This window comes from Macrosteles quadrilineatus, unplaced genomic scaffold, assembly GCF_028750875.1.
Source record: "Macrosteles quadrilineatus isolate MER2022 unplaced genomic scaffold, UCM_ALF_1.0 Scaffold_1__1_contigs__length_201487025, whole genome shotgun sequence".
Taxonomy (NCBI): Eukaryota; Metazoa; Arthropoda; class Insecta; order Hemiptera; family Cicadellidae; genus Macrosteles; species Macrosteles quadrilineatus.
Window position 1 is genome coordinate 200,837,960 of NW_026542594.1, and position 64,667 is coordinate 200,902,626.

Here is a 64,667-nt window from a genome sequence, read left to right on the forward strand (position 1 = left end):
TATAAGGACGCCAATATCCTAACCCAAATACGAGTAAAAGATGAAATTAGCTTTGTTGCTGTGTCTATAGGTTTCTTTAGCTAGGATCAGTTATTGAAAGCTGAATTATCAAGTACATCTAAGACCAGTTTCAAACCATCAAGCAAAACATATTAATATAAACTGGCGACCTTTACATTAATAGACAAGCTTACACAAATTAAAATAACAACTATAAATAATCAAAAAATAATAAATCAAAACTCGTATTCTGCATGTGTGTCACAATCTAGGATGGTTAAACTATTTAACATTGAATTTACATTTTCCTTGCACATTTATTAGGAGAAAAAAACGTTATTGTGAAATAGCAACTTAAACTGGTAACACCATTTTTACACTTCCTAGCTTTAATGCAGTCTTAACTGGTAGTTCTGGAATCTTATCTTACTAATATTATAAATCTGAAAGTTTGTGAGTTTGTGTGTTTGTTTGTGTGTGTGTTGCTCAATCACGCATAAGCTACTGGACGGATTGGGCTGAAATTTGGCAAGATGATAGCTCACATTCCCGATTAACATTAAAGCATATTCTTATCTCAAAAATCCTTTCGGGCTCCGCCCCAGTGGCTCTGTAGTTCCCCATGTTAACCTTATGATTTTTCATATTTAAAAGGAATTAATGAATCTTAACAGCTGTTTTAATTAAACAAGTTGGTTCTGTTCTATGATGTTCAATAGCATCTAAGTTACAAGGATTACCAACAGGGTGCAGCACTATTATTTTTTTTTTTATGACAACAGCTAATTTCCAACCAAAAGGTGAGTGAGCGTAGCGAACGAACTTCAACCTGGAGGCGAGTCAGCGTAGCGAACGAGCTAACCTGAAGGCAAGTGAGCGCAGCGAACGAGCTCCAACCTAAAGGTGAGTGAGCGTAGCGAACGAACTTCAACCAGGACGTGAATGAGCCATGCGAATACTTATGAAGTTAAACGGGGCAAAGCCCGCGGGTACAGCTAGTCCAACAATATCTAAAGATGACTTTTTAAATTCAAATAACAGTCTCTAAGAACCCCAAAATCCACAACGCCTTTACACAAACTGCGAAGCTTTAATTTAATCACCAAGCTCAAACAATTACTGATTATCGCCTTTTGTCAAAACTAAGGAAGACAAAGGATCTAAACAGGATTTGGCGCGATCCTGGAGGAGGGATCAGTGACAACTGTTGTGTAGGGGATGCTGAATGTTGTTAAATATTGTATGACGTGGGGCGGCCGAGCGCAGGGGAGTGGCGCGGCCCGATTGTGTTTGCTGCATTGTTCTCAATCACCACTGCTTGGAAAAGGTGCACGAATTCAGACGAAAAGCTACACAATGGTTAATGATTATAAAAATTAAGCACTATAAAAAAAAAATTAAATTTTGGGGTATCTTAAGAGGTTGATAAATTTTAAATAACACTCATTTGAAATACTTAAGCAAACCTAGTCCACAATTGATGACTATTTTTTACCTAAGTATACCGAATCGTTAAGTAATGCATAGTAGTCTCAGTGGTGACCAGTTTTGACTTAGAAAGATATTTTCAAGCTTTGTTACTTCATATTGTTGCTATATTGTTTTAAATTTTAGCGAATTTTCCACATAGAGAATTGCCGTAGGTATGGTTAGACCTTGACCCAGACTGCTGGAATGTCCCCAGATGCTAAAAACACCATCCGTCATGGGAGGTTTTTATGGTGTAAAAATTAGGTTTTCTCATTTTTGACGACAGCATAAGGTTTTGAATGTTCTTTTGTGGAGCATGTTGTAGAGCTTAAAGGGACAAATAGTTTATAACGTTCCTGTGAAGCATTGTTTTACATCTTATGGTAATGGAAAAATAAAAAAAAATCGCAGTTGTTTTGTCATTCTACACAGAATACATAAATCGTAGTTTGCGTTTTTTCTAGACATATTTTAATCAACATTTTCAATAAAACACACTTTTTTGCTTTTCCTATATCAACTTACTCATAAAAATAATGTTATTGCAATAAGGAAAAAAATTAAGGAACTAATTGAGTAAACATCTAGCTAGGCAATTAGAAATTCGCTTACCCCACAGGTTTGCTGCGGTGGGATATTTTTCTTTGTTCAACTGATTCATACTAATTTCCTAGACTTTTAAAATGTTTGCTGATTTGAAAGCAATAACCCCCTTTTACGGTAAAAGTCACTCTGACAAGCCATGCAATACGAGACATACGATACATAACATCTCATTATGACATGTAGCTCCTTCTGGCATCTCAAGATTTGCCTGAAGAAGCTCATTAATGCTGTGGCACTGCTCGCCCTGACTCCTCAAAAGTAGAATTTTTCACACACTTGGTTCAATTGGACTAGAATATTACATCTTATCTTTCAGCAGCAAAATTGCGTTAAAAGATCTGTTGTACAACAACTTTTAGACACTGTAAATGGAATTAATTCATAGTAAAACTAAATTAAATCCAAAACATAAAACTTTTAATTTTGAAAATTATAAATAATATTCGGAGTGATTGTGGTACTACCAATTCAGATACATTACAACTTAACTAAAGTAGGATCATGACTGGTTTTTATTACACAGTAATGAAACTAGGAGTCAGACTGTTCCCGCACATATACAAAACATTCTAAACGGAGATATGATATTCAAAATAAAAAGGTAATACTAATGATACCAATTAAAATACAGGTAGGCTAAAGCAAATATATGTGAAATGTGGTCTAAATAATTATGTTATTATTACATTTCACTTCCAATACAGTTTTGGTGTGATTTTGTTTTGATCAGAATAAACGAGTTACAGCCGAACATAGTAATAATACTGTTATATAAACTTTAAAAATCATAAGTGGTCAGAAATACATATTATAAATCACTTAAAGGAAATGCAGGGATTTTCTTTACTATCTATACATTCAATATTCTGTCTAAAAGACCCAGAGTTTCACTGAACATTATTTTAGTTAATTTTTCTTTTAAATCAGCTCCGTCCCACTGAATATAAGAGAGATTTTAAAATTTGGACACTATTTACTTGACACCACTGGTTATCAAATTGTTATCGTGACTTTGAGATTATTATGTAAAAAATTATACTTTCTACTTAATTTGTATTTAAACTAGATGCAAAAAGTATTTCCTCTTAAACTGAATTAAAGATACATCACAACGTGAACTCGATACATCTCCAATACATCTCTGATACATCATAAAACATACATGCATATCACGGACGTGTGTGGAGGTGCTATAGCACACTCAGAGCATATTTACATCCCTGAATCCCTCATTTTATGAGCTGCGTTGCTCCCTAAATGAGGGAAAGCACTCTGGAAGATGAGCATTATTTGAGCACGCGCAACTCATCTGCAAAACTACCTGTGAACTGTTATTTATCCGTAATACGTTCCAAAGTAACGGTTACTTGACTGGAGCACGATGTGTTTCGTGTTAGTTGTGGACTTTTAGAATTTAGTTTCTTAGTGTCAGTGTTAGTATTTCGGGGTCTTTAGAATATTTATATTTTAGTGTCTTGATTTTGTGATTTAAATTACAATGGTGTTCTAACCAATTTAGAAATTTTAATCATTAATAGTTTTGCAGCTTTGTAAATAGGTACAAGGTAAAAGCCATATTATTTAGAAAAAAATTTGTAGTAAACATTACTTTTATTTATCAACGCTAAAACATATACAACAAATTTGTAGTTCATATTACCAATTTGAAGATATTAAAGTATAAACCAATTAGCCTAGGTCGCTTTACTGAGCGATCTCTTCCGATTGTAAAATCTAGTCTATTACTATTTGTAAAAAAAGAACTTGCTCAATTTAACGTTTCTGTCAAAAACCACTACACTTTGCGAAACTCACACACATTACCAATCCCTAAACATTCTACGACATTTTTCAAAAGACACTTACAGTACAATGGAATAAAACTTTTCAATTCTCTTCCACTTTCTCTTAAGCTAGAACCAAACCTTCCAAAATTAAAAAAAAACGATTAAAATCTCTTTTGATAAATTTTACCTCTTACAGCGTCCAGGAATTCATAAATCATATCAGCTCTAGGAATGCCATTGTAAATGTTGATTTATAAGTCTTTGATGCAATTTGTAGTATAATGTAAGCCATTTTGTAAATACCTGTATATATTGTAGATCTATGTAAGGCATCTTTTAAAAATAATGTGACTTAGCTAATGCAACTTGTTTTGTTAAAATTTTGGCTAAATAAATTATTTGATTTGATTTGATTTGATTAATTTATATTTGAGTGCTCCTATGTCATGTATACCCTAATATTTAAGGGGTTTATGCACTTACCCGAACACCAAAGGACAATTTTATGAAAACCCAATCTTTTGATTGTTTTAATAGGTGTTCCTAACACATTATTAACTGTGCTACCAATTTTATTTCGTCATTAATCCATTTTAATTTGTATGTTGCGATAAAATCAAACTAAATGAAGTTTGATTTTTTTTAGTTCTAATGTAACAGTGACAATTACTTAACCTCATAACATCAGTTTGTTTTAATATATTAAAATGACTCGTTTCCAAACGGAACCCAACCCTTAATTTTCGTACATTTACAAAAGTATCATTACACTATTGAAAATGTATAAAAAATTTATTCCAAATTCACTTCTGTGAATCAAAATAAAGTGACATTTCACGAGATTCTAATTAATGATAACAAAACAGTGGACAGGTCTTTGTACCCTCTGATTCCACCCTCTAATCCCCAGATACTCCATGTCACGTCCAGTAGGGGGGGGGGTACGCAAGGGTAGTAAAGTGGGGGGGGGGGCAGGATGTCTCCTCTCTAACAATCTTTATCTGCTTTTAATCACCACAGTGAAAGATCTGTCAATGCTATAGTCTACAACAGAGATCCTTGGGTTTGGTTTTTAGTTCATTTAAGTGAGGAGGATTTTGAGTTTAGTTTAGACTAGTGTACCTGTTGCTCGAATTCGAGCAATTGCGAAGCATTACAGGCGTTATTTTAAAACGAATAACAGTCATAATTTCCGATGACTTTATAAGAGTCGACTGAAAGATTATGGAAATACTCAAGATATACACAGCAGTTAGATATAATCAACATTTTTTGTAAATATCTTATCTTTTTTCAAAAGCTGACCATGTTTTTAGTGTTTTTTACAAATTTTCCCCACTCATAGCCGCATTAAGTTGTCTATAATAACGATTACAAATTTAAAAAAAAGCATTATTTATATTTCTTCTACTGTACTTGGTTGTGTTCTATGACTTTCCTGTTTCCATTGTTTGCAAATCGGCTCTTTCTTTTTTTATTGCTCAAGAAATGTAGCACAGTGTTAATTCAGTTTTATTTTTAGTATATAAAATTGTCCAGTATTTCTCACTTTTTTCCATTTTAATTTTAAGAATTACTCCAATCAAGTCTCGTCTACTACAGATGCAACACTCCAAAGAATATCGTCTACGTGCAATCTCCAAGAAGTGGTAAAAAAGGCAGAAATCAACCCATACAATAGATATAAGTTAACTCCATAAGAAATAATTTTAAGAGTTACTGTGATATAAGATTTTCCAATGATTTGGTAATAGAACATTATATTGCAAAACATGGCACGATTCAGAAGAAAATTGATTTTAAAATCAGAAAAAAAACCATTGCTAATACTTCATTTTGACAAAAATAGTAAATCACAATTAAAATATTAACAGCTGTTTCTTTCAAAAGTAGTGTAAATGTATGCATATGGTCGTAATATAAACAAATCTGAAGAGGCAACTTTAAAGGCTTCTGGGGCAGAGCCCCAAGGGAATTTACCTCGTTCCTCTTTTGATGGCTCATCTATAGACCAAGACCTTTCTTTAGAGACCCCTACCAAGTTTCTACGCCCAGCCGTTCTCTCAAATTAGCTGGGACAAAACCCCGTTTTTCCTCCATAAGAATAACATGGGATGGGAATTCAAAGGCCACTGGGGCAAAGCCCCAAGGGAATTTACCACGTTTCTCTTTTGATGGCTCGTCTACAGACCAAGACCTTTCTTTAGACACCTCTACCGAGTTTCTACGCCCAGCCGTTCTCTCAATTTAGCTATGACAAAGAAAAACAGTTTCAAATTAATATATAGATTTTTCATCAAACATGTAACAAATATTTTTAATGTTTATATTTAAAATATTTGTTGGTATTATCAGTGCTTGGTTTCCAACACTAGAGTATGTATAAAGAACTATTATCTATGTTGTGAAAAGGTGGGCAATAAGTTTTGAATGGAGAGGAAAGAACAATAAAGTGTCTTGCTGTAGGTAAAAAAAACACACACGCAGTATTAATTTTACATGTATTGTTTAAATATGTTCATATTAAAGTTGTCATTATTGCTTCTGAGAATGCTTAGGTTAGGAAATAATAAAACGTATTTAATTATTTAGTTATAACCGAGTTTTCACCATCTTGTTTTAACTACATATGTAAAGTTAAAGCTCTAGTGAAAGGTTTTGGTAGTTAAGTTACATGATTCCTAAATGAAGTAAATGATGTTTTGAGTTAAAATCTACATTAGTTGAAAAAAATTAACTTTTCCTGTACTGTGTGTTAAATCTCGATATTTTACGGTCCAATGAATATGAAGGCACCTAATAATCATGTAGTTTGATAACTTATTTTGATTGGTTGAAAATTATTTACATACAAATTCAATCCGGAACACCAAAACTATATTTTTATGGATGTTTCACAATTTTTTTACTACAAGTTATGCCAACGAGGGGTATTTTTTACTCATATCGAAATGGGACTAATTGGAGATTGCTGTTAGAGGGGAGCAGTTTAATTTTGGAAATAACGTGGGGAGGAAAATCATAGATTAAGCCCCAAGCCCCTTGCTACTCCCTTTTCGATTTGCTGAGTTAGTTGATTTATTAAGTAAACCATTATACAAGTAGTCTAAAATTATTAATTAATTGTTCTTACAGAAGTAATATAATGTAAAAAATCGCCTCGCCACGCAGTAGAAATACCAGTCAATTTCCAATCCGAAAATAATAAGTTTTTTTTATTAACGCTTTTTGTATATCAATGGATTATCATAGTTTTGTAGTTATGAAAAATATGTCCCAATAATTGTTCAAATTCGTGTACTTGAAGTTTTATTTCAATGTGTGTTAATAAGTATTAATATTTAGGATACATCCGAAGTATATTCGGGCATTTGAAAGTTTTATTTGAATTTGGTGACTAATTACGAAAGTCAGTATAAGATTTCGTTGTAAAATATTTAAATTTTCATCTTCAACTATTCATGAATTTCATTAAAATACACTCCTTGGGATAGAGCATGTTTATCTTTTTTCACTGTATTGAATTACATAGTAGACTTCATTCAATTTTGCAAACACAAGGCAAAGGAAGAAACACAACGTCTTTCCAAGCAATTTGCATGGTTAATAGTCTGAAAGTGAAAATCCTACAAGATCAGGTGACTGTCGAGTTATTGGAGAAATAAATCCGCAAGAATGATGATGATCGGTGAAAGAAAGGGAGAACATCCCCCGATACGTGACTGGGGTGGGAATGGCCGAGAAAAGTTTTAGGTAGTAAGGAGGGGGGAAGGAGGTGGTTGAGAGGACAACCTATAAGCTGATCATTGATTAGTTAACAGATTTTTGTTTCTAAATATACATATTATTTAAACTCATGCGTCCTAGTCCTGTTTTGTAAATTTGTCCCTTTCCAATAGAAGAAACTTATTTTACAGTGTACATATGGGATAAAATCCCATCAGTGGTATCTATCTAGAAGTGTTATCTACATTCACACTAGTACATTCACACCTCTAATGATCGTGAACCCATGTTCACAAATCAAGTTTTTACAATTAGACGACCTGCCATAGCTTAGGATCATCTACTGAATACATTTCATGGTCCAGACACAAAGCCTTTACTACTTCCATAGTGACTCCCTAGATCGTGGACCCATGTTACCTTACAAGTCATCATTTTACAAAAACATCACCTACCATGGCTTAGGATAATGTACTGAATACATTTCATGCTCCAGACACAATGCCTTTACTACTTCCATAGTGACTCCCTTGATCGTGGACCCATGTTACCTTAGAAGTCACTTTTCTACAAAAAGACCCCCTACTATGGCTTAGGATAATGTACTGGATACATTTCATGCTCCAGACACAAAGCCTTTACTACTTCCATAGTGACTCCCTTGATCGTGGACCCATGTTACCTTAGAAGTCACTTTTTTACAAAAAGACCTTCTACTTTATCTTAGACTAATGTAATAGACACATTTCATGCTCCAGACAAAATGCCTTTACTACTTCTATTATGACTCTCTTGATCATGGACCTATGTTACCTTACAAGTCACTTTTTTACAAAAGGATCACCTACCATGACTTAGGATGATGTACTGAATACATTTCATGCTCCAGACACAATGCCTTTACTACTTATATTATGACTCTCTTGATCGTGGACCCATGTTCCCTTACAAGTCACTTTTTTACAAAAAGATCACCTACCATGGCTTAGGATAATGTACTGGATACATTTCATCCTCCAGACACAATGTCTTTACTACTTCCATAGTTACTCCCTTGATCGTGGGCCCATGTTCCCTTACAAGTCACTTTTTTACAAAAATATCACCTACCATGGCTTAGGATAATGTACTGGATACATTTCATGCTCCAGACAAAATGCCTTTACTACTTCCATAGTTACTCCCTTGATCGTGGGCCAATGTTCCCTTACAAGTCACTTTTTTACAAAAAACATCTCCTACCATGGCTTAGGACAATGTACTGGATACATTTCATGCTCTAGACACAATGCCTTTACTACTTCCATAGTGACTCCCTTGATCGTGGATCCATGTTCCCTTACAAGTCATTTTTTTACAAAAACATCACCTACCATTGCTTAGGACAATGTACTGGGTACATTTAATGCTCCAGACACAATGCCTTTACTACTTCCATAGTTACTCCCTTGATCGTGGACCCATGTTCCCTTACAAGTCACTTTTTTACAAAAACATCACCTACTATGGGTTAGGACAATGTACTGGGTACATTTAATGCTCCAGACACAATGCCTTTACTACTTCCATAGTTACTCCATTGATCGTGGACCCATGTTCCCTTACAAGTCACTTTTTCACAAAAACATCAACTACCATGGTTTAGGACAATGTACTGGATACATTTCATGCTCCAGACACAATGCCTTTACTACTTCCATAGTTATTCCATTGATCTTGGACCTATGTTCCCTTACAAGTCACCTTTTTACAACTAGACTACCCACCATGGCTTAGGATGATGTACTGGATACATTTCATGCTCCAGACAAAATGACTTTACTACTTCCATAGTTACTCCCTTGATCGTGGACCCATGTTCCCTTACAAGTCACTTTTTTACAAAAAGACCCCCCTACTATGGCTTAGGATGATGTACTGGATACATTTCATGCTCCAGACAAAACGCCTTTACTATTTCCATAGTGACTCCTACAGTACGGACTCCCACCGTTGTTAAATCATAACCCTCCTATTAAATAACTCACAAATATTCTCAATATATATGCATCAACAAAACATTATAAGTCTGCTGGTTCATAATAAAATCATAACTTGAATATTTGTGATGTATTTGTAAGAATAATATGGCTACTTTGGAAGCTAGTGGGGCGAAGCCTATGAGTTTCAAAATAAAATAGAATATTGCTCCTCTATCTAAAATATTTCCACTCAATTGGTCCAGAAGTTTTAAATTGAATAATCATTGTACCAATTCACAAACATCCATACTTTCACAATTTTTATAATATTATTAAGTAGGCATAAGGATTTATTTAATGTATTAAAAGGTAATTAGAAAGTAGATAAGATTAGCTCACTTCCCGTGTTTTTGGTAAAGCCATTACAATAATAAAGAAGTTAAATATAATTTCGTATGTACATAATTATAGTATGGTTAATTTACAGTTATGCCGTAACTAACAATTTAATAGTACAACAATACTTATAATGCATAAAACTCACATAATTACATGTATAAAAAACGTATTGAATCGTAATTATTAGTAAAACAATAATTAGTACTATTATTTGAACCTAAAGATTATTTATGTAATTGCATAATAACGGAAACAGCTTTTCCCAACTAGTAATTGAGCCATTTACCTATACTCATGATATAAGTATTGATAAAGTATACAATTACAACAATTAATTATGTTGTAGCGTATGCAAATGCTGGTTGGCATACTAACCAAAAACCTAAACAGCTGATCAGCAAGTCATCTACTCGCATGACGCGCTGTCTTCTCATTGGTCCATTGTTGTCCTGTACGTACAGTGAACGTTACAATGTATTTTCACGTTATTACGCGTTAGTTGTGGTCGTGTGTTCGTGTAGTGAGTGTTCGTTATTCGTGATATATTGTATTTGTGTCTAGTAGTGTTTCGAGTGTGTTTTAGTGGACATTTAGTGTTAGTGTCAAGTGACTGGTGGTATTTTCAGCTGATTTTCCTGTGAAAACGAGCATATTTGTTCAGATATGGTAAGTATTTTTCAATAACTACAATTTGCTATTAGTTACCAAGTTTATTATGGTATTATCTTTGCAAAAACTGAATAAAATAGTCGATTACGCAATGTTCTAAAGGCTATTATCTGATAATGTACAGGTTGACCCACAAATATGTTTAGAGGTTTGATATTATTTTTTATATCACTGTCTATTATTTATGTGTAGACATCATTGAAAATGTACACAATTTATAAGGTAGGTTTCGAAAATACTTCGTGAAAATAGTACTTATTAAAACTTGTAGAAACAAAATGGCGGCTTGTAGAAACAAAATTGTGGCATAATGTATCTTACCGATCATATTATTTAAAAAATATTTCTTATGTTTTTACCTAATTTATTTACTGCGTTGCAGTTTAGCTCTTATTGTTGTACAGCTGTTAGATTTCACTTCTTGAACCATAAAAATGTTTAACTAACTTCTCAAGTGCAGTTTTAGTTCAACTGAAGTTCAAGGACGAACAAGGTCAGGAGTTGTTTTGGATAATAGAAGCTGTAAGATAAATTGTTTTACACAGCTATCAGTTTCTGACAAACGATTTGTCCACTAAGTTATTGTTAGTTACACCTAGATAGGTAACTTTGGAAATTGTCTGCTTCTATAACATTACCAATATTTCATGCACAAAACACCAAACCTTTTGTTAAACATTAAAAGCCAAACAGTTTCAGTAAATCGGCAGTAGGGAGTTATGTTATTAGTTATGTTATTATGGCTTGATAAATATTCTCAATTTAAACAGCTGTTTAACACTGACTAATTTATTTTATAGGAAGCAAATAAATACAGTTTTTAATATAACTAATTTTGTTTCTACAAATTTCAGGTCACTGAAAATGATTTTTTTACAGATTACTTTTAAAACCTACTTAATAAACTAGGTAAAAATAACTGGAAGTACGCAAAACCCTCTTATAATTAGAAATTAAAATGAAATGAAAATTAAATTATGGTATTGTTGTTATCTTTGAATTTGTCACATCTAACTTATATCATTGCTGCAGCTATGGCTGTAGGTCTTCAGACGTTTTAATTAATAATTTAATAACCAAAAACATAAGATTTATGATGTGAAAACCAAATTTTGAGAGGTGGTCTTATTTAAATTTTGTTCAGGCGGTTATACAGAAGCATTGTGGATTTATTCATTAACTTAAATACATCAGCCACTCAAATGAAGACACTTTGTAATATATTCTGAAGAAAATTTAGGTACATATTAATATTTTATCTCCTATTTTAAGGTATGTTCAGTATATTTAAAAAAAAAAATATGAATACCTATGTTTTTAAAACATAACTTTACCCATAGTTCTGTGGAATCTTGATATTTTAAATAAATGTTACATTATATCCGTGCTATATCATATTTATTAACATCTTAAATTGCAAGCAGGCAACTACAAATTTTGTGGACGTATATTTTATTGGGAAGTGTAAAAAAATAGTTTTAGTGATTTGAATTATTTTTAATGCCAATTTAAATGTTCAAAAAAATAAATGTCAATTTTGTTTGCAGGTTTGTGGTTGCAGTCGTACCAAAGGTAAGACTTGTGTGTGTGCCTTGTAGATTTGGACCTTCGCATCGTTGGACTTCGAGGAAGAAGATCAGCTTTTTATCAGCTTATAAATTCGACAGTATAAGGACAGGGTATAGTTAGGAAGTGTAGGAAAATTAATTATTTGTTAGGTGTCAGAACTTAGATAGAGTCAGTATAATTTCCATAATTTTATTCCACCAATCCAAAGATAACCTAAAATTCATGCATAGGTACTCGTAGGTTAAAAGACATCTTTTCTCGTAGGGTTTTCAAACAAATTTAGTTAATGGATGGCAATAAAACAATCATAATTAATAGTTATAGATTTGGGGAAATTGTTAAACTTAGATTATTTAAAATATAAACCGGACACAAACCAAGGAACCCTTTTTCAGCAGACCTGCATACTATTTTGCGATATGTGCATGTGATTAGACAATAAAACTGTCATATTTCTGTGCTCAAATTCTTCAAACTTATACAATTACTTTGATATATGTATTATTTGATCAAAATCAAATGCTGTAAATGCCATAATACGTTAGCAGCTACTACTGATTTAACAGAACCACAATAGATTATGACAATTTAAATGTACACAACATTAATATATGTACTTCTAGGAAACTACTATAAAAGAATGAATTGTCGTATTCTTGTTCGTTCACTCATCTCAGCTGACGAAGCAAACAGCTGGGACAGTTGCGGCCGGACTGTCACAGCTGATTGTTACGTCATACCTGAGACTAGGCGGGCTACATAATGTTGTTGTGTTGTCAAATCAGTGAACAATTCCAAAATATAAGCATGCCCGTAATATTTTCCTAATATAAATTCCAATAGAGTGCTAATTTATTAATTTTTTGCTCAAGCATAAAGATACCGGTAATCTATTTTAATTTCCGAAGTAATTTAATTTGAAATTAAAGAGTTTTTGTATGCATTTTTCCTCTGTGTGAAATTAAACTAGTGTGATTGAAAGATTAAAAGTTTTCGTTCCTACATTTAGTTGTAAAGAAAACGCATCTTTGTTTAGATTTTAGTTTCCGTTAGGTAAAAACATTACTTACAAAAACGCTTAGATTAGACTACTGATAAATAATTTAGACAAAATAATCATGACTGGCTGGTTATTATTTTACCAAGTTGGAATAGGTAATTTACTTTTTTATGATGAATCACACATCGGAAGTAAACAAAAACGGGTTTTGTAAAATTAAATTAATTTGTAAAAATTGTTATGTAAGAGATATATTTTTTAATAATACATCTTCCAATGTAGGACTGTTGTAAAAGGGTTTCCAGTTTATTAATTATTCTAACAGAGGGTACAGTAAAAAAAATGAAATTATTTTATTTCACTTGTAATTTTTGGGCCTTCTTACTCGCACACCCAATGGATACTTCACCAAGTTCCCAAATCAAGTACATTGAAATTTAGTTTAGTTCATTATACATTGAAATATGCGAGATTAATTTATTTTTCATACAATTCAACATAAATTAGGGATTATCATTAATAAAACTTAATATCTAGTTAGAAATAGGCTAATGCAAATTACTTAGTTTTGCCTACAAAATCCATAGAACTTTAGATACACTTTTCCAAATTCAATACTTAATTATATTTTTACCAGGAAATCAATAGTAAATTTATAGGTTAGTGTTAGTCAGGCTTACCACAGAATCAAGACTTAACCTACAAGAATCTTTTCGCTCCAAGATGCATTTTTTATTGTTTAGTGCATGTTTTTAGTTCTTAAGTCAATCCTTGTATCCAGGCTTCGGGTAGGTTTAAGAGACGATATATCTCCGGTGATTTTAAGTACCTTATACTAACAGATTATATTTTGTGGATATTTCAACCGCGCGAAGGGAGAAAGTTTGGACAGTTGCCGTTGTTGGCCAGTTAATCAAAGAATCAAATGAAAGAAGACTATCGACAAACGCGTTTGTTTATATTTTCAACAACACGCCGAAGGGTTTTAACAGTCGAAATATTGTTTTAATTAACACCAACGTTAAGTTAACAGTTAAGTTTAAATATAAGTCGTCGAAATTTATCTTGTGTGTCTACGTAGTTTTTGGTTATGTTATATTCTCTTGCATTGTATATGAATTGGTCATGTTCTATGTTGTGTATGTATTTTGGCATAATATGTGTTTCTATCTTATTGCATTGTTTGTTTGTCATGTATTGTTTATGAAAGTCCAATATGATGTGAACAACAACCTAGCCCTGACAGGGGCTATTTTCTGATTAGCGATTCCTTTTAGTTAGTTAAATCTCTGGTTATTTTTTTGGTAATAATTACCAAACAGATGGACCGGTATTGTTTATTCATACAATTGTAATATGCGTAAAGCTAAACTACATTTAGGTTAGGTACAAACTTTTGTAAATAGTAAAATGATTTCTGTTCAACGTACTTATTATAAAAGTATAATGTAATAAAAAAGGTAATTTTTTTAATGAAAAACTTAATGTATGTGTAACAGGTCAATTATTGTGTATACAATGATGTGTGATCGATTTAAAGTAATAATAATTCAATGATTGAAAAGAAACGTTTTCGAAATTGATTTCTCTAAAAGCCTTTGTTCACATCATATCGGTCAAATTTCAGCTGAAGCCAACCAAAGGTAGGAAGTACTCAATTTTGTTAATATTAGTTGTGTTATGATTTAGCCTGGATACAAGGAAATATATCTGCCAACATATATTTCAAAAATTATGTTTACTAATTAAGATTTCCTACACTTATGAAAATGCTTTGAAATTAAATCTAAATTATACAAGTATGTTGTGCAGATATCTTTAAGCCATACTTTTTAACCTCAAGAATAAAAAAGTGGTTTTATCAGCAAGAAATTAGTTTACAGTTGCTAAGTTTAGTTTATATGAAACCTACTTTGACTTCTGCACCGTTACTAAAATGGTGGGTTTAGAGATTATTACACAGTTTTTATGTATAATTATTACTATTTAACTTATTAATATTTGCCTTAGTAATAAAATTGTTAGTATTATAATTGTAAAAGCATCAAACTTTTGAACGGCCCAGTAATATGTATTGTTGTTGAATTGTAGTTAATGTAGGTTATGTTAGGATATTAAACCAATTAGTTTAATTTAATTAAAAGTTACATTAGTTTATTTATTTATTCGAGCATGTATTTTCCACAAATCCAATAGGAAAGCTTACTTTTCTTAGTAGTTTGTCTTGGTAATCATAATAGTTTCTTGTTAAGAGAACGCCTTAACATAATTTTAATAGTCTATGATTTTTGTACTTCACATCATTAAAAATAACTGGATTTATTTTAAACTGGGCCTTCAGTTGATATTTTAGTCACAATATAATTTTTGAGAGGTGTGCCTATAGAGATTAAACTAATTGTTGTATTCGTGGGAATATTGCCTTGCGGAGTTTACAGTTTCCAAGTGAAGACATAATTTTGACCATTAATAAACAAGTTAGCAGTTTACTTATGATAAATTCCGAGTCGGTACATATGCTAAGGTGTAGTAACAATTAACATAATACAGTGCATTGGTTTTTGTTTGGGCATTTTTTTAAGTTTTCTACTCATAAAATACACAAAAAATATTGTTTTCGCTCTGACAATCCTCTGTCGCCAATATAGGAATATTTCGACCCACGATAAAAAAATTGGTGATTTATTTCTGATTTATAAAATATAATAAATTAAATTAGTTTCAGTAAAGCCGTGATATATTTAGTAACTATTGAGATAACAAATCCCTATGGCTGCACCTTCGTAGACATAATTTTAGTATAGGTTAGGTAAAAGAATAGAGGCGGCCGGAGTCAAAAGAAATATTCTATCAGGGCGGTAGCGGGTAATTCATTAAGGTTTACACTTAGATTAATATTTTTAATGACAATTGTTTCATAAAGGCACAATTTACCTGCTATAATCTTTCTACCAGTGTTCATTAGCACAAATGTATATTTCCGGACTCATTTTATTATTTTTGGGAGGAGCATTAGACCTATATATTAGAAAGCATCGCTCTAATGTGCATTTTTAGTTGTAAATGTCAATAATACTAAGCTATTGGAAGTAGTTATCGTTATGTAGTATCCATAAAAAGTTAGCAAGTTTTTATTTTCTAATAACATTAGAATTTTTAAGTTCTAATAACATCTTTAATAAAACAATTACTTTCGCATAATCTGAGACATTAAAGCTATTTTGGGGCTAAAATACCATTACTTTTTGTATTGTGACTTGTTCACTTAATTTCTTAAACTCATGGTAGTACACAGATTAAGTAGATTTTTTAAGATTGTAAAATGACTCCGCCCGTCTCTACACCATATTTTTCCCGTGTGGAGTTGCTAGTCTCCTATCGGGCGCCTCCCCAGGTGGCGGATAGGGGAAGGCTCGTCAGACATGGCGGGTACTGGGAATGGACCCCCAGGGTGGACCAAAACTAGCATAGTGTTAAGTATTAGCCAAACAGAGAGTTTTAGTGATTTTCCTATTTAGGGAATAAGATATAACCAATCTGATTTTGATGAAATTCTGTACTAACTTGTAAACCTGCCGAGCCTGTGTTTATTCGAACGAGTTCGCGAATTATTAGTCTGCAATCTTGCTTCAATGGAGGTATTCTTAACTATGCAAAATGAATTCAAGCTAAATCTTTGAGATATGGGATGGTTAATACATTTTAAAAGAACAGGCCCTAATAATATTTCACGTATTTGGCTTTTTAAAATTGTTTAACGGTTTTAAATTTTGAATCTTTATAATTGTTAGTACAATTTAGTTACTTTATTCTGAAATTTCAGACATTTGAAGTTACATCTGGACGGACTGACACAACTGGCATCTGTAAAATATTGTTGTGTATATGCATGTAACAATTATTGTACAAAGGCTATATTATTCTGGGCTATAAAACACTATATTTTTTTAATTTACATAACAATAAATGGAGAGAGGTTAAGATAACGTCTCTTAAGAATACTAGATGCTTTAAAAAATACTTTACTTTCACACTACCGAAAAATATTTACGGTTACTGTTAAACTTACTAACTTCAATGTTCATCCCTGTTTTGTTCAATTCCAAGTATTTTGTGCCCAGACTCTGTCGAAAGCTTGCGAACAATCTCTTACAATTCGTTCACATTTCACCAGGTGTACACAAGAGTATTTGACGAGGTAATGAAACAAGGGGTGGTGAAGCTAAAGGGAACAGCGGGGGGGGGGATCGCTAGGACGTGACCAGCGAGTAGAGTCTCTGGGGATATTGTCTGGGAGTTTCCCCTCCCTTTTCCCCCTTTCCCCCCACATCACGTGACACCTGACAGATCTGTGTAGTTATGCAGATTGTTGTACGTTTGTATCGTGATTGTTGCAGATTTCTCCTTCCCTGTTTGCGTTCAGTTTTTTAGCATTGATTTTTTATCCTGCAAGAGGACTTCGGTTATAAAGCTGGAGTCGTATTAGTTTGCTTTGTCTTCTAACCGTTGAGTGCTTTAAATATTTTTGAATAGAGTTCTCTCCAAATTGAGAATGAGTTTTTCTATGTGTGCTTTATTCTATGGTTATACGCGTGCAAGTCAAGTAGCAGTTTGAAAATGATGAAGACTAGTGACTTTTGGAAGACAATACGCTCTTGTAATACAAATAATTAAAAACATACTGTAATATCCGAGATTCAACTCATCCATAAAAATTGTAAATCTGTTAAGATGTCTGCATAATTACAATAAATGTTTCAAGTGTTTCCCATATGTCTACGATAGGAAATCTAAAATTCAAAGCTGAAAAGTGAGCTGGTCTAGTAAGTAGAGCGCGGGCCTTCGGTTCCTGAGGTCAAGGGTTAAAATCCCGCCAATCACAAAATGCTTTTAGGTCGGCTAAATTATAATACCTTACCTTCCTGTGCTACAAGGCTACCACTTTACTAATGTGTCACTGTTCCGTGCTAGAGCCTGGCGTTATAGAACTTCTATGACGTAAACTAAATTGTCATTGACTACTGAAATAAAATATCTGAACCGAAAGAAATTACAACGGAATCAAACAGTTAATTTACGTAGCTTTAGATACCTGTGAATTAAATCCCAACATCGCTGAACCAGATTAGGTTAATGCATTTTTATCGAAAAATAACAGAGAGTAAAAATATTTTCACTGTAACATGTACGTGTGTTGTTTTAGTTACCGTAAGAAGAAAGATTACAAATGTCATGTTTAAGCCATATTTTTTTCTGGCTAGTAAGGAGTCGATACTCGGTTATTAAATAATTTATTCATTTGCAAACCAACAATCATTAATTTTTAAATACCATACACGTTGATTATTTGCTGTTTTCTTTTCACAATAAACACGCATAACGCTATATTTAATGTCGTTTACCACTGGTTTAGGCTCTTCACTTGTCTAACACCTCGAGCAACCTGAAAATGAAAACAACGCATCAATAATAATTCTAATAATATAAATAATAATAATTTTCTACAACTTTTACATCACATTCAGTTGGTATATTAAATATATTAACTATCAGTTTTTGGATGATTTTGTTTTCGTTGATTAGAAAAACACCAGTCAGGAAACGTGTAGTTTTAAAAGCTACGAGCATTTTGAGTTAACTTTACTCTTGCGTGAAGAGTTTATCGATCATTCTTCTGTTTTAGGCATGATTAATTTACAACTAGAAGCTGTGTTTGGAAACTGTTCTAATGTCTTATTTAAGCAACCACACTTCTTAGTAGTCAACTAGGCAGTAATTAAGTTAGCCATTCAGTTGTAGTCATGACGTATTTACCTTCCGAAGTCGTGTTTGGTGAACAGTTCTAATTCCTTATTTAAACAACGTCTTGGCCATTTCGTCAACTAAGCAGTAAGTTAGTCATTCAGTTGTAGCCATGACTAATTTACCTGCCGAATATTGGTTTGGTGAGTTATCCCACACCTTATTTCAGAAACCGCTCAATCAATCATGAACTAGGCAGTAAGTCGTTCAGTAATTCATTTAGTATTGACTTATTTGCCAACCTGTGTTCAATGGACTATTCTAATACCTTACAACAACAACTCATTCACCAACTATTCAGTGAGTAAGTTAGTCTTTTAGTAATGACTTGTTTGCCTTCCGAGGTAATGTTCGGTGAACTAATACGTTATTTACCAGGGGCGTCATTTGGGGGGGGGGGGCAGGGGGGGGGCATTCGCCCCCCTGGTTCCTGGGCTAGAGAAAAAAAATGCTGTACAGTACTAGCTAATATACAAATATTTTCTCCTGTCAAATCCTAAAAAGCACGGCAAACAAAAATCTTGCCTATTCTTCAACAGTAATTTAAAACAAAAATATAATTATTTAGTGTCTCAGTAGCACATTCTTGAATTGTGTCAAATTATTTTATTGATAATAACATTTGATTTGCTTTTAAGTAGGCCTACTTAAATACTTGTGTTTTTTTTAACCAAATCAAATTGTTATAAACTATAGGCTATGAATACAACCGTATTCATTGCTATAGGTCTAAATGTTATACAAGATAATTTGGTCATAAATCTAATAACAAAAATAATATTAATACACCATGAAACTATTGATCACGTTTTTTAGATGACTAACTTACCAACATATTATGTTTTTGTCCGTTGTCAATAACTGTTAGTTTCATTAATTTTCTGCCTAAAATTAAATAAATTTTACTCATAATTTTGTTTTTATTCTAAGTGCTTTTGTCAATTTAAATAAGCTTAAACCCCTCTCTTTTTATGGAGAGGACCCCCGGAACCCCCCCTGTTTGCTGGGGGGTAGGCCTATTCCGTACCCCCCAGTGTTTGCCCCCCCCAAGGATTTGGTGAAATGACGCCACTGTTATTTACACTACAACAGCTCAGTCAGTCATCGACCTAAGCAAGTTAGTCATTCAGTTCTGTCAGCTGTGCTGCGGCTAGCATAAGTTCTGACGTCCACCGCTAGGAGTGTCGTGTAGTTACGGCGCAGACCGATGCAGCGTCCGCTTGTCGCATACGGCTCCTGCGCTCGTCGCCTGAAGCGGCGTGCGCCGTAACTACACGGCACTCCTAACGGTGGACGCCAGAACCTTCATTCTACAGTCTATTTATTCTATTTGTCTATGGTTCTAGTCATGACTTATTTACCTCTCGGAGCTCAGTTTCGTGAGCTTGTCTGGCGTGTTTTCTCTTCTCCCGTTCCAGCATCAACCTCTCCTCTGCAATCTTGTTCTTTATCACCTGCTCTTTTATTTTCAAGTTTTTAATCTTTTCTTCTTCCTTCTCTTTTTCTAACACTGAGAAAAGTTTGTAAATATTATTACTCAGAGTACATATGAAAATGCTAACAGTAAATTTGTGGTTAACTTAGTTCAAGGTTAGTGAAAGTCATGTGACAAATTTAAACTTGTTGCCCCTTTGACTAACATTTTTTTATATTTTTAAAAGGGCACTTTGTGTTTATACTTTATGCTTTTGTTTTTCCGTGTATGCATAAAATAACTTATCCTAACAATCTATTCTAGGTTAACTTTAAACAGTGAGTTGGGGTTTTCGTAATTTTAAACTTTTTCATCATTGCTTTAATAGTATTTGTTAAATAGTATCCATGTGAACTCAATTATATATATGTAACATAAACTATAAATACAGGGTATTTACTCAGGGGAGGTACGGAAGAGGCTACGATGACAGCTGTGGGCTTCTTATTAGCTGAGGGAACGCTATTACCGTAAAAATACGATTTGTGGACAACGGCTTCGGTGGTCTAGTAGTTAGCGTGCCGGGCTGGCGTGCAAGAGGTCCCGGGTTCGAATCTTGCTGGTTGCATTAACTTTTTGTCTCAGATTTTTCCATTATCAGCAAGTTTGGTTGGTTTGGTTCGGTTATGACAGTTTAATTTTATTATTAAGTCTTTAATTGAGCAATTTCTAGTTTTATTTAATAAACATAATTATTTTTTCTATTACTAATCTTTTTATATTATTTAATTATCAGCAAGTTTGGTTAGTTCGGTTAGGTTATGATAGTTTAATTTTATAATTAAAAAATTATAAAATTGAATTTGAGGCATTTATAATTTTATTTTATGAACAGAACTGTTTTTGCGAATAGTAAACCTTCATTGACAAAGTGCTCTCTACTACAGCGCTGTTCGCGGAGGAATTTTGAACTAAATGCCTCATTCGTACCTCCCCTAAGTCAGACCCTTACAGTATCAACATAAAAGAGTACTTTAGTGATCTGGCCAAAAATTACTCAACTACAAAATAAAATTGTATCTTTTATGACAAAAGCAATTTTATTTAGGTAAATTATGTAATAATTTCTTCCAAAAAATAACCTACACCCTCTTTAAAATGTCATAAATAAGTCAACTGAACGCAAATATTTACAAAACTATTATGTAGTACTTTACTTTGCTCAGCCGCTCTTCCGCTTTCGTCCCACGACTCCTTGATTCTTGGCATATAATGCGAGTAGAGGCGACCAAGCAGAAATACTAGGATGAAAACCCACATTTTGAATGCTAAAAGCTTTGGGTACCAGTGTAAAACTGTGGCATAAACATAAAAGATTGATTTTAAATTTATCTATAACAATTACTGTTTATCAACTTGTCTATAAATTAGAGATACATTGATAACTGAATGATGATGAGTTGTTTAATACTTAGCAAGTTGGTGCTAAACTTCGGCATCACGTATTTCCATAGAAAGTTAAGAGCCGATTGTAACTGACCCATATGCCGTTTGTCGTTGGCTATTTGTCATTGATTATCATATTCCAACAAAAGATCGAAGTTAGATGGTAACAAGACTAATAGTAGGGTTTAGACTGTTGTCTAACAAAAAATATTGAAAAAAAATGTTAATGACGTAGAAGAAGAGAAAATAATAAAAATGTTTCAGACGAATGTTTAAGTTTTATGGTTCTATAGTCTATGATTTTATGTAGCACAATTAATTAATATAATTCATTGTCACTTACTTTACTTAGTTTAAGAACTTGCTATAATTAGGTAACTTCATACTCTCCATCTAATTTAATTTAATTTTACAGCTATTTGATTTAGTCAGTTTACCTAAGAATTTAGTGACACTCTTATAGTTTCGGAGAAATAAGTTGTTTTCGTAATACTTAACCAAAACGTTATAAGGTAACAAAATACCAAATACTAAAAATCAAAATTTATGACGTTAGAAGTTTTTTAGTTTACCCATTGCTTGTTTAGGACTTAAGATCACTAGTTATTTATTTATTATTATTATTTATTAGATATTTGAATTATTTTTAGTTTTCCATTAGGTTATGTTCTAGTTTTTTTATTTAAAAGTCATATTGCCCTGGTAAGTAACAATAAAAATATTTTACAAAACCAAAAATACCTTTTTTAATGTTTTTAAAGTAAAGTTTTTCAATATGCCGCCATTTTGTTTCTACTAAGGTTAGGGAGTTGAAATTTTTCCAGAATATTTTTAGAACCTACTTTGTAAACTGTGTAAAGTTTCAAAAAGTTCGGTGCGTGAATAGGCGCGTAATATAAATTCAAACGTTTAAACCCCTTCGTGGGACACCCTATATAATCTGCAAATAATGCTCGGTGATGGTTTATAAATTAAAGTAATGTTTCTACAAACTTCCATGTGAGAACGAAACAAAGTTGGAGTCTAAAATAAGACAGAGATTTGGATAAACCATGGATTAACAAAATTACAACAGAGCTCGAAAATCTGGTTTAGACTAGAATTTATTATGAACAGGGATCAGAAATAGACCTTGCTCATATACCTTATAGAGTGTATTGTTGTTTCTTAACTTAATCCCAGTTACTACAAAGCATGTAAAACCTTACAAACGCAATACATTTATTAATTTAAAATCATGGTCCAAATTCAATACTTTAAAATGGGTTAATTTTTCTTCAAATCTTTGCTTAAACAAGTTTGTTTTTACAATCTGGGTTTGATAGGTAACAATGCATTATACATTACTGATTTTAGAAATAAATAATATAAGTTAACCAATTTTCAAAAGCTTCAACTAGGGATTTCGTAAGCCCACGGAAAGTGGCATGAAGGTTCTTTTATTTTTTAGAATAGGACAATAAGACTTAATCAGTTGATTGAGTTCATCTTTATCTGTAGCCTTATGCTCACCTGGTTGGTTTGGGCTTTCGATTACCACATATCCAGATACCCAAATACTTACATACCTAAATTCTCATATACCATCTTAATTGGTGTCAAATAATGTTATAATTAGTTATGTCTCAACAACGTTCAAAAGCAACAAAATAGGGACTATCTCCTTATAGCACTGCAAATAATTTTAATAGAACACAAATACGTAAAATTAATCCAATCGAATTTATTTTGTGTAAAATTGCAAGGCGCAGCAGTTCTTGAGTTTATTCGTAAAATAAATACTGGCAGAACACCCCCTCTCCTATGTGGGCTACTTTTGCGAATGGTAGGTTTTTTGGAAAGGAAAGCTACGTTTTGTACATTTTCTATAAAACTAGTGGATTTGTGCTTTCACCTGATGAAAACCAGCCTGATATATCGAAAAACTACAACATTTTGAAGTCTGGCCCACAAAAGATATCAAGAATGACACTGCTGGGTTTTCAGTAGAATGTGTACAAATGAATTCTAGGACAAACGGTCCAAATATTTGATTTTCTCAAATAGTATTCGTATTTAAGTGAATATTCCTCACAGAACCGAAGTCCGAGACACTAGCCACTAACTAATTAAGACGCTAACTATAGTCTGTTTGATTGAGACTGGCCAATAAAAGACCCGGACCAGTCCCTGACGAAGGGTGAGGAGACAGGTTCCAGGATACAGACTATAGCACCTCAGAGGTATAGACACAACAAAGACTAATACATTTATTCAACAATCATCTACTGCTCAGTCTTGCTGATAGCCATGGCAGGATACTTCTTCAGCAGTGTGACTTTGACATCATGAATCTCCTTGGCCTGCTGACGCTTCTGGACGTCGAAGGCCAAACGCTCGGTGGCGATCTTGTTCTTGATCTTCTGCTCCTCCAGTTTCAGCGAGCTCATCTCCCTCTCGTGGACGTCCTGGGTGCTCATGATGGCTTTGCGCGGGAGATCCTCGTAGCGCGATTTGGCGGGAACGACGGCGTACTCGTCTGCTTCAAGGTCGTCGTAACGTTCCCGGCGAGCTCGGTCACCTGTGCAAAATGACGTCAGTTAAGTAAAAGTTTTTAGGGGAAAATGACGAATTATTTGTTTTTGAAGGTGTTTTGTTGGAATAGTTTGATAGCTGGTTTTGGAATCATTGGACAGATTTTTTTTTGATAGGCAAGTATAGGTATGGGAGGAACAAAAACGAATTCTAAGAACTCATCAAGTCCCGAAGGAAGGTTATACTTTTTTTTAAACTATCACTACAAAAATTTTGGAAGTTCAATGCAGTTTTTATTTAATCAAATTAATATAGCTAAATTAGATCATTTTGCAAATTAACTCATTCGTAAGCAACAGTTTTATTCTGAATGGTACAGATTCACAATCTTGTTTATGTTAGGCAACAGTAACAATACTGGACAATTAAGCAAGGCTTAAGTAGTTTGGGCACGTAATAATAATTAAGGCTGAAAGAATGGGTAAAACTCGTCTCAAGAGATATCGATGACAATAAAAGAGTGTAAAGACTATGGAAGATTCCCTAAAGCTTAAAAAAAATTCAGTAAAGAAAAGAAGAAAGAAGGTAACAACAAACCGTATTCAACTCTTCTTAAAAAAAAAAAAAATATTATTGAAACGACATATTGTTTATTTCCTTTATTTGCATTAGTACAGCAAAATGTTAAGTCAACAATATTCCATGATTAGCAGACTGTTACCCTTAAATAAAAAAGTCTGCACTACAAAATATCTTGAGTTTTAATTAAGTGTCTATGTTAAATAGTGATGATTGTAAATAAAATGCAAAAACTTTTTAATTTTGATGTATGGCCAACATTAAGTTTTCAAATTCAAAATTTACAAGTGTAATGCTAAAATAAATTATATAGAATGTAAATTTACTGTATTCCCGCCGATCATAGTCCCTGTAGTTGTAGTTGTATTCATCACAATCACAATCGTTTGAGAAACTCCCTCCCATGTTTGAGGTTTCCGACACTACTGAACATTACGGTTAAAATTTTCGTATTTATCAACAAATTATATTAATCTTTCTAAAAATGCAAAGATCACATTTTATAGATAAGAAAAATCGGTTATGGATACATCATAGATAAGGTGGTGATTCACGTTTCGATGATTCATAATTATTGATAAGAAAATAGATTGCCTAAGTAATTTCGTAAATGTTGAGGTTGGATACAAAGTTTCGAACATTTAAAGAAAATTTGTTTTGCAATCGTGAGCTGCTTTTAAGCTGCCATATGGATAAACGGGTATTGCAGATAAATTGATTGTTTACAAGTAATTGATGATTTGCTCTGACCTTTAGTAAACAAGTAAAATAGAATCAACCATGTGGTTACACCCTAGTCGCATCCCCTACGGCTCTTGACGCCGACTCCAAGACACCCCCCGACTCCAAGTCACCCCTGAATCATTCCATGTTCCACACACGTACTTGGTATCGATGACAACCCCCTGAATGATCACTACTGCCTGATTGTCGAACAAAACTTAGCCGATTCGTCTATATTGTATGTAATCGGGAGTAGTTTATTTAGGGTAACATTATTTTTGGGGTTTTAACTGGTATGTTCTTCAATAAAATACAGCTGGTGAGCAAAGTGGATAGTTGCTTGGTGATCAAGAAGATTCCGTTAATATACTCTGTATGATTGAGCAAAGTCTCTTGGCCCTACCTGGGTACAGGACAATGGTTTAAGGCCTGGATCATTCCCAGTGGAGAGGTTCCATCACACAGACTATATGATGTCATTGGCTTTTCTGATTGTTCTAAACGAGACCCAACTGTCTTCAAACCAGCTGTTTTTGATTATTGGATTTGTGATGTAATATCCTGGCTTAGTCAGCTGATCTTAGAAAAGAAGCTATCCCAGCCATCAAAACTCCTTTACTTGCCATTTAAAATACTCACCCTTTTTGTCAGTGTCGAATGAATGTAATCTAATCGGGTTTGGACCATCATTTAATAGTATAATTTGATCACTAGGACGTAAAAAAGCGAGGGTTTAATAGAGAATAGACTTTTTTGCCCTTGTGATGAACTATGTTCCGTCATATTGTACCATTGTTTAAGCAAACCAAGCCACATAGCTAAAATGCGATTCATGTCAATAAGCTCCCAAAATGACTTACATCTTGCGAAAGTTTTGCGTCCCGAAACTCCAAAAAAGTCCTTAGATTAAATTAATGTAAATCAATGTATGAAAACTAAGGATATTTTGTATTTTTTTTCATCTTGTCCGTACAAAATCTAATAGTTTATTTCTTGGAATAAAACGTTAGTGCTATCCTAACTTAATTATACCTTTCAAAATTGATGATCAGTAAAAGATATTTTTTTTTTTATTGTATTAAATATATTTATTTGATTCTCAAATTTTGAGAAGTAGACTTTCTTAAATCACCTCATCCAAGAAAACTCAAATCCATAAAGCTCTCTCCGCTTATAGGATATCACAAAATATCTCTGGAAAGAAACGGGAGCTTCCACCAGACATTTCCAATCAAGACAACTAAGACAACAATAAAACATAATTCGTTCAGACCGGCTAGAAGATTTCAAGAAGAGTTTGTTATCCGAATCCTTACAGTGTCGATAAAGCATACACCTCGGGGAAGTGGACTACTTAGTAGAAATTTGATCGCGACTCACGTACAAACCCTTCCATCGATAGCGATACTTGATTGCTAGCAATAACCGAAATCTGTGAGGGCATTAGCTGAAACTGCGCCCCATCTTGAGCATCCCTTATGAATAATCCTGTAATTATTTTACATTTTTGTATTTCTAAAGCTTATGATTTTTTCCTTGTTTAGTCTGTGCTAAAAGATTACTGTAAGATATAACAATAGTTACAAATCATTATTTTATCTTAGTTTTAACCCATTTAGGTTATGAAATTGGACCCCTGCGCAAACTTTGCGTTTTAATAGGATCTAAATCTTGTTTCCTATCTATAAAATATAATGCTTTACTTTTAGCGAATTTCCCTATAGGGAAGTAGCTATTACCGTAGATGGCACGGTAAGACCTAGACCCGGGACCGATTTACTTTTTCATTTTGATGTCCCCAGAGGCCAAAAACACCATTCGTTAAAATTTATATATATATATATACGTCCGTGAACGCGATAACTTGAGTAATTTTTTTCCGAATTGATGAAATTTGGTTTAAAGGTGTAAAGCGGGATAAACTTGAATGAGTTCGCGAACCAGCATGATCGGACCATGGGAACGGGGTTTTACGGGAATTTTTATGGGGTAAAAATTGGTTTTTCTCACTTTTGACCCTCAAAACACAAAATTTCCCAATTTCTCTTCAGCCCATTTTAAAGAGCTTAAAAAACCAATATAATTTAGTATGTAAAAGCATTTTTGTTCGGTTATTGGTAACAGAGAAAATTTAAGAAATTGTAAATTTAAAATTCCCATGTTATTCTTATGGAGAATATTGTCAAATGTTGTAGTTTGCTTGTTTTGATAAAATATTTTTTGATAAAACTTGGCAAAGTTATTTATCTTAACTAAGCTATCAATATTTTATTAAAAAACACACTTTATTAGTTTCTTTGTAGCAGCAAACCTAGGTACTCATTAAACCTAATGTTATTTAAATATATTTAATTGAAAATCAATTCAGACAAATGGAAATTCGCTTAGTCGGCAGGTTTGCTGCGGCGGGGGTATTTTACCTTTCAAAGAGTATGTTTCTTTAAGACGTGTGAATATTTGACTAAATCTAATTTTCAAACACTGACTTATTGAGCAAAGTTAAAAGAACTAACAAACAGCTATTAGTAACAAATTTTTTTAATTACTCTTACTAAACTTTTAAGGCAATTTTCTTACCATAGTTATCACGTTCGTCATAGTATCGGTCCCGATTGTAGGCAGCCATTTTGTTTTCTGTGCGCTAGCAACCTCCAACAACTAGTTTCTGGAAAATCTTTCCAATCCAACTATTTTAACTGGTAATTAATCAACAATAATCAGCTGATAATTTCGTTATCATATGTTAGTAATGGATTTTAGGCTGATAAGGGATATTTTATCGGATAAAATATTTATTTTGTTTCAAAACATTATTTACTGAATATTCAAGAAAAAGAAAATAAATGTGTAAGCGATTATTATTGCACACACTATGGTTTAAATGACAATATTTTTTTTATAAGAGGTTAATTTACCTTAGTATCGTCTTGTGGAGGTAAATTAACCTCTTATTTATATGTTCAGTTACTCGAGACTACACAAAAATGATTTTTTTTAAGGTTGATATTAATTTTGGTATAAAGTAAGGTACAGACTAAGAGTTAATTAAACGTACACCTGAGTAAATTATTTTGCATTACAGTAACAATAATCCAAATTTATACAAAGACATACTGTGTCAATAATTTTTCATTTTAATTAAACTTTAAAAGCCTGCAATAAAATAAAGTAATCAACTAAAATTGCAAGAAGGAATGTCCTATTAATCTCCATTTTATGCACCATTTAATATTCTTCTTGACCCTAAAAACATAACATTTTGAAATTTCTTTCCAAAGCTGTTTTGTAGAGCAAAAGAAATAATTTAGTAATTTGAAGCATTGTTATATGCTTAACAGTTACGGAGAAAATTACAAAAACGTGTAAATTAAAAATCCCCATGTTATTCTTAGGGAGAATAAATAAACTGTTGTAAGTTTGCTTGTACGTATATATATTAGGCCGAATGAAATTTGGAAAATTTGTTAATTTTATACTTAGCTATCAATATACAAAAAAACTTTATTGTCTTCCTTGTAGCAGCAAACCTGAGTACTGTACTCATTAAAATTAATGTTATATAAATAAGAAATAAACATTACAATTCGAAGGGAATATTTTAGTGCAAATCCAGATAGGTAAATGGAAATTGGCTTAGTATGCAGGTTTGCTGTAGCAGGGGTATTAATTGCATAGACTTTTTCATTGCCATCGAGATTTCAAACCATACACACCAATCTTAAACATATGTTTATAGAAACATTTGTTTGGCCGAACTATACAGTTATGCTGTATAACTTGTTGATGAACAGGTGCTTGCTCCATGCTAATTTTTTCTTAAAAGTTTTACTTATTGTTCTTAAAATGAGTTATGTTTCAATGTTCTGTATAATTTATTATTTAATTCTAATAATAACATATTTGTTATATTCATAGAACCTAAACATGTTGCAAACAAAATTCTACGTTTTCACTTCGATAACCACGCCATAGAAATGTTGAGGCAATACTTTAAATTCTTGCGAGATACAACAATTTGTAATCTGTCTAATAAATAATAATTGAGAACAGTAGCAGTGAGATTGGGAAAATAGCTCAGTATACAGTTTTGTTTTGAAAGACGTTGTTATCCGACAAAGTCTGAAAATAGTGAGAGAGCTTTTCGAAATGCTTGGATGGTTTAGGAGACGTCGCTATTATGACGACTATGATGATTATGGTACTGTTCTGCATTTACTTACGAATAATTTTATAACACGAAATTAAATTTAGATTAAAATGTAGCACAATATAACGTCAAAAATAGATTGTCAAGCTATATTTTAGGCATGTTATAAATAAGTTAAAAATATTATAAGACAATATTGTGTTACAAAAGTAAACTTGAAACCTTTTTATCACAGAAAACATACTACTATAACCTACTATAAGGTTATAGTAGTATGTTTTCTGTGTTTTTTATCTAGAAGGTTATAGCATACTTCTCAAACTCAAGTGCAACATTTAAACATAAACTAAGATTGTAACTTAAAACATTCACTTGAAAAGAGAGCTTATATTCTGAAATAATAATAATAAACGAGACAAAATACTGTGCGAAATCACGTAATGCATTCACATATCAATATTTAAGGATTTTATTGTTTTTTGTCCATATATGGATTACATTATGAAGGTTTTAACAACGCTGATTCAAAATTAACATAGGTCTACTGTGCTTCCATTGTTAGAAAAAGGTATTAAAAAATTTAAAATGTCATGCGTGAACTTAACAAATGGAAAAAAGGAACAGTCTCTCATGTCAGTTCTTCTCATGAATCCGTAAAACATATGCGCCGTCCAAAAGTTTCTGGCAGCGGTGGGATTCGAACCCACGCCTCCGAAGAGACTGGTGCCTTAAACCAGCGCCTTAGACCGCTCGGCCACGCTACCACTATGTCCAATGGAAACTGTTGTCACCTCACGGTATTTTGGAATATGTTTCTCGTAAGCAGGAATGAAAATCAAATTCTTGTAAATAAAAATAAAAATCTTGTACCTCGGGTAATGGTTTCATAAACATAGAATATTCTCCTCGACGAAATTAATAAATGACATAAATACACATACAGTTCATGACATGTTGTTCTAATAATTATTTTTCTTGCATACATTGTGTATAGTTTGAAAAAATCTGAGTAATTCAGTAAAGGTATTTACTATATTGCATTTATGTTAGTTCTAAAATCATGTATTAAAGTGTATGTCCTATTAGTATACGAATATTTCCTGGATATTTGTGCGGTGATAAAAAATTTCTGCTCTCTTCTTTTTCGCGTTTACCGCACTCGAGATATTCAATCCAAAATTAAATAAAACATTAAGCACGAAAGTTCGGCAAAAACACTTGTAATGCTCAGGTTCCTTTTCACTTTGGTTGAGAAATCTTGTATTTGCTAATGCGATGGAAATGAATAAAAAGACGACGGAATAACCAATGAACTGTACCCTAACGCTGTGGCAAAACAGTTGTTGGATAGACGGTACCTATAACATCTGCAGCGTAGCGAACCTAGTTGTGGAACGCGAGGCTTTGGTCCCCGAGGTAGGTTCAAATCACGCCAATTACGAATGTATTTTAGCAATACAGTATAATGCTGCGAACCTCTAAGCTAAGCCAGAAGTAATGTGTTAAAACGGTCCCAGGCTAAATCCTAGCATTATAGGATATGAAGGTACGACATATATTAAATTGACACACCCCTGATTCACAGATGATGACCTATACTACGATGACCTTGATGACTATGACATGGACCGCCCCCGTCGTCGACCTAGGTGTCGTCACCAACGCCAAGGATCCACCTGGGGAACCATAATCTCCATCATTCTCCTCTTCCTTATGTTTCCCTTCTCCCTCTTCTCCTCGCCATTTTCCTTCTTCTCCCCTGGAATATCGTTCATGGTAAGTGCTTTTTGTAGGATTCTACTATTGATATGTGTCATGGAGTAAGATTTGACCCAACCTATTTTCTTGGGTTTGACAAATAGGCTTGTATAAAGTACGGGCAAATTTAAGTGATAACAACGTCCTATCTCATGCATTAGACATTCATTGTAGGGATCTTAATTAGTGAATTAACGATTTAAATTTTAAAATTAAGATGAAAATAATTATTTTTCAATTAACACGATCATACAAGGCATCGTCACAGTTTGTGGTAAATACAAGTTATTAAAACTTACCTTAATTTCGTTCTTCTATACATAAGCATATACTGTACTCCTTAGATTTCAAACTACGTATATTAGAACTATCAATCATTTTAGACTCTAGATTGTTTATATAAATTAGGATCACTAAGACAGACCTCATCATACCTTTATTTAACAAACACATGACTATACTAAACAATTATTAAATGCATATACATTATATAGTCCTCACTGGAAATTTAATTTTTAATGGGTAAGCTATATTTTTTTAGAAACTGATGAGGAAAATTTCCATCATGAGTAGTAAAAACAAAGTATTCACGACGAGAAAATATATAACAAGATTAGAAAACAAACCCAGCTTCGGCTGGAAAATACTATTAAAAACCACATATAGAACTGTATTGTAGTAAACAAATCCATATGGAATATTTTCCAATGCTTTGTGTAATGTGAAAACTGTGTTATAACTAACCGTCCCAGCAAATTTCCAGAATTTATTAAATATTTTATTTTTAACCAAGCAGAAAGAATGTTTTGTCACCGAGTAACTCTAGTAATCAAAACAAAACAAAATAAAATAAAAACATGGTAAAAGTAACTTAAAACAGATCGTTAATTGAGTCATGCTCGCACACTTGTTATCTGTGTTATCATATGAAGGTCAATGACATTTAACTTTTAAATGTGCATGTTATCAATGAACAGTTCCACACCTAACTGATACCCGTTTTTCTTCGATAAAACTTCCTTATTAGCAAATTAAAATTCTATGATACATTTTACACATTAACATATTTTAAATAAATTTTACTACACGTAAAACAATAATAGAAATTATTTTAATGACAATTATTTTCATGTAATGTTTTATAAGTTTACAGTGTCTTAGTTGAAAATGTTTAATTTCATTTAATGTTTGTTTCAGGTTGCTCTGTAAACTAAGAAATTTTACTTGATATCAGGAGGAATAAAGAATTTTTTGTATTTCTGTTTTCGAGAAATAATAGACCTATGAATTTTGTAGCGAATAAATTATTTATAAGGTTGTAAACTTATTTGGTCCTTATAGTTCAAACCTGTTGGCAAATAGTGTAAAGAATAAATGTAAGAAAACTATAATTAGGTACACGAGTTTTTCCTCAGTTTATTCAAATGTTAGATATAAAACTAAATCGGATTTTTCTACAACTTTCTTGTCTGTAGTCAAACTACCGGCTAAAGAGCTACTAACATTGGTGGATGGTCCAGCCATTATGTCCGTGACTGTTTAATGGCGTTGTTAAACTTAATGTGATTGAAAGTGGGCATTTTGATTTGCTCGTAAAACTGCCCTTTGTTGGGGAGGGACTTTTATTGTTGCACCCGAAAAGGCTGTACGTGATTACTCAGAGCCAGCTTTGCAAAATGTTACATATAACCATAAATAAAAAGAATTAAATATAGACCGTCAGCCGTGCTGCGGTTACCATCTTTACCATAGGTTCTGGCGCACACCACTGGGAGCACCGTGTAGTTACGTAGCGCATGCCGTAACTATATGGTGCTCCCAGCGGTGTGCGCCAGAGCCTATGGTAACCGCTGCACGGCTGACGGTCTATATTTAATTATTTTTGTCTATGATATAACCAAACAATTGTAAGCTTCAAGATAACAAACTAGCATAATTTTATGTTTTCATTTAAACTACTTATGTTCAAAATACTCTCTTGAAGTATGCAATACAGTTTAAAAGTTCAATTTTGCTATGACGTTATTTTAATTAGAATTAGTTTGAGACACATTATTGCCTTTGGAAGTAGACATTATATGGACCAGCTTTTATATTTACTTATTTAAAAAAGAACCTAGTTGAATCACCAATATCAGAACCGAAATGTTATGAATGATGAACATAAACAAATTATGTTACTGGTCCGAAAGTAAAGAGTATTTAACATTAATGGAATTGCCCAAACCATATTATGTTAATATTCGGACAATTTAGTATTAGGATCTATGAGTAAGTTCTACGAGCCACTCACTAGTGCGTTACGCCAAAGACTGGTGCTAATATAACAAGGATTTCGTATGTGTAGTCCTATTAGAAGTCAAAGGTTACAGTAAGGAACTCTTTACATTATGGGTTCATTTAGCTCTATCAAGATCAAAACGATGTATTCATCTTTTTAGCGAATTTCCCTATAGGAAGTAGCTATTACCGTAGGAGGCACGGTAAGACCTAGGCCCAGGACCAGTTTAATTTTTCATTTTGATGTCCCCACAGGAAAAAAAACACCATTCGTTCAAATTTTTATACATGTATATATAGATTTATACGTCCGTGAACAAGATAACTTGAGTAATTTTCGTCCGATTTTGATTAAATTTAATTTAAAGTGCAAGGGGGGATACGGTACTTGAATGAGGTTGCGAAACAAGCATGATCGGACCAGGGTAACGGGGTATTTTATGGGATAAAAATGGTTTTCTCGTTTTGACCCTCAAAATACAAAATTTTCCAGTTTTTGTCTAGATCTTTTTAAAGAGCTTTAAATAACAAATAATTTAGTATATCAAAGTGTTTTTGTACGGTTATTGGTAACGGAGAAAATTCAAAAAATTTTAAATTAAAAATTCCCATGTTATTTTTTATGGAGGATATTGCAAAATGTTCTAGTTTGCTTGTTTATGGACATAATTTTATGAAACTTGGCAAATTTATGTATTTTATACTAAGCTATTAATATTTTACTAAAAAACACACTTTATTAGTTTCTTTGTAGCAGCAAACCTAGGTACTCGTTAAACCTAATGCTATTTAAATATATTTAATTGAAATTCAATTCAGACAAACGGAAATGCGCTTAGTCGGCAGGTTTCCTGCGGCGGGGGTATTTTACAGCTTATAAAGTTTTTGTCGAAGTAAATTTATTCAACGCCACAACAACAGTAGTAAACATAATTCACAAGCCCTTTTGAATGAATTGTTTTAAAAACACTTCCTATAATCACTAACACTGTTCTTGTATGTTTGACATACTGCACTTGTATACTCACTATTTCTTCTGTTTCAACAAATCGACACGACCTTTGGGAAATCCAGCGTTACGTACATGAATAATATTTGATATTTACGACGCATACCGCTTCAGAAATTGAATTCTTTTGAGGTGATCAATCCAAAACCTTGCGGGCATTTTGATCAGCCCCCGTCCCCAGGGGGGGGGTCTCGGTGTTCTTTTGGGCGTCCAGTGATGCGTGCATGGGGCGTTGCTTCGGGGCTGATTTTGAAACTCAAGTATTTTGTGGGGTTCCACAATATTTTGTTTAAAGTCATAGTTTAGTTCAGAAAATAATGCCAGAAATACAATATATTATTTGGTGAATGGTTAGAAGGAAGTGAAAATCACCTACAAGTAACACATGATGGTATACGAATTTTATTCGGAGTTTTCAACGTGTATTGTTTAGTATCCCACGTTTCTTGTACTTTGAAATGTTCAAATGCACAACAATTCAATGTCAAGAGTATTGTGTTAGTGTGTATGCTTGCCCATTATGCAACATTTGTAATTCAATTATAGTATTATAGTTACGTAATATAACTAAACGAATATTCTAGGTTTGTTTCAACAATATCTCTACAACTTAGATTTGATTTAAGGTAGGCCTATCACTTGCAAACTATGGTAATAAAAAAATTCATGCACTCTATAATTGGCTAAGTTATTTTTTATATACCAATTTAGTGTTAAATACAATCGCATTGCTTTACAATTTTACAATATCCCAACGATCATGTGGTTACATTTTCTTCACGTTTTAAATAATTCGTTTGATAGAAACAAACTTCCTGATTTGATCACAAGATAGATGATCATTAGCTATTGGATACTGAATGATATTTATTTTATTTTATCAATAGTAAAGATGATGGCTAAGATCATAGACAAAAAGAATTAAAAATAGACTGTCAGCCGTGCTGTGGTTACCATGGTTACCATAGGTTCTGGTGCACACCGCTGGGAGCACCATTTGCTATGGCGTACGCGCTACGTAACTACACGGTAATCCCAGCGGTGTGCACCAGAACCTATGGCAACCATGGTAACCGCAGCACGGCTTACAGTCTATATTTAATTTTTCTGTCCATGCTAAGATATACTACCTATTGATTCCTGGGTAGGATAGCTGCAACAGCTGTCTAAATAAACGTTTTCCTAAGAAATTAATGTTCTTTATCAATTCGAAATTTATAAAGGTCTCAGATCATAAAAAATGGATACTAAAAATCAAATCAGCCACAAAATAAATAACGTAACAGGACGAATTTTACTTTTGAAAATAATTTCACATAAATTACTACGCCAAAGATGTGGCAGGTAGAAAGTACATTCGAAGAATTATTGGTGAAGCCCCAAGCACTTGTGTAAATCTTTTCTTTTTACAGTGATTAGTTGCTTTCAACCATTTGCTATGGCGTACGCGCTACGTAACTACACGGTGCTCCCAGCGGTGTGCACCAGAACCTATGGTAACTGAAGCACGGCTTAAAGTCTATATTTAATTTTTTTGTCTATGCTAAGATATACTACCTATTGATTTCTGGGTAGGATAACTGCAACAGCTGTCTAAATAAACGTTTTCCTAAGACATTAATGTTCTTTATAAATTCAAAATGTATAAAGGTCTCCGATAAAAAATGAATACTAATAATCAAATCAGTCACAAAATAAATAACGTAACGGTACGAATTTAACTTTTTTAAATAATTCAACATAAATGACTATGCCAAAGATGTGGCAGGTAGAAAATACATTCGAAGAATTATTGGGGAGGCCCCGAGCACTTGTGTAAATCTCTTCTCTTTAATTAGTTGCTTACAAGCAATCCACTCCGACTCACCCCTACAAACATTTCTAAAAGTGTGTTTAATTCAACTCACGTGCATGCGCCTTCATTAGTCCCTGTGATACAACTCGCTCCACAGACACACGGGTTGGACCAGGTGTAGATTGCAGGGGAACGGGACGATTGGCACACATTTTTGGATCTTCTATGGCAGTATAGGCACAATCATTTTAGCGGAATAAGTAGGGTCAACTCGCCTGTTTGGAAAAGGCACGATTGGCACAACCGCTCGACCAGGTAGACGCCATCGAACGAGGGAAAACGGGAAGTTTAAAATTCCCCGTCAACTCTACTACTTTTAAGACTGCTACTATACAGTCATTTGCCGGTAATACAGCGTATTTTCAAAGGTTAGGTTAGGTTGAATTAGGTTAGGTTAGGTTAGTTTAGGTTAAGTTAGGTTAGGTTTGTGCAGTTTTATTTGGATCCAGCTAGCGCAGTGACCGTAGCTGCAGATTTGTCGTGCAAACTTGCACCTTCCTTAGGCCGGTTTCACACGAGCCACAAACGTGCCACAATCGTCGGCAGAAACGCGCCACTTGCAGCGCTCAATCGCGTGGGACCTTTCAGACGGCAAAAGCATGATTCCGCGATTTCCATCAGTTTATCGCCATTTCATACCGCACCTCCCTGAAATAAACCAAAGCACCAGTCCGCTTGGAAAAACTACGAGTGCAGTTCAGTGCTACAATGGACGATGAAGAAGATTTATTTTTTATAATGCTTCTTCGTGCGGTACGACGTCATAGAGTAATTATTTGAGTAATCTTTACATTCTTGTACCCACAACACTGGCCTACACCCTACTTTTACGATAAAACGGTCTGTGTCAAAGTCAGATGTATTTAATGTGAAATAAAAATTCGAAACAATACAGGGTGACTGGTTGTTTTGACTGTCTGAGTGGCAATAACCAGCTACAAACGCAAAAATTGTCGAGAACAGAGCCACTGCACGCGATTGCAGCGCGTTCTAGCGCCAAACGCGAAAAGACGCCACTTCGTGTGAAAGGCACGCCGCGTTCCTATGTTAAGTGAATGGGGCTATCCTTTTTTGCGTCAGCCAGCGATTCTCGCGCCACAAGCGCGCCACAACTGTCAGAAGCAGCGTTTCGCGATTGTCGGACGTTTTGTGGCTCGTGTGAAACCGGCCTTACTCCAATAAGCACCACAGCAGGAAATTTGTGGGGACAAAACAATATCCGTTTCCCGCATTCTGGCTACCTGGCTGCTACTTCCTTACCGGTCTGTTGTGCCAATCGTGCCTTTCCGAACCTTACAGGTTGACCCTTCTTAATCCCCTCCAATGATTGTGCCAGTCGTGCTATTCCAAATCGGCTAAAAATGTGTGACAATCGTTCTACGGCCGATTGCAGTGGTAGAGTTTGTCTGGGTGGGCAAGAGGTTTCGTGGCTTATCAGCGCCGTGGGATGACAGCGCTGTGGGATGTGAGCGCCGCAATTTTTTTCAGGAAGACTCACTCGTCTAATCGCTACCTCTAATGATATTTTTAGCTTAGGTCAGGTTATGTTAGGACAGGTTGGATAACTTAGGGTCTGAAACTGAAAATGTAGAAAAATGCGACGTCTTATTGATAATCTCACAAATTGCCATGAACATAAATGTTCAACTTGGTTTATGAACTACAATTTTGGCGCTGATGTAAACGAGACTCATAATATAAAAAAATTTGTCTAGGCCTATCAATCCATAAAGCTACTATTCGTTATTTTCTGGATGTTAATTTGTTAAGGGTGGTATAGTGGAACAACCGGTATAGTTGGTAGCGCTAATGACAATAGTAATGGTATACTAGCAGTTACAGTGGTACAGTAGTTGTAACAGGGTGGGCGGGTTTTCGCCGCTTGAGCACGGCGCTGCTCTCAGTACACTCGTTACCCGCCAGAAAACAGCTGTTGACATGTTTCCCGCCTAATTGTACCTCTCACAGCCCTCTCCGCCCGCGGGGAGGGACAAGTAGTGGCTGAAGATTGTGAAAGTATACAGGTGGAAATGTATATTAGAATGGTTACTGCACAGTTCTGATCATATCAGTTGTGTAAATAGTATTATTAATCGTATATGTATTTGCATTAAACCTGAAGCGTGAGCGCAGTTCTGGTTTTTTGAGTATTTATTCAAACACGTTTTTATAAAAAGGAATTCAAGCACAGTTTTATCAAAATTGTTCCCAGATATATTTTTATGTTTACCCTACAAGGATTTCAAAAAGATATATGTATTATTATTTTTGAGGCGATGGAATCAATAAATCAATTCCAAATAGGAAGAGAATATATATTTACAGCAATAAAGTTATCCCCTAAAATTAGAATTCGGAGACAGCTGAAGTATAAGTACAGTGTATTATAAGAGTGTGTTGACATTTGAAATTTCAGTTACCAATAGAAGTGAATACAAATGTTCTATTAAATGATGGATGATTTAGCTTTATTAGACATCATGAATAGGCAAATGCATCATCTTATTGTTTTCGATTTTTTTATGTAAACCTTTAAACCCCCCCCCCCATAGAATCGAGCTGGTTAGAAAAAATACATGCACATTTTACACGTTGAGTACCAAATTCATAAAAAAGGAGAATTTGAGGACCCTGAAACGAATGTGTGCAAGGAAACAGAACGTATGGCTTTTACTATTTAGGTATTACCTATTGCGCTACTTCCCTTCAAAGAACTTCGCTAAAAATAAAATCTCTAATTCCACTCGAAGATTCTGTGGATGAGGAACTCGCGACGTCAATATAGACACAGTCCACGTGACCGGGTTGTCAACAAGTCTGCCGCAAAGTTTGATTGAATCTCACTTTACAAAGGAATAAATCCAATGGTAGTCTTGATTGTTCCGGTAACGAGGCTCACTTTAAACTTTGTGAATTGTTAGACTGTTGTAGCAAACCTGCAGATCAAGCGAATTTCAACTTGTCTGATTACATTTTTACTAAAATATTTCCATAAAATATATATTTATTCCAAATTTCAATAACATTAGATTTAACGAGTGCTTAGTTTTGCTGCTATAGGGAAGGTAAAAAGTGTTTTTTTTTTTACCAAAATTTAATAGCAGGGGATGAAATAGATAAATTTGCCAAATTTTTTCAACATATGTCCATAAACAAGTAAACTACAAGAGTTTTAATTTTCTTCATAAGAATGACATGGAAATTTTAAGCTTATACTTTATTAAATTTTCTCTGTAACCTTTAGGCAACTAACAGAGCTTCAATATACTAAATTATTTCTTTTTTTAAGATCCACAAAAAGGTTTAGAAAGAAATTTCTAAATTTTATGTTTTTAATGTCAAAAATGGGAAAAACTCATTTTTAACCCATAAAACACCCTATAAACCCCCGTTCCCATGGTCCGATCATGCTGGTTTGCAAACTCGTTCGAATTAATGTAAGTTCACACGTTTATGCCAAATTTCATCAAAATCGGATTATTTTTGCTTTGGTTATCACGCTTACGAACACATATATAAATAAATATCTAAAGAATTGTGTTTTTGGCCTCTGGGGACCCAAAACGAAAAAGTAAATCGGTCCCGGGTCCAGGTCTTACTATGAGACCTACAGTAATAGCTTATTCCGTGTATGGGAAATTCGCTAAAAAAAGATTAATCTTAGTTTGGTTTAGTTTTAATAATTCGTCCTTAGACCGGGAAGGATTATGTGGGTATATCCTAAACATAAAATATAACAGTATGATTTTTTCAATTCTAATTAGGTAATTACATTTATTTGTTCCTTGGCTAATAAAAATTACAGGCAAGCAAATATTAATTAATTGTTTTTCAAACACGATTGAACATAAAATGGTTACAAATGATAATTTTTACATTATGACTGGGAGGTACAGCATAAGTATTTGGTCCAAAAATATTAGAAAGCCAGTAATTAAGTAGGTACAATAACGTTGGTAATTAATTTAGTATATTGTATTTCGTATCTTGTTTCCAAGCACTCAATGGTTTTTATATTTAAGTCGATTGAAACACTCGTTAAAATGATACACAAAGAAATGTGTTGTTTTATTTCCAGTACATAGTACGGTCACAGACAATATAATACTTCTGTAGTCTATGGTACGGTAAAGCATATTTTTGCGTTAATTAGCATTAAAATAACATCGAAACTAACATTATTTCACACAATATCCTGTTATACCACGTTTGAGTTTGTACCGTGAATTTGTCACTGTGAAATGAGCACTGAAATTTATTCACAAAACAGCTGATTACTAGAACGCTCGTCGTCTGCACCATCACGCTCTAGAGAGTTCCCAAACTGCTCCCCATAGGGACTCCACGCTCGAGAAAATTCTGCTGAGTAATAAGCATGGCAATTTGCCTAGCGATCCTTCATAAGCATGCATTAAAGTAGGAAGTGGGTATATAGTGTTTTTGACTGTGAAATCAGCTTTTGGGTTGTAGGGGTTTATAAAACTAAACGATGTTGGACTAAGGAATCGAAAGGATATTGGTAAAAGCTTTATCTGCGGGTTTCAAAGGAGTTTTAAATGTATGATTACGGACTCTGGCAGTTTGAATCCCATACAATACTGAGACGACGACTATTATATGATAGTATATGTGATTGAGATTAGAATTTGTGTAACAATTTTGCTTAAGTCATGTAAACAATAATAATTTAAATTTGATCTCGGAACGAGATGTGCACCGTCCTGTTAGTAAGTAAAGTATTACGTATTATTTATTTCGTATTAGTATGTATTACGATGTGTAGTTCTATTTCCACATATTTACTGATTTAATTGATTTATGTTGGCTATTTTTGTATCAAGAATAAGTTTTTTATTTTTCCTTTGTGAAATTTTACAAGTTTAATTTCAACAAATAAACTAGCCTTAATCCCCTAAAGATCAATAACAAGACAAAACGAAAAGTTCAAACACATATTACATATGTTTTACTCAGACTTAAACCATGATTTACATAAACAACAATGAATTTGGCACACTAAATATTAACGCGTTGCTACACCAAATGAACAGATTAAACAGTAAAACTACTTTATAGTGAACATGTCATGAGTGATTTTAGGACAACCGTTTCATTGTGAACTGTAATAAAACTGCAACATGTGACAAAATATCAAATATGGAAGATTAAACAATATACTGCAGGTAACGCATCCGTTTTATAGCAGTAGTAAAACAGAACGTTGCTGAAATTGGGTATTTGTACTAGTCGTAAACGTCTGAGCGTTTTGAGAGCGGGGTTGAGTCTCGCTCTGTTTGTTGGAGATGCGTATTTACATGTACAAGATTAGAAATGCACGAATAAAAATTAAAATTTACACTATCTAACCACTAACCGGTCAATTTTCGAAATTGGAAATTTATGCACCTTAGCCACTAGTTTGCTAATTTGGTGTATAATTTTTAAAACCTTAACAGCTAAAATCAGAAATTGGAAAATCTTTACAAAAATCTTTTTCAGAAACTAAATAACCCTTTTTTAATACAAAATGTAAAATGTATACGCTTCGAACATCAATCATTCGGGTAAATATGAGAAACTGATAATGTATATGCCCAACCACTTATCAGTCAACCATCAACCAAAAAGTGTTTGTATTTTTTTGTATTGGGGAACGTAAATTTGTTAACTTATGACAACTTGTGCCCTCACGAAAAACCTACAATCCAATCAATTTACACCCAATTTCAAAAGCAGGCAGATAACTTGATTGCACACAAAAGATATTCAAGCTTTTTTGTATAAAGATAAAGGAACAGTTTACATTTTATTTGTAAATATTTTGGTCGTTTTGAGGATTTGCTCAAGTTCGAGGTTGGATGCGGGCAATAGATGTATTAATTAATCTAGGTTAGGCTAATAGGTTTTTTCCCATCATGGGTTTAATATATTTCAATAGTTCCACACTTGAACCAACATTCAGATTGGAGTACAACAGTGTACTTCATTAATAAATATCTTTCTTACATCGGTGTTTGATTTAGTAACGGTTTAAGACTTACTATTCAGGTAGTTTACGTTTCTCTTAAAGTTTGATTGAAATCGGGTTTACAAAGACTTGAAAGTTCTCAACGAGACGTGAAGTTCTATTGTGTCCTTGATGAGGTTTCTATATAGGGTTAATGCTTTAAACTTGAAAAATGTCGAACTCATTTAACTACACTTATTTTCGGTAAGGTTTAGAGGCTTAAACATTCACTTTTATTCAACTCATATTTTAAAAATCATGTATTACTAATTGTTATTGTTAATGAATTGATATGAGCCAATTCCTATTTTATGACCTTGGTATCGGCATAGCTATTCGATATTTATTTGATAGTTAATAAATATCGGACCTGTTAATCCTCCAAAAAGAGTAAACCTATTTTTGGCAAGAAACTGTACAGAAGTATATTCTTAACTCAGATTTTAATGAACTGTGATTACTAATATTAGTGTTTTTTTACTGTAATTGTTAAACTAATCTGATTAATTTCCATAACAATAAATAACTTCTCCCTACTCATTCACCCGAAAGAAGAAGTAGAAATTTTCATTATCTGTCTGTTTTTATTCTGTGTCGGTTATCTAAGAAAGATGTGTAGTTCAGAGTCAATTTTTGTTCTTATTCCACAAGTTTCTTCATATTTTTGTAACAAATGATCGTAAAAGAAATGCGATTAACATATTTTTGTTATATCTTCTTTAAAGTACCCCTGTCAGCATAACATTGTAACGGGGCAGGAGAGGCGTTCCTCAGGGGAGCAGTTTAGGACCTTCTCTCTTGAGCGTGATTGTGCCCAAGCAGTTTTGCCAATCTGCTTTCCTAAATACAGAATACGCTGTGTCATTCTTTTCAAGAGTGCAAAATAAAGTAATCTAAAAGTAAATAAAAACTCCGTTTTTACGTTCATTTTTTTAATTTGTGAGGATGCATGTCCATGAACATGGAGTGTATATAATTGACATTTGAGTGTAGAAAATGAAATACTTATGTGTGTTCATATTATATTAATATACCTAAGTCAAGAAATAGTTTACGGTAGAGTGGTCAGATGGACTAGTTTTATATTTTCATGGAAAATTTAAAGCAAGCATAATATGATTTAAGTAGCTGAAACATAATTTAATGCAGTGAGAAGAAGTTCCATAGAATCATCATTTGACTATTTTTCTTTCTGCAAGATAGTACAATTATTTTACAAAATTTTAATCATCCGATATAATTTAATAAAGAACAAAAAGGGCTTGATCTACACCACTGTCCAGAAGGGTGACTCTTTTAAAATTCAGATTCAATCAAACTTTCCTCTGATGTTCCCTTTTATGTTCGACAGGCTGGTCACGTTGCCTTTGCCTATATTGATACCTCAGGGAGTGTCTCTGGTATCTTCTTCATCCCCTTTATTCCAGACACAACCCGTGGGACCTCCGGGACTCGGGAGTCAACAGGAACAGTCGGGGAGGGTAACGATACTGTGTATCAAGAAGTATCATATATTTTCTATGGTGTTCATTTCGAAAATATCTTGTACAGTAACTTACAATAAGCTAAACTAATTGGCTGATCAGATTGGTATATCACGAAAGGAAATCGTGTCTTACAATACAGTAGTTTAAAGTGCTAAGCAAAGTTAAAATGTTTACGCTTACGTATTGAGACTAAAGTCTTAATTTAAATGATTCTGGTTCTGAGGATCGTGTTTACAACATTTACTTATAAATTTTGAAATTTCTTTGAACGTGAATTATTTTTGAAAAATATATTTTGAAATGTGCACAGAGATTTGAGATATCGAATTTAAATAAATAAATGAACCTACCTTTGGCGACTTTCCCTATAGGGAAGAAGCTATTACCGTAGGTGGCACAGAAAGACCTACTCCGGGGACCAGTTTGCTTTTCCATTTTGATTATACCAGCGGCCAAAAACACTATTCGTTCAAATTTGTATCGCTCTGGCAATACTTAACAGTGTAAATGGAATGGAGTACTCAAATCTGCTAAAAAGAAAGGAAAACTTAAATCATTGTATCAATAGATTACAGTAAAATTATGTTTGTAAAACGATTTTAAAGGTAGACTGGTAGATTGTTTACATGGAGAAATAAATTACAGCATTGATTGTTCTCAAAATCTTCACAAGCTCAATTTCGGAGATAAATTGGCGTTTATAGGATCTATATATTAATAGGCAATCATGTTCTTTAAAACCTTTTTCCTCAGCTCGTGTGTATCGCAGGGAAAATCTACGCTTACTATTGGAAAGATATTTACCTGTACATGTGCAGAATGCCTTTATAAATTAAAATAGGCTCAAAAATAAACACAAAAAATGAATTTAAAATTTTGAAAAAATTAACATGGATCTAATGGGTTGCTATGCTGGTGACGAAATAACAACGAAATATAAACTGAAAATCTAAAAAAAATGGAAGAAACTCCAATCACATGTTTAATTCACAGTGTGGGATGAAAATAAAGAAGTCTGTACACTATATATTTTTGGTCGAGTTTCGACCACTGGACGACCTCTAGTTTTAATTAATTGATGATTCATTTTATTTATTTATTTCCCTGTTTTGCTTATACAATACAAGGTTCTATAAGTATGGCGACCAACTTGGTGCCATCGAACAATCTAGATCTAACATATGTTCGAAGCTGGGGAAGGAGAAGTGATCAAAATGCTCGCGGGTGTTTTGGATTGATCACTTCAAAAGAATTCAATTTCAAGGTGAAAGACGTGTAATGTAATTTGATTTTTGTCTACCGGTTTGCAAACAGTTTGAATTTACTAACTGAACTATTAAACCAATCGTATAGCAGTTAGGCTATTAAAGTAATAAATAAATTAAATAAATAAATTAAATAAATTAATTTATTAAATTAATTAAATAAATCAATAAAGTAATTTAATGTCAAAGCCTAATTTTAGTCCAGTTATTGTATTTTACATTTTATCTTTCATTTGTGTTTGTGTGTATCTACTTAAATTTTTATGAACTTTGTAATGAAATAGTCCAATTTCTGATCTTGTAATCAAACGTCGATACTTTTGTTAGCTTGTATAATTAAACGATATCCCAATGAAAAATCGCATCTGGGTTCAAATCCAAATCTGACACCAATTTGGTCTATTAATTGTAAATTATATACATAATAATGTGTATACAAATACGTTTTAATACAATTTACTGAATAAACAGTTATGGCTCCAATATATTAGACATCTTAGGAAAGCACGTATATGCACTTAATTTAATTCAACAAAGTTTCTTAAAGTTACTTAAGGTTCAAGTGTACCAAAAGAGATTCAAAAGAAACATTCGAACCGAATAAACAGTTTAGCCACTTTACTGTGGGCGTCGGAACAGTTCATACCCAATTTTGGGTAGTAACCCAGCGAGTCGAGAACTTAATTTAATCCAAACTCCATAGTTTGGGCACTTCACATGCAAATAGCACAAGTTCCCGTTCACCATCCACTGCATGCGTCGAGTCATTTCTCTAATCCACTTTGTCTGAAATTTAGTGCAAATTTGCTGTTAAGAAAATTTGTTTTGTAATTAAAACACTTGCAGTTAAATTAAAATACTTACCCATCATCTCCACAAAATAATTTAGAGCAATTTAAACGTATTTACCCAAAAATATTTGTTGTGTTTTTAAGTTTCATGTTTTGATGTACTCTGTTGACTACTGATATATGTTTTTTCATAGCTTAAAAACCTTTTTTGTCTGTTTTTAAAATAATCTTTCAAAATTTCAAACACAGAAAAAACTAATTCTCATGCCTAATTTTGTGATAAAGTATACTGCATGTTATAGTATATAATGAAAATTATTCCGTCGTATATTATTTATAAGACAGGTATATTTTTTTAAATAACTACTTTACTTCTTTACAATTGCTCGATTTCGAGCAACATGTTCACTAGTGTAGTAATCAAATTACATTATACTATTGTATATACATTACAGTACCTTATGAACATGAATCTGTTTTTTCACGAAGGCGTTTTTTTTCAGGAAGATAGCCGCCATTGTAAAAATGTGCACTGAGTACTGTGCAAGTTAGGTTAGATAAGTTTAGTGCATCACCATTCACTATTACCTTAATTTGCATAACAGAAATTTAGTAATTGTTCCCCTCTTTTTAAAAACACTCCTTTTGATAATCCTTGTTTGTCCTTGTGTAGCCTTCATCAGATGTTAAGAACGTACCATTAATAGTATAGTTTTACAATTTATTGTGTACTAATTAAGACTCATTTTCAGGATATTGACACTATAACTCGCAATCGATTAGTAAAAAAAGTTATCAGTTATTAGAAGTAGTTTGAAGTTGGGACTCTGTGCTGTACAAACTTGATCGTCAAATAGTTCAGACATTGGCCACTTGGCTGCTGCACTCGACATTGATTGTTGCTAGTTCTTGAAAACACCGCAAGGCGGCAGCACAACGCACAACGGTGGTTTTGTACTTCATTACCGACATTTAGTTGTTGAAGAATTTGGAATATAAAAATACACACTTTTTGGTTTATTATTGTAAATAACTATAATATACTTTAAATATATACTTTTAATACTTTTCAATGAAAATGGCAACCATACAAAGTAAAGTAGGTAGGCCTATTTTAAGCCAAGTATGAGTGGAGATGAGTGGCGCGATCTTGTAGTCTTGTTAGTGACTAAGGCCGACTTATTCCTTAGACACAGCTGTTGTCTATGCTATAACTCGTAATAATCTTTATTCTTCCATTCTTATTCCATTCTATTCATCTTTTATTCTTCCATTTTCTTGATTATCAAATAACTTATAAGCATTATTATCAACCAAGGAAGTCGTGATATACTTGTACCCTCTAAAAAATATAAATTGAAGTTAATTTTTTCTGTTGATGGATTTATGGTGTTTGAGGGATGTCTTTCATCTCGATGATTAAAAACACAATTATCCACGTTGTTTCAAAATATCAAATCTGATCCCTTCCTCCGGTGATACATTCAAACATAAAAATATTATAGAATACAACCAGCTAAAGCTGGAAAATCACATAAAATAACCACACAGAAAACTGTATAGTGTAGTCAAACAAAACATGACAAAAGTAAACATGAAACAATACAATAGGTTAGAACGGTATAGAGTAGGATAAAAATTCTTCTTTTTTTCGTCTCTAGACAAAACGATTCAATCCCCATTGCTGTAAAAATTACTTTTCAAACGTTATTGAAGTTTCAGCGATTTCCCTATAATAAACGGAAAATTTAGATTTTCAAGAAGACATATTGCTAGTTTTTATCATAAATTAGTATATTACGGTCCTTTTAATTCCAAACAAAAGAATATAACCCCTAATGCTGTAAAAAGAACGGTTCGAAAGTGATTGCAAATCTTGTGATTTCCCCCAAAATCACCAAAAACTAAATGGTTTTTGTGATTCTCCCATAAAAACCATAGCTGTCTAGACTAAAAATATTTTAAAGAGTCATACAGTATATCTTTTTACAGTTGGTTTAACAGTATTCAAAAGCAAAAAGTTTTCCATCAAATATTTTTAACTAGTCCATTTTGTTGTTTGATATATTTTGGATTTTTTTTACATTAAATCAAGTTTATTTCTTAACCTATAAAATATATACAAGTGACAAATTCCCCTTAGATAATATTATGTACACTAGCGCTGTAGTCGTGCTGTGGCCAATCCGCCAACTAAGAGGTTCAACATTGAGTTCCCCTTAAGAGGACATTGCACCCTCTTGTGGCGAGATACAAACGGTAATCGTCGTCTGCTACGATTATTCCGACAAATGCTAATTGTCTCTGAAATTTATATAATACTGTTTATTTGTTGTTAATAATTGAGCTTGTCGTAAAATGTATTGGAATTTTAATATTATTAGTTGATGAAGTGTTTTCTCAGTCAAATGCACAAATATGTAAATGATTATAAAGTTAGTTATTCAATATTGCTATGTATGTGTTCAGCCACTACTAAACACAAAAAATGAAATTCGGTACAAACTTGTAAACTTGAGTTTTTGTTTTTGTTTTTTTTTTTTTACTAGTTCGTGATTCAGCTTGATCAAACTATGGGAAAGTGATTTTATGGGAGGATAACACCATTTTTATTGGAAAATGGGCTTGTCCCTTTTTTAACCCTAAAACATAACATGTTTTGTGCAGCTTAAAAAACAAAGTTATTTACTGTATTGAAGCGTTATTGTATGCTTAGTGGTTACAGAAAAAAGCTTAAAAATCTGTATATTTAAAACCCCTATTTAATTTTTAGGGAAATAAGTAAATTGTTGGATATAGCTTGTTTATATATGTTTTGACAAAGTTATTTCATACTGAGCTATTAAAATTTAACAAAAGAATCTATGATAAGTTCTCTGTAGCAGCAAACCTTAGAATTTTTAACCCCAATTTTACTTAAAATAGGGTGTAAATCTAATATGTTTAGAGAAATATTCGAGTCTGGCAAATACGAATTTGCTAGTCTACAGACTTGCTGAGGCAGGGGTCTTTTACAGTTTATTAAAAAGTGTGCGCTTCACTGTTTTGACAGCAGGGGTCAAGCTATAGTCAGGTAATGAATCAGTCTTTGTATTGGGAAAATAATTGGTGAAAAACAAGTAAAAATAATAAACATGTCTTAAAATCTCCAGTTAATTCATAAGGATGGCAATATGAGAGAGTATGTTTAATCTACTGTGTAATGTATGTTACTCAGTCACAATGCTACAATATAACTACAATATGTTTACAGCTGTTTATATGTTTAGCCTAGATGCCAACTTTTCACGGTCATTGCTCGCATTGTATACTCTATGTACATAGAGGACACTAAAACTACATTATTATGAACAAAGTGTGTTATTGTTGGGCCGAGTTCATTGTTGTAAAGTAAAGTTATCTAAATTGGTTTTTGTTACACAGCTGATGCAAGAGAAGTAAGCTTTTCAAAGTGTATAATTATTGTTTTTCAGACAAACGCAATAATTAAACAGTTATACTACATATTATATATGTGGATTTGAAAGGTTGTTGTCTTTGACCTTTGGGGACAGCAAATGACAAGTAAATTGGTCCTGGGTTAGGTTTTACCGTGTCCAGCGGTAAAACCTTATTCACTAAATGTGAAATCCGCTAAAAACAACAAAACTGGATTAATATTTTGCACTAAAATGAAAAGTAAAAAAACTATTTCCTCCATTCAAAATCAATATAATTAGTTTAGTTACCTCGTACACATGACCATATAGGGAGAATTTAGTCCAAAATGATGTCATTAGATAGTTAAAATCATCCTATGTTATTACATAGGATGGAGTTACATGAAGTTGTGTAATTCATTCTTATTATACACTAAACACTATGTTGCTCGTGTCGTAGCTTCGGTTGGCACGCCTGATGGAATAATGCTGCAATTTGAATGCAGCGCTCATATTGCATTCGACTGCTGTAGGCGTCGTAATAATGGCATTGCATTATACAGCAAACAATACTTATGATTTCTTTGGGGGTTAAATATTCGTTTGAATTAGTTTTAGGACTTTAATTTTTATGTCCATTGAACTGTTTCTTACACTGACGGGCGTAAATATGGAATGTTTAGTACAAAACTAACTAACAATTACTCTAAAGTAGCAGCTGTTGAATTACAATTCACATTAGAACCGTTGTTAAGAAAGTTTGTCGCTTTAAATGGACTGGGAAATTAATCAAACATTAACTTAACACATGGCAGGGGGGAAGCCCTAAAGGAAATTACCTTTTTAACACGTTGGGTGCTGATGACGGGAATTCCCGCAATTGCTTAACATTGAAATAAATGCAACTTTTATGTTCAAACATGTCGACCGCACGAATAGTGTTAATCACCATTCGTATGCGGTAGATCATAAGCTGTAAAATGACACTTATTGAAAAATCGGTTAAGTAGGACCACTGCAAAAGGGATGTAACTTTTTAATCCCTTGTTGCAATAAAATATAGATATACTCTAGGTAAATTGATGAATGCCTCCTTCATTTCCCGAATTTCCCTATAGGGAAGTAGCTATTACCGTAGGTAACATTCTTGTCTGATTTTGATGAAATTTGGTTTGAAGTTGTAAGGCGGGCTAATATTGAGTTCGCGAACCAGCATGATCGAACCATGGGATCGGGGTTTTATGGGGTAAAAAATTGTTTTTCTTATTTTTGACCCTCAAAACACAATTCCCAATTCTTCTCTAGACCTTTTTAAAGAGCTTAAAAAACAAATAATTTAGTATAAAGTGTTTTTGTACGGCTATTGGTAACGGAGATGTATTGCTAATAAGGACGAAGGAACCATAAACGCATTGTACTTTATTGTTAGTGAGAATCTAGACTGTTAGATAATCAAAACCCATTGTATAGCTTTATGACCCCTTTGGCTTGCTGGTTTATAGGCCAGACACTGAGGACTCGAATGTAGTTCCAATACGGTTTGGATAAGAGTTATTGTATTTGGAACCATGTTTGATATTGCACTTTTTCTAACAGCTATTGAAACTGTCGAATTGACAATATCACCAAAGCAACGTCACTATGAATATATAGTTTTCGAAATATCAGCGTTTTAACGCATAGCGCAAACCGCCATGTTTGCCCCCCCCCCCCCCACCTTATCGTTCACTTTTGAAATAGGCGACATACGTAATTTTGATCACCACAGTCCGCATTACAATAATCAGCAATAACATTGCATGCTCAACCCCCCTCAGCTCCTGGACTAATAGTACCACTGACTTTGGATCATTATTTTCTGCAATTAATTAATGACATAACCATAGATTAAATGAGCGTATTAGTTACATTTTCACGTCCTTCTCAATTATTTTGTTTCAATAGGCGTAAGGGTAAGGTGGTGTATAATAAATAGTGATTAATAATTATTAAAAATATAGCATCGTGGTTTTATTGTTGTCATCTTGACCATTAAATATTTATCATCGAACCATAACATAGAATCTTTAGACCTAGACCATGCTCTAAGTCAAAGATTTTAAAACGAAAAATAAGCAAATAGCTTATATGTTGTACCTTTGACTATTAATACAACCATAGACCTATTTTTGTCTCTGATACAACTAGATATTCCACATAAATTATCTATGTGCAAAATTCCAGGTGATTTGGTTCGATAGTTTATGAGTGAAAGAAACAGGCGTATAGGCAACTCGTTTCAGATTTAAAACTCAAGTTGGCATTTAAATGGCTACCAAATTTTGGTAAATCATATTAGAAAAGACCAATGACACTATTTTAAAAGTGATACAACAAAAAGATATACAAAATGTACAAACAATTGTCCACTATTTGTTCTGTATTTCATACAATTATCCACTACTTGTTCAGTATTAACAAATGTTTCCTCAAATACAAATTTTAACTCGTCCTTGCCCTTGTTGCCGATATTTCGAGAAACAAAAATAAAAAACGAAAATCTAATAAAGTTAAAAGCTCTACTCTTGACTGATAATGCTTAAAACGTACCTTGTCAGACAACCCTTAACATGTACTGTAGTGTCGTTTTAATCGTTTCGTGTTTTGTGTTTATGTTAAATGTGTGTAACAATTCTGACGACACCTCAAGAAGTGGATCCTTTTGTAAGCCTGATGGTGGAGTTGAAGAACCACCGAAACATGTAGCAAGTAACTTTCGACACAATACATGTCAATGATTGTCTGACAAGGTACGTTTTCACCATCGTCATAAAACGCAATGCTGGGGCTATCAAAATGAATTAAAATCTACTCTCTCGAGTAGAGATTTTTACTCACATTGTAAATTTGTAGCTTGAAGCTTGAAAATTTGCATCCCACCATGGCTGATCTTCAATGTGACTAACTAATGTGGTAAAATCTAAAAACAAACTCTGTGGCAGAATCACCACATGTAACCACAACATATGCTACTGAGTAATGTATTGGCGCCATTGGTCTCATTGTCGCCAGATTGTCGGACTATCGTTCATCTATAATTACACAGTTGTTTCGTTAAAAAATCACTACACGTGTTGTTCAAGGATACGTTTATAAAGCGTTAATGTTTAGAGTAAAATAATGTCCAAAGACACTTATGTATCTCGTTAAGAAATATATACATAAGAAAAGGGAAGGGGGTAATTGACAGATATAACTAAATCAAGATAAAATTATAGATACAATATAAAATGCACAATGTGTTCAAGGACCGTAAAGCATCTGTATTGTATGAAGACTTATTCTTCTCGTCTGGCAGCAGCAAAGACATAAAGCTCTATGTTGGTTCTGGCACTGACTAATGCTACAGTTTGGCGATGTAAAGAAGATAAAGGATCAAACGTTGCTCACACAAATACATGCAAATCAGATCGGAATACAGTTGAGTCGATTGCTGTTTTATGACTTTTGTAGCTAAGAGAGCGTAAAATTATCTATGACGAAGTTTGTTTCATGTTATAAAATCACTCTGAAACTACAATTTTATAGACTATTAAAATGTAAAGTTGATCAATTTGAGATTTTATAACATAATGTTAAGTATTCAGTCTGAGCATCTAAGGTAATGAATACCCCCGCCGCAGCAAATCTGCGGACTAAGCGAATTTCCATTTAACTGATTGGATTTACACATTTACGCTAAATGTCTCCTTAAAAATGAAATTTATTCCCTATTTAAATAGAATTAGTTCAACGAGTACTTGTGTTTGCTGCAACAGGGAGGGTAAAAAATGTTATGTTAATAGTTTAGTAAGAAATAAATGCATTTTCCAAATTTGATCAAAATATGTTCATAAACAAGCAAAATACAACTTATTCTCCAATTTTTATCCCATAAAATGCCCAAAACCCCCGTCCCCATAGTCCAATTATGCTGGTTCGTGAACTCGTTCGAATAAATGTAGGTTTACACATTTATATTTAATTTCATCAAAATCGGACCATTTTTGCTCGAGTTACCGCGCTCACGGAAACACACACACACACACACACACACACACACACATATATATATATATATATATATATATATATATATATATATATATATATATATATTAATTTGAACGGAATGTGGTTTTAGGCCTCTAGGGACCTCTAAACGAAAAAGTAAATCGGTCCCGGGTCTAGGTCTTGCCATGAGTACTATGGTAATAGCTTATTTCCTATATGGGAAATTCGCTAAAAACTACTAGATCATCGTCAAAAACTACTAGTCAACTGTAGTTTGAAGAAATAATTAGTTTTTTGGTTTTCTCTATATTAGTAGACTTTCAACTTTTTGAGTGCAGATAAGAGTGATTTTCAGTTAAAACGCGGGTAAGAATGGTTTTTGCACAGTGCTGCTGAGATTATTTGTAGTTTGAATTTGTAGTTTGAGTCCATGTATAATAGGTTGTTGGTCAAGCACGAGTGTAAGTGGTTTCTAGTCAATGTTCCTAGTTACATTGTGGGCAATATTGGTTTTTAGATAGGTTGCAGGTAGGAGAGGTTATTAGTTAGCACTTAGCAGTTAGAAGTTAAGTTAAAGCTTGAATAGCGGTATGTGGTTTGAGCGCCGGTCATTGGTTTAGTTTTTAAGGCTCGGTTTTGAGTAGTGTGTGGTTTTAGAGAGTTAGTGAGTAGTAAGTTAGTGAGGTTAGCAGTTGGAGCATGGGTCATAAGAGTGGTTACCTTAGAGCTGTGCTTAGAGTGCATGGTTGAACGTATATAGCATATACAAAATTTACTTCGTATACTTGGAGTTAGGAGGTTAAAGTAACTACAATAGCTAATCATATTATTTCGTGTTATAATACATTAGCTCGTTTGTGTAAAATTAGATTATTCGAGATCCCTGGAATTGGTCACTGTGTTTTTATAATGTTTTAAGGAATAATTGCAAAGATTTAAAACACCAACTACTAAAATACAATTTTTTTATTCGGAAATGGACCACGTATTCTGGTAGTCCAATTCGTCCTATTTCCATTCTATTCTCTCTTGACAACGGGGTCAGATTCCAATTCCCCACCGTGAAACTATTATTTCACCAATAGAAAATGTCCACAACATTCCTGTCACGACATAAGAGTAGGGTTATTCGCCGCGGGCTATGATAAGTCTAGCAGCATCCCTGTTTAGAATGAACAACCCATACCACAGTAAAAGTACACCCCCTCATCCATTAAAGGTCACACTACAACATGATTTACTGACTCAAGTTGTGCAAGAGTGGGCGATAGTGTTATTTATCAATGGTCTGGTGTGTAGGTGGGCGGAGTGGTTTTAGGGGGCGGTTTTGGGGTTTTGGCGCCTTCAAATACTTTTCCCGCCGTATTACCATGTCATCGATTTCTTTCATTCATTTGTTAACTTCAAGTCCTCCAAAAATTGAATCTTTTAGTTCTTTTACCGATGGTGTTAAATATGTTTTTTACGTCTCCAACTGAAAATTAATAGTTTTAATTGAACGATTAATATGTAATTACCTTAAATTCAATAATTTGTTATCGAAGTTTAAAAATTTGACAACAATTTACAGGCATTTTCTCAAAAACTAAAGCATAGCATAACTGAACATTATTTTAATAGTGTATGTTTATATACGATGAATTAAAATAAAAGTAATTTTGAAGAACTAATTAATTGTATAAATTAAACTGACAACACAACTTAAAAACACCACAAATAAAATTGGTGACACAAGTGCAGTACAATATGAAGAATATTTGTGACAAAAGTGAAGTTCAATATAAAGAGTGTTGGTCCAAAAGGGAAGTTCAATTTGAATAATATTATCGTCACGTTTTAAGTTCTATTTGAAGAATTTTTGTGACAAAGGAGAGTTTAATATGAAACATATTGGTGACCAAAGGCAAGATTAACATGAAGTAAAGTGGTGATACAATTCATTGCCAGCCTGAACAATGGGTCTCAAGTATTGAAAAATTAAGCTATTCCGCACCTCGGATTATTTATTAACTAACATGACTTAAAATCATATCATTTTATGTAAACCATATTAAACCACCATCAAATTACATCTAAACACAATCGAAATATTTGGGAAATTCTATAAAGAAAGTGAATACAAAAGAGAAAAGTCTTCATATAAACAATCGGTCCGGTTTCTCCGGCTTGATATCGGTCAAGACATCTGAAAAACAAGCTCTCGAGTTAAGTAGCTCGGTCGCGGGGGAGTAATGTTAAGGGTGGGTGGAGGGGGGAGTTATTTATCAATGGCAGAAGCGTCGCGGCGTGTAGGGGGAGGTTTGGCGCCCTTACGCCCAACCAACCCCTACCAGAGTACTACGACATTGATCCCTTTCATTCAGAGAGCACTTGGAAAATTCAGTCAATGTTGATAAAACTTGTTTGCAACAATTTATGACATTAGGCTTACCATCGTCAGTTCAATTTGTGTAACTCAAATTACTTCGCTTACATGTTTCGTTGCAACATCTTCGGAGTTTGCAACACGTTAAAAACATTAAAATTTACACACGAAAAAGTACATAAAACACGAGAAACATAAACTAAACAACACGATAGCGATGACGAGGTGAAAGGGTAGACTGGTACAAGGTGGTTTAAGCTTAAGACAAAATGAAATGAAATGAAATGAAAACGTTTATTTATCCCAAGAATATAAACTAAAACAGAGAGTAGCTATACAACTTAACAGTACAATATTTCTAAAATAAAATAAAATTTGCCTTACTTATGGGACAATTCGACTTACTTTATACTTATCTCATGTAGCTCCTTGCTAGGAGCATAGGCCGTCCAGAAGAGTTCGCTATCCGACCATATCTTGTTCCAGCTCCCTCAGCTGACCCCAATGCTCTATGAGGACCCTATGCTCACAGCCTCTACACTGTTCTTTTCCAGGTGCCGCAAGGTCTTCCTCTCGTGTCCCTTGCGGGTTTCACTTTAACGCATTCTTTCCGATCGCAGCATCGGGCTTTCAAGACAATTTGGGCGGTGGTGAATCTGGTCATATATACGTAGTACAGGGGGTTTCCGGATGAATATTAACATTTGTGCCCATGGTGAGTCAAATAATTCATATTTAGTACAAAAAGGTTTCAAATAGAGAATGATTGGAGACGTAAAATGAAGTTTCGAAAAAGGATACCAATAGCTCTTGAGTAAAGGGTTTTTTACAAGTTTTTATTGTTAAGTTCATTGGGATAAATGTGTTTGTTTCGTTTAACCGATTGCTGTGGACATTGTAGTACTGATTATTATAGTGTGAATGGTGGGACCTGTCTCCTGACTACTACCTGGTCAATAGTTTAAGGCCCGGGCCAGCCCCTGGGTGGTTGAAGGTAATCGGAGGGTCAGGAGAAAGAGACAGAGTCCATTATACAGACTATAGTACACCTTTTGTACCATTTATCACAACTCATATGGAGTAATCTAAATTTATGAACCAACGATTGGAACAGATTAAACGTAATATTTTAGTGATCAGACTTCGGTCGGTTCGATGCCGCTAAAAGTATGCGGATTTTATGGTACCAATCTAGATATAGTTATCCTTGATTATTAGGACTATTAGTAATTATACTGACTGATGAAACATATGGATTTGCAAAGCCTAAAATAAACGAATCTTCATTTGTAATTAATTTATATTATTTCGTAAGGATGTGATTCAATAGTCTGTGAAAAAAAAAAACACTTTGAACATATCATCAGATAAGCGTCGAGTTTTATTGTAAAAACCTTTTTGGAGTTTTTATGTAAACTCTAAACATTGAGAAATATGTTTTGTATTTGGGTATAAATCCGAATTTATTGAATACGCCATCCTTTTTCCAACACTTCATCTCCCCATGACCGAATCGGTTATCAAGAGCACTTACAACTGGACTCTCCAGTTTAATCTGAATTCCATTAAAACCGTGTTATATGAACAAAAAAGTCGTTCTTTCAATCTTTGTTCTCTTCTGTATAATGTGTATTAGGAAACAACTGCTTGAATTGTGTTTGTAATATTGTCAGTGCACAAAAAAGTCACGGCTGAAAAACTTAGATTTTAAAATATATACAGGTAAAAAAACTTTAAAATACTAAAATAGATTTTGAATAAAAAACGCCATTGAAAGAGTCAGTGACAGAAGAGACGCCCGAACTTTTACGTTTGATTTTAAAACGTATAAAAAGTTTGTAAACTTTTGGCAACATCTCAAGTCTGAAAATAGTTGTTAGGAACGTTGAACAAAAGGGGTTTTAGAGTGGTAACAAACAATAGGAAAACCATTGTGTTTGTAAATTAATGTGGGTGGAGCCATACCCCATGATCATAATGTGTATTTCGGATTTTTTACCCCCACTATAAATTGTATGAAGACTATCGAAGTAAGTGCTAAAAGTAAGGGCCTGAAAATGCGCTAATCTATTCAACCTTTTTTCCTAAATTTATTACATGGCCGTCATATTCCAATTTTAAATTATGCATTGGTGGATATTGCTTGACTAAGTACAGTACTTCCTCGACCAAAAACCTAAACATTAATATGACATGTACATGAACTTGTAGGCCTACAGTTTTAGGAAATGTTAAATACAATCAGGTATATGAAAATATATACATATATTTTCCAAATTTTTTAGAAAATTATATCCATTTCCAAAAATTTACAGAAATTGATTATTTCTCCATAAGTACAACCGTTAGATACATCCAGTTTGAAATTAACTGTTTTACATTGAACTCGTGGAAAAAGGCAAAGAATTTAGATCGATATTTTTTGTACAAGTGATTTATTATTTCGTTCAATGGATTATTGCTGGAATATTCTGTACTAAGCATCCTTGTGGATGGATATTTCATCAAATTACTTTGCAAATAAACAACTTAAACTGCAGTAGGGAGTGCTCTTGGACATCTGAATGAATGGATTTCCCTCAAACGCATCAAACATAATGATGTGGCCCAAAATAACCCACTATTTTTGCTTCTCAGTCTAACAGGGATACTTGATGAGTCAATGGCATTTACTGAATCTGGCGAAGTTTATTCATTCATCATAATCTAAAAATACTATTATGACTTTCTGTTTGAGTAAAACCTTCACATTGTTCTTGTTCGTTTTACATATCTAGAGCGGAGACTAGTTTGTAGGTGAATGGTAACACAATTTAACCTCGATAGTGAGTTTGTCAAGAGATTTTCAAAAAGCTTGTTATCAAGGTAGAATTCTTATTGTTGTTTATAATAACATGTGGTAAAGGCGAAAAAAAACTCTTAAGGTATTTAAAAATGACACTTAAGGGGGAATTTCCATTGAAGGTCTCTTTATTGAGGTTAGTTCAAATGCTGTACATTAAAACAGTAAACTTTGAACTAAATTTCAATTCAGTAGTTATTGCGTTAAAATATCAACATATAAAAAAAAAAATAAATAGTCTTCAAACAACCATCAAATAAGATCCTGTAACTAAAGTACATAACCTAACTAACAAGTTGTTGAATTGTAGGGGAAAAATTAGGTTGTATGTAAATATTTATTGTGCCCTATTTAAAGTTAAAATGTATGATTTTTTCAATAGTTTCAATAATTTTTTTCTACAAAAAATTCAAATTAACAACAAAATAATTGTATAGTAATCACCACATAGCATTTAACTGATCATTATTTAATATGGCTAAATATTGAGCATCTATATCAATATAATGCAAGTGAGTGTTTTAAGGACACAGTAAAGACAAGGCCATTACAGCAGTTAACAGTGTGTCTGATTATAAGCACAGAGCATCTTGATTGTGCAGCCTTAAAGACCAAGACGATATTCATTGTCCAAGGTAATACACTTACTCTATGTAACCGCTATTTACCTCTGTGTACAATCAGCTGATATTACCCGCCATTTATGGTTCAGCGCGATTATGATTAGACCTCAATGTGAACTACTACAGTGTATGGAGAATTAGCATGCGGATGTGATTGTAGTTGGTTGTTTATGGCTACGCTTTTGAAATTTGTTTCTCGCCAAAATCTGAAAAAAATGTCTTTTTGGACTCTGGAGTTTTGGACTCATATTGAAGTTCATTTGAAGGACGTCAGCCGATATACCATCCCAGCCCGGCGCAGACCCTCCCCTTAAACTATAAACGTAATGGTGTAAGTCAAGTCTCGTAATTGGTTGTAGCTGTAAGTTGGAGTTGACTCGAAAGTCGTTGTCATCCAAAACTGGGACCCCACTTTGATCAATCACATCAGCTAGGTCCTTACCTACATTGGCAAAAAAATGCCAAAAAATAGGTCGATCCTTACCGTGCCGCACAATAATAACTTCTTCCCTATAGGAAAATCAGCTAAAATTTAACATTAGCATTGACTTAACTAGTTTCTAAATTTCTGAATTTAAGACTTGAGATTTTCATCTAGCTGTAAACAGTGATCAAACGATATATCAACAGGGATTGGTTGTCTAAGAGGAGGAAATTTAAAGGAATTAAGCAGTTGAGTATAATATAGTGTTGATGGCAGTTAAATACCATCGCAACTTAGTATAAGCGCCAAAGTTTTGGAGAAACGGGGAATAAACCCGATTTACGACTTTGTCGGGGCGATGTTGGGGGCTGCAAATCACACAGCTATAACAAATAAACTTAGCGGCCATTTTATCAACAACGTTTAAAATCTTATGAAAATCTTAGTCCAAATAATGTTGCTATTACAATTTGCCAAATTGAACGTAAGGTAAATTAGAAAATTATGTAGGTGCAGCAACAAAATTAATGTTTTAAAAACTAGAAATATGTAGAAATGAATAGTTTTACTGACAGTACAGGGGACAAACATATCCTAACCTAAATTGTCTATTTTCCCATCAATAATGCACAATAAGCTATGGTTGACGTGTCCCTTCTCAACCTAACCTAACATAAAATAACCTCTCTTGTTTATTTATTTTTATTTTATTTATTTACTAGCAGAGTACCCGTCCTTCGTACGGGGTTGGCGTTGGTTCTTTTAATTTATGGTATGCTTTAGTATAGCACATCTTTGTTGCTAGTTGGTTCAAATTAGCTGTTGTCATAAATGCAAAAAAATTTACAGTTGTGCACCCTGTTGGTAAACTTTATAACTTTTTAATGCCATTTAATATCATAGAACCAACTTGTGTAGTTGAAACAGCTGACAACGTTCTTTAATTCCTTTTAAATATAAATACTCATAAGGTTAACATCGAAAACTAAGAGCCACAGGGGTGGAGCCCGAAAGGATTTTTGAGATAAGAATATGTCTATATGTTAATCAGGAATGTGAGCTATCACCATACCAAATTTTAGCCCAATCCAACCAGTAGTTAATGCGTGATTGAACTTCAAACAAACAAACAAACAAATAAACAAACAAACAAACACACAAACGTTCACATTTATAATATTAGTAAGATTTCAATGGCAAGCAGCCAATTTACAAATCATACAACGTGCAGGGATGGTTTACAGACAAGTACTAAGATTTTTATGCATGGGCAGCAGCAGACATTTATAAGAAAACTTAGGATATATACCTTAACCTTTCTTACACAACTTTCTATTCCATAGGGCAAAATTTTCTACATGAATTCATGAGAAAACTTAGCTTTACACACCCTACTAGATATTTTAAATGTTCTAAAATAGTGTTGTATACTTTGAAACGCATCTAAACAACTCACACATTGTTGCAAAGCCAGTAGAGACGCCACAGCACATTTCACAAAAAGATGGAACAAGCCACAAACGTCAATTACCGGGACAATATGGCCGCCAACATTGTCAGCTGTTTGTGTGATTTGGCGGCAAGGTGCAAGCGCAACCGCGCAAACGACAGCCGAACGTGAGTGGAAAAGTAACCGGTGACTTCGTTGAGGAACTAGTTTTGTGAATAAAGTGGCATTGTGAAACTCGAGCACGTTGTGTCGTGTACGTGAAGAGATTGCGACAATGAGGGCAAGTAGACTGGTGCAGAGAACAGTGCTTTTGTAGGGCGAAAATGTCGAATCGAAACAAAAATCATTCAATGAAAATGTAACCTGTGTATAACCTGTGCTTTAATATTTTGTTACAATTTCAGAGACAAAAAATGGTCTAAAAACATTGTTGAAATACTTTAATAGATAGGCAAATATCAAAAGACAAATAATAAACAGTCTAAAGAGATGAGTAACTCATTTTAACATTGCCCAAAGCTGGTCCTTTAATATGACAAAACTGTATGGGAGTTTGTTTGATCTATTTGTCATACCTAGTGCCTCTTTGGCGCCAAGGTGCAAATACGCAAATATCACTCATGAATGAAGCTCTTATCACAGCAAGCGTCATGTTATCATGTTGGGCTTATCGTAGTGACTCAATATTTGTAGAATTAAAGAGTACCTACAACGTTTAAGTTGCACATTTGCATTTTTTGACTATTTAAATGCAAAATAATGTTATAAATAAATAAATAAATACTTTATTGTCTTGACAATATAGATTGTATCGACAGTACAATTAGGTATGGTATTAAATAAAACTCTTTAAATGTTTATGCATTTTTTGTTGAAGTCTTCAATAGAGTAAATTGGATTTTCAGTAAGGATTTGTTTTAATTTTCTTTTGTATTCTTTTAATTTTAAGTCCTGAATAACAGTTGGTAATCTTTGAATAATTTTGAATAAATTTCCGTTGTAATAAACATGTTTTTCATAAAATTTTGTTTGGTGGAAAGTAGAAGAAAATGTTTGTAATTTTCTCAAATCATAATTCTTCTCACATAATTCATCATTTTTCAAGAATTTCTCAAAATTGTTCTTTAAAAATAGTAATGTTTCATAAATATAAATTGAGTAAAAGGTCATAAATTGGTAATTTTTAAATAATTTTTTACAGGATTGGCGTGGTTTTAATTTGAAAATAATTCTTAATGCAGACTTTTGCAATTTAAATATTTGTTTGGTTTTTGATGAAGTTGAACCCCATATAGGTATTACATATCTAATATTGGAAATAATTAGCGAATGATATACAGCGAGTAATGCGTCTTCACTACAGAACATAGACACTCTTCTTAGTATAAAAATAATTTGGGAAAGTTTTTTACATAGGTGTTCAATATGCGAGTTGAAATTTAAATTTTTGTCTATAATTAGTCCTAGGAATTTGATTGTTTTTACTTCATCTATATGTTGTTCATCAATTAAAATATTTAAGTTGAAATCTTTTTTAATTTTATCTCTGATTGAAAATTCCATAAATTTTGTTTTATTTACATTAATTTCTAAATGGTTTTCCATGAAGCATTGTGCTAGTTCATTTGCTTCTTCATAACATTTAATTTCCAATTCTTCTCTATATTGGCTGGATGTCAATAAGGTCGTGTCATCAGCAAATAATATTACTTCAGATAATTTTCTTGAATATGTCACATCATTTATGTATATTATGAATAAAATTGGACCTAGTACAGAACCTTGTGGGACACCTGATTTTGTTTCAAGTTTTTCTGAACTATAATATTTTACATTATTGTTATTATCAATAAATGGAATTTGGACTGACTGTTGCCTGTTACTAAGGTAAGATTCAAACCATTGTAGTGCAATTCCTCTTATTCCTATATTGTTTAATTTTTCTAAAAGTTTTTTATGACATACCATATCGAAGGCTTTTTTTAAATCCAGAAATAGTGCCATCACATTATTATTTCCATCAAGATGAAAGGTAATGTATTTAATTACTTCAAATATAGCGTTTGTGGTTGATATTTTCTTTTGAAATCCAAATTGATTTTTTGATAATATTTTATTTTTTTCTAGAAATGATAAAAGTCTATTCAGAATTATTTTTTCAAATATTTTACTGAATGAAGAAAGGATAGATATTGGTCTGTAATTGCTGGTATTTTGAGAATCACCAGCTTTAAAAATTGGTATAACTTTGGCAATTTTTAACAAGTGTGGAAACTTACCACTAGTTATGGACTGATTTATTAAATACGTCACAGGAGTAGATAGTTCTGAAGAGCAAAATTTTAAAATTTTAGAAGAGATGTCATCAAAGCCATAAGAGGTAGAGGATTTCATATCGTTAATAGTTTTTATAACCTCTTCTTCATTTGTATTGCGTAAAAATATAGAATTATAATTGTATGTAGTTTCAAGAGATGATTTGTTAACATTGTTTACTTGTCCAATATTTATGAAAAATTTATTGAATTCTTCAGCAATCAAATCTGGATCAGTAAGCTTGTTTCCATTTGAATTTCTGATTTCATAATTGGTTTGTTATTTTGATTTGGTCTTTTTTCTATTTTCATTAACAGTTTTCCATAATTCTCTCATGGGAATATACATTTTTATTTTGGAATGTGTCTAACTGAGAGACATAATACTTTTTATCAGAAACCCATTGGCCTTTGTCGGTCACAAACTAGTTTGGGTAGTAATCATTTGTAATAGCACACTGTATTAATTGTAGTCGGGACCATATAAGTTTGCAGTTGAGGGAGGAGCCTATTTACCATATGGTTTTCAACGAACCAATGAGAACGGTGCGGTGTTGCCAAATCTAACAATACCAACTGATTTGAAAATATAGCTTTGTATATTTTTATTAGTGTTGAAAATGGGTGATGTGGCAACGTTGCACTAGCCTCGTCTTGTGATTGGCTGCCACCAACTGCAAACTTACGTGGTCCCGACAATAGTTATAGTTTGTATGATGGAACCTGTCCATCTACCAGGGGACTGGCCAGTGGTAGGTCCAAGCCAGTCCAGTGTAACGGAGGTTCAGGAGACAGATTACATCATACAGATTATAATGAATTAATATTGTAACTTCGCCAAAAAAATATTTCATTAAAATATGTGTTTATATGTTCATCGGCCTGTTTGAAATTCATACCCTTAGCCTATCTAAGAAATTACTTAAATCATAA

General features: G+C 33.3%; 1 protein-coding gene and 1 non-coding gene across 3 annotated transcripts; both read right to left on the bottom strand.

Moving 5' to 3' along the window:
- Positions 1–24,084: 24,084 nt before the first annotated feature.
- LOC128983574 (uncharacterized) lies at positions 24,085–28,369 on the bottom strand. 2 transcript variants are annotated; one of them, XM_054402905.1, is made up of 2 exons: positions 28,243–28,369; positions 24,085–24,409 (listed from the first exon to the last, which is right to left on the bottom strand). In XM_054402905.1, the coding sequence occupies exons 1-2, from the start codon at positions 28,289–28,291 to the stop codon at positions 24,114–24,116; spliced, it is 345 nt and encodes a 114-aa protein (XP_054258880.1). In that variant the 5' UTR covers positions 28,292–28,369; the 3' UTR covers positions 24,085–24,113. The 2 variants fall into 2 exon arrangements, with proteins under 2 accessions (XP_054258880.1, XP_054258879.1); XM_054402904.1 differs by lacking the exon at positions 28,243–28,369 and adding an exon at positions 25,269–25,385.
- Positions 28,370–30,494: 2,125 nt separating this feature from the next.
- On the bottom strand, positions 30,495–30,576 carry Trnal-aag (transfer RNA leucine (anticodon AAG)). The gene has a single exon. It is a non-coding gene; the product is annotated as a tRNA-Leu (tRNA).
- Positions 30,577–64,667: the final 34,091 nt, after the last annotated feature.

Bases quoted from the DNA above. Each gene is read 5' to 3' on its own strand.
- LOC128983574 (XM_054402904.1), bottom strand. From the start codon at position 25,347: ATGGGAGGGAGTTTCTCAAACGATTGTGATTGTGATGAATACAACTAC. The intron at 24,410-25,268 runs GTAAATTTACAT...CATTTTGCACAG, and splicing joins CTATGATCGGCGGGAATACA to GTGACCGAGCTCGCCGGGAA.